The following is a 72,089-nucleotide window of genomic DNA, read 5'->3' as shown; positions in this document are numbered from 1 at the left end:
ACACAGCAGAAGAAAGTTAATATCATACCAACAAACAGACTGTAGAAACTCTTATGAAAAATAGAAGCAGTGAAATGTTTTAAATGGACAAAGGATATGCAGAGGCAGTTTTCAAAAGAGGAATACATTCTAATGCTAATGCAAACATATTCAAACTCACCGATGGCCAGAATGGAAATCAGTACATGACAACATGGTTTTTACTTATTATGGCAAAAATTTGTGTTACTCCTAAGTGTAAGTGTATACAAATATATATAATATATAATGAAATATATCTTTTGTATATTTGACTGGCTGGAATATGAACTAATGAGCATGCTCAGAAAGTAATTTACAGTACTTGCAAACGTTAAAACCATGCACTGCCTCTGACTGCCCCTTGTCAGTACAAGCCATCTCTTCTATGGAAATACTGTGCACAAAACCACATTTACAGTGATGTCCATTGCAGAGTTAGCATAAGAGTCAGAAAATCTGGACCACACCTCAACATCTACATGGAAAAGACTGGCTGAATAAGTTGGATATATCTGCACTGTGGGACAAGAAGCACTTTAAGAGGAGGGAGAGGGGCCAGAGAGATGGCTCCATAGTTAGAGCACTGCTGCTTGCGGAAGCCCAGAGTCCAGCTCACAACTGCTTATAACTCCAGTTCTAGGAGAGTTGTTACCTCTGGCCTCCATGAGCACTATTTCGCATGTGTGCATGCACATACAAATATAGACAGATGCAGCTACATAAATAAACATTTTGGAAAAAAAAAAAAGGAGACATGTATGTATATCAGCAATCAACGAGGCAATTCCATGTAGCTTATCTGGTAATTAAAAGAGGTTTATTTCAGGGTTAACTTACAACCAATAAGGAGAATCTCGGCCATACCCCAGGGGCAGGTCATAGGCAGATGTGGCAGTTATCTTCTGTCTCAATGGGGGCAGTGCTTCAAGGTCAAAGGTGGAACAACCACCCAGGACATGTATGTGTTGACATGGAAGACTCTGGTGCGATTTTAGGTAACAAAGCAACTCAGAGCATTCAGAACAAGGTGAGCCCTGGGAATAAGGAACAGTAGGAACTGAAGGGTGCTTACATTAGGACACCCCTAGAGTGAGTAGGAGACCTCCACTTTTATCTTTGCGCACTTCTGGTTTTCCACTTCGTACATCATTTGTATATCATCCTATTATTTTAGACATGGAAGGACAGACATCAAGTGACACCGAGAGGAGAGGGGAGCCCATTGTGGGCACTGGCCAAGCAGGCACTGCGGGACAGGCACACAGAGAGACAAACACTGTGGAGGGCTGAGGTGGCTCCACAGCAGTGAGTCATCCTCTTGACTTTCAGCTACCACAGACCAAGCTATCACCTGGAAGCAGGGTTCTGCTCAGAAGTGTTCCAGATGAGGACTTGAGTGAAAAGCAAAAGCTTGAGCTGTGAGCCTGGAACCAGACAATAGCAAAAACAAGGCAAAACAACAATGCACCTTGGCCAAACCTGTTCAGTTATCCTCACTGTTTCTGACTTCCTTAGGTTAAACCCCTCTTCTCAGAGGCTGCTGCTCTAATGAACACACACTTCGTATAACGTCGGGCTTCATTTGAAAAGACACGTCATTATGCATTCCAAGAAGGCAATTCCAGGTTCACTCTACCTTTGTTGTGTTAGTAAGAGGACAGATGGCAAGAGGTATAAAAGTCACACATGGATAGGCTGCCACACACTCATGACCTGTGCGTCCATCTCTGACGAGTGTTTGGTGTCTGTCCACCAATAGCACTTTCGTCACAAACCTGATAAATAGGCAGACAGAACATCTGCTATGTCTGCTCGCCACTGAAGCAATGGTGTCTCCATTGTTATTTAACATAAAGTCTTAAGTATTAAGTCAGCTGCAGTCTAAAATTCTCTTCATCATTGTATAGTCTTTATCTTATTAATAGTCCTGTTGAATGTTGCATTTGGGTGCCAGGGAGGTGCAAGTGGCCTTGTAGACTCAGGGTCTATACTTAAAGGGGAGAACTCTTCTGATTCCTCAACGTCTTGGCACAAGAATGAGCCAGAGGCAGTTGTGGGCATGTTTCCGGTTGCTTGTGCTCTGATCGCTTTTACCCAAATTTCCTCTTGTGTGGGACTTGCCTTTCCTGGAGTAGATTCTGGGATGTGACGTGTGTTTATAACACCATGGTAGTGCATTAGCTTCCTGTGGCTGTCATAGCACAGGATCATACACAGGTAGGCTAAGCAATAGAAATGTGCCATCTCTTCGTGCTAGAGGATGACAATCCCAAATCCTGGTGCCAGCAGTTGATTTCTCTCAAGGGCTCGGAAGAAAGGATCTGCTCTAGGCCTTTCTCTTTCACTAGAAATGGCCAGCTTCTCATTGTGTCCCTTCTCATTGTCTTTTCAGTATCTCTGTGCATCTCTAGGTTCATATTTCTCCTTCCATAGGATGCTAGCCATATTGGATTAGAGGCCACTCTGGTGATGTCATCCAAACAGGGTCATATTCTAAAGAACTCAGGGTTGTGACTGCAGCAAATCTTTCTGTGGAAGAGTCAGCTCAACCCACAACAGATAGCACTACAGTGAGTAGTTGAAATGGTATGGGAGTTAGAGCCTGGCTACCCAGGGCTTTTGATCAGACCCCACTGCCTACATATCTTTATATCTACATATCCCCTCCGCCATGGTCCCATTGATTCCTGTACTTGGCTGTCTTAGGTAAATGTACACATTATGAGGCATACATACTTTCTTCAAGCATTTGTTCTTGGTGCCTAGCACCATGTCCAACACAGACCATGTGAATGAATGAATGAATGATTAACATTGCTACCTCCCCATCTACCAGTCTACACTGCCTAAAGGAACCCAGGCTCAGGCATATCAGAGAAAATTATCATACGAGGCTGCTATGATGAAGGAAGTAGCTTCTAGATAGGAAAATGGCGGGATGAGGACATCCAAAACAAGGGGAAAGGCTCTGTATTCATTTCTTCCATAAATGAAGCAAGTTCAGCCAAAGGAGTCTGTGCCCTGCTTCCGCTAATAATGAACTTTGGGTTTGAAGTCTAATTGAAAAGTTCCTGGGAGAGAAAGTACAAGTGCTTCTGTGGAGATTATTCTTGGGTTAATAAATAGGATTCGTGGGTAAAGCCTACTGCCTTTTTAAAACCTAGGGAAGATAAGTCAGAAGGGCGACTTCCTCAGAGTCTTCCAGTGAAACAGGAAGACGCTGATGAGCTCTGCACTCTCTGCCGAAGACAGAACAAGAATGGTTTATGCTCCAGCATTCGAGGGTTCAGTTGACCATGAAGGAAGATTTCCCAGCAGCATACTAAATATTAGGACGGCATGGATTTTAATGCCAGCTGTGGCTTTACATCTTTCTGTCATTTAAATGAAATCTGAACCAACCTTCCCTCTCACTACTCACAAGAACTTGGAAGAGTTACGCCATTTGCTGAAGATTAGTGTCCTTGCTGATAAAATGGCTTAATGCCGCTGCCTACCTGAGGTTCCTGCGGGAGATTGAGTGTGAAGCGTGCGGTGCGGTGGTGGGAGGCATCTGGCGCAGGGTAAGTGCTGGAGAAACACCATAAGAAGGGAACGTGGTGAGGGATAGGCTGTAGAGACGGCTCAGTGGATGGAGTGCTTGTTGTGCAAGCGTAAGGACCTGAGTTCGGGTCTCTGGCGCTCATATAAAATCTGGGCATGGTGGTATGCAGCCACAACCCCAGCACTTGAGGATGGAGGGGGCAGAGACAAGAGGATCTAGCAGCTGAGTGGCCAGCCAGGCTAGCCAGTTGGTGAGCTCTGGGTGCAGGGAAAGACTACGCCAATGAACCAAAACAAAAAACCAAAACAAACAAAAAGCCAACAACAACAAAAAGCAAAAACAGCCACCACCACCACCACCACCACCACCACCACCACCACCACCACCACCACAGAAAACCATGGTGGCTAGCCCTCAGGAATGATACTCAGGGTAGTTCTGTGCACATGAACCTGCACACACATACACAGAGATGAATATGAATGGATGGCTGCCAAGCTGAAGACTTTTTTTTTAAACTATACATAAGCCCCCATTCTAAAGCTAAAGGGTATATCATCTCATTGGAGTCCCCCAGGCATCCTGTGGAGTAGGTCCTTTTATTTCCATTTTACAGATGAAAAACATTAAGGACCAGAGGGATTAAGCAACTTGCACCAAGCCACAGAGCTAGTGTGTGCAAAGCTCTAATGCAAACCCAGCAGTCTCCATGGCACGGGCTGCCCGTCCCCCACTGTCACCCTGGCAGCTTCTGGATGTCTGCTCGAGGCAGTATTAACTTAAAACAATTAGCCCTCCCTTTAAAAAGTCTGTTGTTCCTACATTTTCATCATCCATCCTTTTTTAGTTGTGATTCCTTCCGTGTTTGAATAATTTTATGCACTAAAAATGCTTCAATGATAAGTGATAAATTTATTTTTTATTGTTATTAATCAGAGACATAGGTCACCCCGCTACAAATCAATATGCAGTAACAGCGTGATCTGAATTGCTGTAACTCCTGCCGAGGGCAAAGCAGGTTAGCATTGTGCTTGGCTTGTGTAGTTTGATCATAGCACAGTTTGCATTGGTCTTTCTGAAATACCTGAAGTAATTAATTGGCCCTTTTCCTCCCGATAGTAACAGTTCAGAAGTTAATATTCTGCAATGAGTCATCTCTGGTGCTGATTGATGAATTCACCCGACTGCGACATCATTTTACGTAGCAGGTTTTTCCCCCCTGCAAACGAGACCTCTCTCTGATTTTTATGTGTTCCAAAGACAGACAGATGGACTGCATTAGCAGTTCTAAATAGTGCTGTCAGCAACTTCGGAAACATCTTTTTAGGAATCAGAATGTCTTCTCAAAATACATATTCCATTGTCAAATGTTACAAGTGGATGCTTGAATACAGGAGCCAAAATGCTAAGTCAATCGGTAGAGCCGAGGATGGATGGGTTGTCGAGGCAAAATGGACTGAGAAGCTGAACTCTGGGGTGAGAAATGGCCTCTGTATGTGCCCATTTGGGGGGGGGGAGCAATTAGGAAGAAATGGCGTGCTGGTGAGGTACCATTCAGGGAAACAGAATGCCCTGATTAGTAATGCTTGTCGATTTCCATGTTGTCAATAATCCTCCTGTAGCCAATTTTAAACTACCAACAGCTTGACAAATTATATTTTTGCATTAATTTTTTTTTTTTTTAGCCATTATCTCTCCCTCTCAAGCCAGCATCTCGTGCTCCAGCAGTACCTCTGGAACTTGTTTATCAATAGTCTCAGGATACGCTCAGGGTTTGCTGTTAATGAGAATGGGAGTCTGACAGGCCAGGCGGGGGAAAGTCAAGAAAAGATAATTTCCAAGATGAAATTGAAGCAGAAGACTTGTGGCTGGAAATGACATGGCTCCAAGGAGGTCACAGAGATGAGATGTTTCTGAATGCAGCACTGTCACTGCCAGACGGGAATGAAAGGCTTGGACCCGGGGATGGATCCTATAACTGTTGATTGATTCCACAAAGGCTGAGGAGGAAAGGAGCTGTCACAGCCAAGCCAGGTAAGCAGGGTAGAGACTAGCCTGCCCCAGAGCAGTCCTGCTTCTGCCTTGACGCCCGTCACTGCCTTTTTCTTACATTTACTTCTCCTGCAAGGCGCCCTAGGGAAATTGCACAAATCTTTGGCAACCCTGGAAGCTCCTACTTTCCAGGACATCATAGACAAGTAGGTCTAGCCTGGTGCCCATGGTGTGGGAAGGCCAATAAGGAGTAAGCAAACAATTTCAACACAAAGGGATAGCACAGCTGCAAATTCTAGAAGTAGACAATTTGGGGAGACCTAGGAGGGTAGTCAACAGGAAGATAGGTGAGCGGAAGTCCACTAGCAGACAGAAAGGCTGAGAGGTAAGGCCCCGTACTAGGACAGGAAATAGGAACTTAGGACAAGAATCATAGTTTCTAAGCTGAGCACTGACTTCCGTGGCTGCTGACTGCCCACCCTGAGTCTGCTCTGTCCCCTTGCTGAGAGCCCTGCTTCCATTTGCTAGCATAGCAAAGTTTGTCATTTGGCACATTTATAGCCAATGAAATAAACAAGAAACTTATAAGGAAACCTTTCTAGAAAGTTCTGCAGAAAAAAAAAAAACCGATAAGTAGATGCTTTGCCATATTTGTCCCTCTATGTGCTTACTCTCCAGCCTTTTCCCTGGAAGGTGGCATTGATGGCTGGGGCTTGAACAGACAGTTTGGACCATGAGGCAAATTTGAAAAGAGGGAGTAGTTAGGGATGCTGTTGTAGAAAATAAAGACATTGGTCCCTGTCACAGTCAGTGTTCTCAGGCTGTGAAGAGACACCATGGCTACTCTTGCAAAGGAAAGCATTTAATTGGGGCTTGCTTATAGTTTCAGAGGTTTAGTCCATTGTTATCATGGCATGCTGTGGGATGTCTTTCTGTACACTGTGAATATGTGTTGCTCTGATTGGTTGATAAATCAAGCTGCATTGGCCTGTGGCAGGGCAGGATGGAGCCAGGCAGGAAAACCCAAGGGAGATAGTGAAAGGAGAAAGGAGAGGCGGGAGATGCCATCCTGCAGTCCAGGGAGCTGCATGTCATGCACACAGGTAAAGCTATGGAAAATGTGGCGACATAAAGATTTAATCGAAATGGGCTGAGTTTAGTTATAAGAGCTAGCTAGCAAGAAACTTGAGCTACAGGCCATGGCCATACAGTCCATAACTAATAGAAGCCTCTGTGTGTTTATTTGGGTCTGAGCGGCTGTGGGACCGGGTGGGACACAGGAGAACTTCCTGCTACAATGGCAGAGAGCATGGTGGCGTGCAGGCAGACATGGTGCTGAAGAAGCAGTTGAGAGTCCTACATCTGCATCCACAGACACCAGGAAGAGGGAGACACAAGGACTGCCTTGGGCTTTTGATACCCCAAAGCCCACCCCTAGTGACACACTTTCTCTAAGGCCGCACCTCCTAATCCTTTCAAATAGAGCCACTCCCTGGTGACCAAGCATTCAAATCTATGATACTTTCTAATTTGCTTATCGTCTGCTGGTTGAAAAACACCTTCAGTCCTTGAGAGCATGCAGCAAATGTTATCAAGGAACAGAACATTTATTTTTAAAAAGTAAGATTAGTTTCATGCATTAATATTTGGCGTACAATAAACTGTATACATTTAAAGCCTCACAGAAGGGGGAGATGTAGTGGGTAGCTGTTCTAGCTATGACCTTGAAGCATAGCCCCTAGTGAAGTAGCAGGTAACTGTTACACCTGCCTCTGACCTTGAAGTACATGCCCTTGGGGTGTGGCTGCTCAGGGACCCCTAAGACCTGGGATGCACATACCCTGGCTCTCTTTGCTCCTTCATGGTTCTGGATCCTGGGAGTGACCAGGCAGATCTTGGAAGAAGATCAGCACGGGACATAGCTCAGCTTTCCTGGACCCCACAATAAGTACCCGCACTATAGTGGCTAATTTACCCCCAATAAATTCCCTTGCTCATTAAATAGACTCTGTGGATTTCTCGAAGTAGAGGTTGTAATGTGTGTGTGCATCTTTTCATCTTTCCCCACTGTCAGGATAGAGAGCTTGGTCGCAGTCCCCACACATCCCCTCTTCACATTCCTGAGTCTTGCCTCCCTTCCTCCCCATCCCATTGCTGGGTCGTCCCTGATCTAACCTCTCACAGACGGGGCTCCCGTGTCACATCACTGTATCTAAGCGAGCTTGTATTTGTTTTGGACTTGGCTTCTTTTACTCCTTGAAATGGTTCTCAGATCATTTCCCTGAGTTGCTTTCTACCCCGGCAGCCCATTCCTTCTTATCGCCAAGTGGTGTTCTATGGTACTGGTGTGTCACTGCCTGTTCATTCATTCATTCATCTTCTGTCAGAGGCGTGGGTTATCTTCAGTTTCTGTTTCTTACCAATTAAGTGCCTATAAACATCTGCAGAAAGACTTATGCTCTCTCTCATTTCTCTTGGGTAAGTAAATAATAATGGAACTCGTGGATTATACGGTCATGGTGTGTTTGCCTTCATAGGAATTGACCAAGCTTTTCCCAAAGTCTATGTTATCTTATGGCTATCAGCTTCCTATTGTCCGCCGCTTTACCAATACTCAATATAGTCAGTTGTTTTCATTTTAGCCCCTTGAAGAGATACAGTGCCATATCTTGTTGAGTTCTGGAGCTTTTTAAAAGATTTATTTTTATTTGTGTGTGTGTGTGTGTGTGTGTGTGTGTGTGTGAGTGAGAGAGAGAGAGAGAGAGAGAGAGAGAGAGAGAGAGAGAGAATATGCACACATGTGTGTACAGGTACACATGCATGGGTGTGCATGAAGGCCAGAGAGTGTGCTCCATCCCTCCGAGCTGGAGTTCCAGGTGTTCGTAGAATGCCAAGCTTGTAATGTGGGTGCTGGGATCTGAACTTTGGTCTTCATGATTACACAACAAGCCCTCTTACCTGCTGAGCCACCGCGCCAGCCCCTTGTTGAGGTTTTCACTTCCTTTTCCTGAGGACTGGTGCTGAACACTGTTTCCTGCATGCCTCTGCCACCTAGAATCTTTTTCTGCCTGTTTAAAGTGTGTCTGTTTTCTAGTCTGAATTGTTGACAGCTCTTTATACACACCAGATGCAGGATATAAAGACTTCATTTTTCTTTATCATAAATGTTCGTCCGTTCGCCTGTGCCTCTTGACAGGCAGAAGTTGTTAGTTTTGGTGAGGTCCATTTATTCTTCCATGGCTTGTGCTCGTCACAACTCTTTATCCTCATGCCCTCTTTCAGATATCTGACCATTTTGGAACTTACATCTTGGCCTACAGTTCATTTTCAATTCATGCTTAGTTCATGTGGGAGGTCTGAGTTGAAGTTTATTGTTTTATACATGGATATTTAATTTGCTGAAACATGTTGGCTTGTACAAATTATGAGAAATATCTGTTCTTATGAATCAGCAGAAGTCTGCTTCAAAATTTTGTATTTAAGATTAATATGCCAATAACCCAATCTAATTACGTGCCTATTTTAAAGACTATATCCTTTATTTATCATATTTTCCAAGTTTCTCATTAATTTCCTTGTTTTTATAGTAGGGGATAAGCGAACATTGTTTTGTCTCTTGAGCCATTGTGTTATTGGCTAATCAAATTTGGATTCTGTAAGATTGCTTTGCTCTATATACCTCCTGGGCCTCACCAGGTGGGAAAGGAGTAACAAGAAGCAGAGTGGGTGTGAATGAGGGATAATGTGTTTAGACACCTCATTATGCTCTGTCTCTGTATTGGTGTATTAAGGATCTTCCAAAGACGTGGTATAAAGCATCTTTTCTGTGTAGATTTTTCCCTCCATCCAGATCAGAATAGCTTTATCAGTACGTGTCTGTCTGTGTGTTTACTAGAAACAGAAAGAAAATGATGGACTGAAGATATTGTTTCAATTTATAGACAGCACTGCTATGGGAAACCTATCTTGCTTCTCTTGAAGGACCCATCACGGCTTAATAGAAAATGTCTCAAATATCTGGAGTGACTTGTAATGTCAGGCCACTGTGAGGCCAGAGACGGCAAAGGGACCAGTGTAGACACATCTTATGATTGTCTTCATGCTTGTTGACTTACTTATTTAGTGACAGGGTCTCACGATGTTTCTGGGGCTGGTCTCACACTCCTCAACAATCCTCCTGCCCTAGCCTCCTCCCCAGTACCTAGAACTTAGGCATGTGTGACCTACTGCACTGCCCGGCAGACTCTGGTTTAAATCTCAGCTTCTCTAAAATGGATATTGCCACTGTATGCATTTTCTTAGCAGGGTTATCAGTGGGAGATCAATGTTTAACCAAAGAACTTTCTAGCACTGGAATGTCAAACTGGATAAACCAGTGCTTGGAGAGGTGTGATGTTCTAGCTGCAACGTGGACAGATAGGGATATCTGAATACTTCCAAGTATCCATCCATTTACTAAAGTGGACAGATAGGGATACCTGCATATTTCCAAGTGTCCGTTTGCTGCTTTGCCATTCTCCACGGTCCTCAACATCTTTGGGAAGTTATGTAATTTAATAAAAGCTCACCTAACATTTACATTCAGGTACGGAACACTAACACATTCGCTCCCTTGTTGTTCTTGACCCCCCCCCCCCCCCCCCCCCCCCCGGGACTGAAGCTAGCAAAAGCAGTAGACACAGAGGCAAGTCCTTGACTGCATCTTTAACTTGCTAGGTCAAACTTCAGCTAACCACTCCAAGACCATCCCATAGGTGAGGCAATCGACTGACTTTTTCTTTCCTCCTTCTTACTTAACTGAAAGTTACGGTGAGGCCTTCAAGGTTGCAAAGTGTGTGTTCTGTTCTGGCATTCTCAGGTCTGTTAGGCTCTATGAGGACACCTCAGCAAGATTCAAAGAAAAGAATGAAGTGAAGGGAGTAAAGAAAGAGAGTGATAAATAGCTGATGTTTAACACGGGTGTTTTTCTGACCTTATTATCTAACCCCGTATTAATACTCTACTCTGTAGGCGGTTTAGCCCTTTCCTATTATGAGTGCTATCAACCCCCAGCTGTCACCCACGCTTTCTCTCACACTCAAAGTATGTTTCAGCTAGTTAGTTTTTATTCCAAGGTAAGTGTTTGTTCCTCACGATCCTTCTCAAGCATCAACAACAGACAAATCCCTGCTTGGTCCACTCCTCCCCCACTACATGAGAAAATCAACTGTTGAAGAGCATCGTGGTCTCAGCAACTGGCTATTAGCCACTCAGGAGCCTTCTCCGGAGGTTACTCAAACATGGGGTGGGGTGCTTGCTGAGACAGGGTGGTTTCTGGAATCTTTAGGCTTATAATGGGCAGTATGAGGGAGCTGAGGGAGCCAGGAGCCTAACAAGCATTGGCAAGAATCTGACTAGGCACTTACAGGGTAGACTGGCCCTAGAGGAAGGTCCCGTGCATTCACATAGTAAAACATTAAAAGATAATTTTTGATAAACACATCATGGGACTATAAATGCTAAGTGATTTATACAGAGTCCCCAGAGTGGTTCATACAGCTATGACAACTGGGTCTTGCCTCTGGCTTCGTGTTGGATTCAATCAAGAAGGATCCCTAGTTAGAAAGGAGAATAATGTTAGTCCGTTTGCTGTCCTGGCTCCCTTCTTATAGGGTGGCCTCAGGTTGGCTGTGTCCCCTAACTAAAGGCCACTGCTCTGCATTCTGTTGACCACAACACCTCTGGATTTTCTCCTGGGTTCTGATAACCTCTCCCCGCCCTCTGCTGTTACCAGCTCTGGTCGAAAGCTCTTCCAGTGTCTCTATGTGCTTATCACACTCTTATAAATAGACTTATTCTTTTAGGTAAGTCTTATTCATTATCTCCTCCAAATCAAGTATTGCTTCTTATGTCTGATCTAAAACAAAAATGTTGTCTATCCATAGTCATGAAGCTATTCTTCTAGGTTTCCATTTTAAAAGCACGATTTCAGCCCACATATTTAAGTCTGCCTTTGGCAAACTAATCGTCATGTACTGTATGAGCAAGAGGTAAAAAGGTCCCTTTGGTTTGGATGGCTATATATTATTCAAATGTCCTTTCTTGAAAAGACTCTTTTCCCTTTTGAATTGCTTTTTTTTCTTTTTAGTAATTGAATTTGTTCTTTGGCATAACACATGCTGAGTACTGTCACCACCCACCATCCCTTAACTTCCTCTCATTCTGTCTACCTGCTCTCTTCCCTTCAAACCGCTTTCTCACAGTCCCTGTTTTGTTTTGTGGCCCCCTGAGTTTAACCAGGGCTGTCTATGTGGCAATAGGTCTAGAGCTGTCCCCTGGAGCCTGTGGGTTCAGCAGTTGGTGTATATCTGATGACAGGAACACACCCCCAACCCAAGAATCCATCAACAGCCAACAAGGCCCAGGAGCTCCTCCCTCATCCAGAACTTGGTCAGTCTCCTGCAAGTAAGCATGGCTACTATGAATTCATGGTTGCAATGGTTGTACCGCGCCCAGGGGATGACAGTTTGTGGCATGGCTACTATGAATTCATGGTTGCAATGGTTATACCGCACCCAGGGGGTGACATTTTGCAGCATGGCTACTATGAATTCATGGTTGCAATGGTTATACCGCACCCAGGGGGTGACATTTTGCAGCATGGCTACTATGAATTCATGGTTGCAATGGTTATACCGCGCCCAGGGGATGACAGTTTGTGGCATGGCTACTATGAATTCATGGTTGCAATGGTTATACCGCACCCAGGGGATGACAGTTTGCAGCATGGCTACTATGAATTCATGGTTGCAAAGGTTATACCGCGCCCAGGGGATGACAGTTTGCAGCATGCCTACTATGAATTCATGGTTGCAATGGTTATACCGCGCCCAGGGGGTGACATTTTGCAGCATGCCTACTATGAATTCATGGTTGCAATGGTTATACCGCACCCAGGGGGTGACATTTTGCAGCATGGCTACTATGAATTCATGGTTGCAATGGTTATACCGCACCCAGGGGATGACAGTTTGTGGCATGGCTACTATGAATTCATGGTTGCAATGGTTATACCACGCCCAGGGGATGACAGTTTGCAGCATGCCTACTATGAATTCATGGTTGCAATGGTTATACCGCACCCAGGGGATGACAGTTTGTGGCATGGCTACTATGAATTCATGGTTGCAATGGTTGTACCGCGCCCAGGGGATGACAGTTTGCAGCATGCCTACTATGAATTCATGGTTGCAATGGTTATACCGCGCCCAGGGGGTGACATTTTACAGCATGCCTACTATGAATTCATGGTTGCAATGGTTATACCGCACCCAGGGGGTGACATTTTGCAGCATGGCTACTATGAATTCATGGTTGCAATGGTTATACCGCGCCCAGGGGATGACAGTTTGTGGCATGCCTACTATGAATTCATGGTTGCAATGGTTATACCGCGCCCAGGGGGTGACATTTTGCAGCATGCCTACTATGAATTCATGGTTGCAATGGTTATACCGCGCCCAGGGGATGACAGTTTGCAGCATGCCTACTATGAATTCATGGTTGCAATGGTTATACCACGCCCAGGGGGTGACATTTTGCAGCATGCCTACTATGAATTCATGGTTGCAATGGTTATACCGCACCCAGGGGGTGACATTTTGCAGCATGGCTACTATGAATTCATGGTTGCAATGGTTATACCGCGCCCAGGGGATGACAGTTTGTGGCATGGCTACTATGAATTCATGGTTGCAATGGTTATACCGCACCCAGGGGATGACAGTTTGCAGCATGGCTACTATGAATTCATGGTTGCAATGGTTATACTGCACTCAGGGGATGACATTTTACAGTCTTTCTTCCTGTATTCTGGTTCTAATCTCTTGCCCTCTTTTCTACTATGTCCCTGAGCCTTAGAGGAAATGTTCTACTGTCTTGTTTAGGGCGGGGCCCTCAGCTGTCACTTATTCTCCATGTCTTTGTTGAGATAGTTGGATGTAATCACAAGATTTCAATGCCGGTCTGTTTCTGTTTGTTCCTTTATGGATATATTTTAAAATTCCATTCGGTCTATCTTTTGATTACATATTTTTTTTCTAATCCCTCTAGGAAGTATATTATCTATCCTTTATCTTTTTTTTTTGAGCTGAGGATCGAACCCAGGGCCTTGTGCTTGCTAGGCAAACACTGTACCACTGAGCTAAATCCCCAAGAGATGGCTCAGCTGTTAAAGGCTAGGCTCACAACCAAAAATATCCTTTATCTTTTAATGGCCCACTGGGATTATTATTGACCAGGTATGTATATGCAGAAATGCTGAGATCAAATTTTACTTACCCCTCACTGTTCCTTTATACTGAGCTTGGCATGCTCACTGAAGCCCTGCCTAAGTCTAGCCTGTATTTCTAAAGGCTGAAGAAAATGTGAGTTTGAAGTTACTTGCTCTTTACCATCTTCAGTGATTTTTCCTTCTGTTTCCAGGATCACAGTTTTTATCTGGTTTTCATTCCTCTCTAGGCTGGAGAACAGTCTTTGTATCTCTTGCAGTGTATGGCTTTCTGATAGTAAATCCCATTGACTAGGTTTGTTTACTTCCAGTCTGAAAAACGCCTTTATTTCCTCTTCAAACTGGAAGGACATTTTCTCTGGATATACAGGTGCACTTTTTTTTTTTTTTTTTTTTTTTTTTGCACTTTAAATATGTCTTCCCATTGTTTTCTGGCTGACCTTGAACTCTTGATCTCCCTGCTTCTATCTCCCAAGTGCTACTGTGTCAAGTCTGTGCCACCATGCTTGGTCTATATGATGTTTGAGATGGAACCCAGAATTTATGCGTGTTAGACAGGCACACTACCCTCTGAGCTACGTCCCAGGCCTTCCAGCTCTCTCCACCACTTTTCTGGAACTCAAAATATCAGTGTCAGATGCTTTGATAATATTGTTTCGCTGCTCTCCTAATTTCTGTGCTTCATTTCTCTCCTCTTGATTTCAGAAGCCTGTTCTTTAGAATGAACAATATCTTTTGGTCTGTCTTCAAATTCTTTTGTTTTCTCTCTCACTTTCAAAATGCTTTACCCAGTGATTTTTTTAATTTCTTTTCAGCTCTAGAAAATCCATTATGTCCTTCTATGCTCTCCTTCTACCAATTGCCTATCTTTTCATTTATTTTGAACATACTTTTTCTCCATTCCATTGAGCAGAGTCTAATAGCAGCTGCTTTAAATGCACATCTGCTAATTCTGATATCTGAACCATTTTTAAGATTGGTCTATATAGTGCTGTTTCTTTTCATGATTGGTAACCATGTCCTAGCTTTTATGTGTTGGGTATTTTGAGTTGTATTATAGATACCAGTTTATGTCAAGACCAAGTGTAATTTCCCCTGCAGAGTGTTGATTCCTCCCCGCTCCCCCTCACTGGCCCCATTTGGGTTTGGCCAGTTAATTAATTTACTTAGACTCAAACTTCAAACTGTTTTCACTTAAATTCAGATTTGGGTCTAGTTCTCCAGCTTCCTTTGCATATTAGGGCGCATGAGCACACTTACAGGTGTGAGGACTCTAGTCTTCCACAGGCTTTGTGGGATCGGCCTCTTGTAGTGTGGCATCTGGACTTGGATTTCCCAGGCTGTGTCTTCTAGAACTTTGGGAGAGGAACAACCATGGGCTTTCTGGTGTCAGTGCAGTAGCTGTTGGGCATGGTACCTACCACCTTCATTGCAGGCTAACACCACTTAAAGGTGAGAGGCTCCCGCAATGCCATCTTGCCTTCTCAGATCCGTTTCTTTTCTTCTCTGTGTGCGCCTTTGCATTGTTGAGTTATTATATTTCCCCTAGAGTTGATGGCTTTTATCTGTGGTCTGACAGGAGCTTATTCATCCATCCCTAGGAGCAGAACTGATGGACCTACAAATTTTAGAGTGTGTTCTTTCATAGGCCCTGGATTCCTGCTACAATAACACTATGAAATTCACTTACCTAAAAACATTTGTATTTCCTCTGTCCATAATTTGAAAAACTTTCTCTCAGCCTGCCAGAGATTTCTGCCATCATTTAGTAGGGCTGTTTTGTTGTCTGTGGTGGATTTCCCAGGTTGAGCCTTTATGGGCATCCTTTTTGGCTTTAGGATGAAGTTATTCAATAACGTTTATCTTTGAATTATCTCAAGGAATGTCACTCCAATTTGTTTCCCGAGATCTTGAACCTCTTTTACATGGCTTGGTCCGTCTTTGAGTATTATTTCCTCATACTTATAATCTGTTAGACTCAGTGTCTCTTTTCATATTGGGTAAATTAAGTGTGATTTCCAATATCTTCGAATTGTTCTAGCTTGACCTCAAAGATTACATTTCTCCCAACAAAACGTCTCTCTTCCTCCAGCTTAATCATCCTGTTTCATCTTTCCCTGGCTTCCCTGCTGCTCCTATTCTGCAAGTCAAAACACATCTTCATATCACTTTTTATTTTCATAAAAGAAATAGGTGTGTATCAAATAATAATTGTCCTACAAAGTTTTAATGAATAGCCATTATTCTCTGCCCACCCGTTTCTCCTCCATTCCAAACCCCTGGCTTGGAGGGGTCTCTCTGTCTGATTGCTTCTTCTGGCATTGTCTTCCATGTTGCTGAAAGGCTGTAACAAAAACTGATACAGGTTACTGCCCATTAATTATTTTTTCCAAGGAACATAGCTTCTCTGCGAGGTGACCCTTAGGTGTGCAGGTAGGACAATGGGGACATGGGACAGGAGAGGAGGGATGCTGGATAAAGGGTGTGGTTTCAAGCATTGCCACTGTGGACAGTTGGGACTTGATCTTACAGCTGACCTCTGGGAGACAGTGCAGAAGCCACCTTGCGACGATCCCTGAGGGGCCAGGGGTAGTTACCCTTCAACTCCCGTCACTCGCTGGTTGAAGGGTGCTCTCAGAAGTCCCTACCTCTCAGCTGCTTGTGTGTGAGTTGCATAGATTTTTACCAGCTTGAGCAACCTATGCAGCAGAGTTTCAGGAGCTTTCACTTAGGGATCATTTAGAAAGCATATGCTAAGGTGATGTTATAAGCCCCCCCACCCACCCCCCACACTACACACACACACACACACAGCATGCAGTGCCTCTGGTTGCATTTGGTTGATAGGGAGATGTTATGGAAGAAGAGACAGGAGCAGTAGAGAAAAATGGCAGAGGGGTCTTTATCGACTTAGCTTTCTTCCTATGGGATTATGTCAAGCTGCCTGTACCCCCTACCAAAGGTCCCTGTGCTGCATTCTGAAGATCCAGGTTTGCTCCAGGAGACTTCACCCCATGATTTGCTCTTGCCATTTCTGGTATTCTCTTATCATCCTGGGTTGTCATCAGCTCTGTCCTGGTGCAGTCCTTTGGGGTTTCCTATACTGTGAACCCATCTTTGTAAACTGTCCCTTTGTAAATATAGCCTCTTTATATTGTCCCACTTTAATTATGTCTGCCTCTTATCGAAACCTGAAGGGAGAACATGGCTAGAATTAGCAGCCAAGTGGTTATGAGCGAGCCAGGCACCTGGCTATCATACAACTGTGGGATTCTCTTCTGTGGGAGACAAAGTCCTAGGAGACGGAGAAGCAGAACTCTCTCCATCCCAGGACTCACTACATCAGCAACAGAGAAGAGCTGAGTGAAAACAGTTCAGTTCCTTTTTCCAAATTAACCGTCTGAATATGCCGCCCCCTTCCTGGGGAAGGACTACAGGGTAGACACAGACAGATGTCCTCTTCCTATTGCTTTCAATGAGGTGGGTTTTCCTACTCTGTGGGCCATGGAAGGGATGCTGGGAGGAGGAGGGAATGCTCGCCACCACTCCATGGATCTGAGCTTACCAAAACTGCTCATTTGATGCAGTCACACGCACAGAGCTCTGGGTTTGTGTCAGATGTCATGACCTGAGGACAAACTGAAGTGGGCCTTGAAAGTGGCAGTCTGTGAGCAGCAGAAATCAATCAAGAAATTGTGTTTCTCATAGTGTGTGGCTAGTAGAAAAATAATAAGGGTGTTCCCACCACACAAAACAAACACTTGCAATCTGTATTCTTATGCCAACTGGCATCTTTTCTGTCTTTCATTTGGGTGTCTTCAGGAATCACCAGCCTGTGAATATGAGAAGGGTTACATTGATAGTAATATCTAACAAGGTTTATGCTCCTTACCTACATCACTCACAGATTGTACTGGAGTATCTGAGACCAGGGGTCTGTAGGTGGTATCTCATGGAGTCTCGGTTCCAACCCTGCCTCTGTAAGGGAGCCTATTGTCTAGTTGCTTAGAGGGTGTGGCAGTCTGAATGTATTTGGCCCCCATAATCTCACAGGGAGTGGCACTATTAGGAGGTGTGGCTTTGTTGGAGTGGGTATGGCCTTGTTGGAGGAAGTGTGTCACTGTGGGGGTGGACTTTGAGGTTTCCTATGCTCAGGATACTGCCCAGTGTCTCAGTCAACTTCCTGTTGCCTGCAAGATGTAGGACTCTCAGCTATTCTTCCAGCACCATGTCAGCCTGCATGCCACCATGCTCCCCACCATGATGATAATGGACTGAACCTCTGAAACTGTAAGCTGCCCCCCAATTAAATGTTTTCCTTATAAGAGCTGTTGTGGTCATAGTGTCTGTTCACAGCAACAGAAACCCCGACTAAGGCAGAGAGTGTGCTTTCTTAAAGCCTCTGCTTCTCCCACTCCCACTAATGCCATCTGATGCTACCAGAGGGCTCAGCCACCGAAGTCAATGAGAGTTTTGTACGGAGGTAAGTTGGATCATTTCCCCAACTTTAGGATGACCTTTGTCCCCTGAATCTCAGTCCTCAATAGACTGACTTGACTGAGTACCAAGTTCCTCAAAAGTGTCAGGCTTCTAAAGCTAATCTCTGATTTTTCTCTTTACATGAATTTTCTGACCCCCACATCTGCCTTACTAGACAAGCTGTGACAATATTTTTTTCTTTTCTTTTTCTTCCTTCCTTCCTTCCTTCCTCCCTTCCTTCCTTCCTTCCTTCCTTCCTTTCTTTTTCTTTCTTGCTTTCTTTTTTAAATGTGGGAAGCTTTATTAAAAATCATAGAATTAACTGTTAAGATTGATAAATCAGTGTTCTCTCTCCCACAACATTCCCTCCCTATTTCTCTCTTTTTTCCCCTTTCTATTTTAATAAAAAGAAAAAAGGAAAAAAGTTATAACTAATATAAGAAAAACTATATACAAAAGTACAATAACTATATATACCATATATACAAGTAATAAATACCTAAACAATGACTAGTCCTTTTGCATTTGACAAATTCGGATAAAATAATTCCATTATCTATCCTATTTTGGTAAGTCCAAAATGTACCTGATTCACTTTCTATCCTAACTTACATTACTAACAGTACTATCTTATAATGTCTTTCAAATTTATACACTTACTCTTTAGTGAGTTTCTTTTCTAAAATTCTTAACAAGGAAAACTATAACTATCTAAATTTTAACTGTAACTATCTAATCTTCAACTCCCTCAGAGACTCAAGAAGGAAATATCACCTAACAAAAATAAAAACAGGAAGTGCACACAAGCATCTTCAAAAAAAAAAAAAAGGTGAGTTGATAGAAATAATCAGCTGCCTGGACAGTCACCTGAGGTTTCTCTGCAGTGTTGGGGCATCATCTTCAGCCTGTAGGCTTAGCGTACCTGACAGACTCATTTGTGGACTAGGATGTACACAAGGTCAACAGATCGACCTCACATTTGGTGAGAGCAGTCCAAGCTATGACAATATTTATGGACCTGGAAAAATTGAAAAGTTCACAGCCTACATCTTCATGAGCAGTGCTTGTTAGAGCTGCTCAGCAAAACCATGCCTAGCAACCATTCGAGAATTAAGGTCATCACTGTTGACTTGCTGGCCATTTCCTTGTGGCCCTAGCCATCTCTGCTTTTACTAGGTACTACATTAAATAAAACCAGAAACCCACAACTCTTACTCAAAGAGTAGACTAGGCATTGGAAGCAGAAATATTTCCTGAAATTTTGTTAGAATGTGAATTCTAGGGTGCCCTGAGACCCTAGAGTCAGCTTGAGGGTCTGAGGTTTAGTAAACCCTGTGTGTGGTTCTTTATACAGGTTCAAGTTTTAGAAACCTAAGCCTATCATGCATACAACCTCTTAAATTAGACCACCAGGAGCTGAATGTAGGTAAGTCGTAACAAAAGCAAATCACTGTGGATGGCCAAGACCTTCCCCTAGGGGACACTCCTCGTTTGGCCCGCCTGCAGCAGCAGTATCACCTGTAAAATGGGTTGATGTGGGTGGAGAACTCACGGGGCTAGTTTGCAAATGGAGTGAGAATCTGAGGCAATGCTTCTTTGCTCTCAAATGTTAATAATAATAATTATTAGCACTTCTAAGTGCTAGAGTTCCATTCATTAACATTTCACTTCAGGAAACTAAAGCAACACTCAAAATGCTTTCATCCATGCATTTTTGTTTATGCATAACTGAAAATGTCCTTTATTCGGTAACTTCTGCACATTGCCCTGGAATGGTGCAAATCTCTTTTCCTTTATTTTTTCCTTCCTTCTTTCTATCCTTCCTCCCTTCTTTTTGCATAGATTTAAGAAATATCTTTTATCTTAGTGACTATTCATTGTCAAGTAGAATAAAAGATCTTTTGACTCTCCAGTGGTTTCTATTTTAACATGCTTGGACAATTTCAGCACATTTTAGAGAAATAAATGGGTCTTTTAAAGAGTGCTATTATTTTTTTAAATTGCTATTTTTTCCTACAGATTCATTAACAATTCAAAACTTAAATTAGAAGTAACCTAAAAATGTCTTACTTTATACCAATGAAGTCTATTAAATACAAATGCAATTCATTTTTACAACACTCAATGAGAAACACATCCCACCTCATGTAAATCTCGCCTCAGATTTCCTAGAAAATCAGCTGAATGAAGACAAAGTAAAATGTAATTTTACTATTATACCGGCATGACGGAATAGAGAAAATGTTAGTGTGCAACTCCTTTAGAGCTCCAAGAGTGCTCTGGAGGTTTCATCCTAATGACACAGTGAAGGCGCTGTCTGAAGAGAGTTCAAACAAACACTAATTATCAAACTGAACTTAAAGGTAAGCACTGGAAAAGCTCACCGTGGATTCAGGAACATCACCACAGTCCTGTTAAGGCCTCCATTTCCTTATCGTCCACCTTCGTTTTATAATTAGGTTCTGTTCATAATGAAGTAAGAGTGTGTGAAAGCATGCGGCACAGGAGTCAGCAGATATACATCTAACAAATGCTAATTCCCTCTTTGTCTCTACCCTGTACTAAAACTCAAGGGGGCTTATTAACTCTCTGGTCACATTTTTCCTATGACCAGTTTATAGGAAGTTTAAGAATAGGAAGTAAATATTCTTGGAAAATGGAATTGGAACTCCGGAGGAAATTTGAGCTATAGGAAGATAAAAATCTTTTACCTGCTGTTAGGTTCTTGAAATATTACATAAGCACATGCAATAATCGTAAGCCTTTTGACTGAGCGTGGTCGTGTGTCTGTTGTCCATGCTTACATTTGGAACTTATTTTCAGGCGTGGCAAAAGCAGGCAGAGGGAAGCGAGAAGCCTCAGATGACAGATGAGCAAGTCAAATGGAATTTGTATTTAAATAAAAGCAAACACTCTTCTTCAACTATTTTTAGGTCATTGACAGAAATTCAAAACCCAGAGTGCATTTCCAAGTGACTAATTCCAGAGTCCCAGAGTTCTGAATATGATATGCTTTTTACAATTAAAATGATAGATCCAAGCACCAAATGATGTAATGATACTATTGTGTATACTTAAAAGTTAAAAATTGAAATTGTCCATATGCACAGCAGCTGTTACATGCTAGTGACATTGGATTCTGTGCGTTATGAACATGCTCGTAACACAAAGGGATCATGCAATGTTCATCTTTTCTAAGGTCAGAAAAGGCAGGGCCAACTTTTACTTCCTTTGGACTTGAAATTAGGGGTCTCAAAGATTTCAGACTTGAAAATAGGAAATGAAATTCCCTGACATGCCCACTGAATAGGTACCAGATGGAGAACAGGGTCACCTGGTATTTGGGGCAAGGCAATTCAGATTATATCCTAGTAAATGACAACATGAAAGTCACCGGACCATTTTAAGAACATGCTGTGGGGTGTTATTCAGCCAAACGCACCAATCCTCTCTAGCCTTCTCCTTTTAATCATTTAGGCTGGAGTCTTCAAGGAGACCATACAAGACTTTAGATCAATCCAGTTTGATGTCTTTATTGTCTGAGGAACTGAGAGACTGGCTCAAACCATCAAGGAAGTAGTGGAACAGAGTCTCCACTCTGGAGCAACTCTGTTCCGGAAGTCTTTTTCTGACTGCTTTCCCAGTCTGTCCTAAGACCCGCTGCCCTGTAAGTCCTGCATCGCGAAAGCTGTGTTTAGGGCCAGAGTCAACCTTTGCTCTGACTTGGAAGGTATTCCAGCCCTGTCCAGACGAGCCTTGAGATTTGTTGTATCACTTGTAACACGAATCTTAACAGGTCTTATTAATAAAACAAACCCGGAGGCAGCTATTGGGGTGAACGCTGAATGATCAGAGAAACAGAACAAGCCACATCCAACCTGACCTTGCAAAGTTCTCAGCTGATCTCATTTTCTCAAACTGGAAGTCTCTGTGTCCTCATCTGAATCGATCTCAGCTGAACTGCTGCTAAAAGCCTAAAAGCTTAACCAGGCCTAGTTCCTGGTCCTCACGCCTTATGCACCTTTCTGCGTCCTGCCATCACTTCCTGGGATTAAAGGTGTGTGTCACCATGCCTGACTGTTTCCAGTGTGGCTTTGAACTCACAGAGATCCCTGCCTTTGCAATGCTAGGATTAAAGGTGTGTGTGCCACCATTTTCTGGCCTCTATATCTAGTGGCTGTCCTGTCCTCTGACTCCACAATATCACCACAGTCACTAGTGGGGAAGTCTAGGGAGCCATTAGAATGGAGGAATATTCATCTCCAGAGGTCAACATGGGGCGTGGGAAGAAGTACCTAAACGGGCGAACTGGAAGCACATCTGCGACTCCTCTACCACCAGGCTGCTGATGGAATTTATGGCCAAGGGTTGCCCTCAGCACTTGGCATCACACACACATTAAGATAGCATCTTTTTTGTATGTACCAGTGAGTGACTTCATCTGGGGACTGGCTGTGGGCCACATTCTTATCAGACATCCACATCAATCTGTGTTAGATCTTTAGTGAGGATTTGACCCAAGGCTGAAGCTTATTGGCAGCTGAGAGAGTAGAATCAATCACAAAGATGAAAAAGAGATTGTAGCTGGTTAGAACATTTTAATGTGTATGCCGAAAGACTTTAAATACCCTTATTAGTGTGTATAATTAGGCTTTTTATTTCTATTTTTGTCACATAGATGTGGCTTTCTGCTTATAAATGGAAGCTGCTAGCATGTCCTCCAACAGTGTACTATTGTTGGAAAGAGGACTGGAGAATTGTGATGTTTTTTTCTCACATTTATCTCTTTTATTGGGGTATATTCATTATACACAGCAACAGGCTTTATAAAGGCATCATCATGGATGTCAAGGACCGTGCCTCCATCTTCCTTTCATGTCCTCCTCTTTTCTCTCCTCTCCTCTTGACGCTCTCCTTCTTCCCAGCAGTCTTGGTTCTGTTTTCATGGACTATGTGTGTGTTTATATGTATATGATTTTATGTATCTGTATAAAGCCTAAGCCTAGGACACACAAATGAGAGGAAAATGTGATATTTGCCTTTCTAAGTCTGGCTTACTTGGTGTAATATCCATTTTCCTGCAAAAGGCATGATTTCCTCTTTTCTAGTTTGTTGTTGTTGACACAGAGCCTCATGTAGCCCAGAGTGCCTCAAACTCACCGTGTAGCTGAAACCGTGCACTCCTTATCTTCCTGCCCTATACCTCCCAAGTGTCAGGATCACAGGTATGTGCTACCCTGTCTAGCTAAAATTATCCATGTATGTGTGTGTACACACATATGCATGTGTGATACTGGTTGTAGGATTTAACTCAGAGCTTCATGTGTCCTAGGCAAGGGCTCTGAGCCATGCACTGAACCTGCAGGACATAACTGCATTCTCCTTGTAACTGAACAACGCTCAATTGTGTATGTGTACTAGCTTCTTTATCTGTTCACCTGTTGATGGCATAATTAGCTTTTCAATGGGGGATTACTCTTAAGTGAATTGTAGCTAGGGTTTTCCTGCCTGGCCCACAGTCGGGACAAATTTCTCTCACCCGCCAGGCCTATAGACGCTCAGAACCAACCAAGTAAACACAGAAACTTATATTGCTTACAAACTGTATGGCCGTGGCAGGCTTCTTGCTATCTAGTTCTTATATCTTAAATTAACCCATTTCTGTTAGTCTATAAGTTGCCACGTGGCTCGTGGCTTACCAGTACCTTACATCTTGCTTGTCATGGCGGTGGCTGGCAGCTCTCTCTGCCTCTGCCTTCCACCTCCCAGAATTCTCTTTTCTGCTTGTTCCACCTATACTTTCTGCCTGGCTACTGGGCAATCCGTGTTTTATTTTAACCAATCAGAGCAACACATTTGACATACTTGAATATCCCACAGCAGTGAATCTCATATATTGAAAGTTAAAAGTTAAATGAAGAAAGCCATAAATGCATGTGCGTACACACACACACACACACACACACACACACACACACACTTGAGGCAATGTAGGCCCTCTGTTAAGCAGGCACCACAACACAACTGAAGTCTAGAGATTATGGAGAATGAGGTAGAAGAAAATAAAGCTATAGATGTGTAGATGGGAGGGATGGTCATGTGACAATATGGGTATGTACCTGTGAGTGGAGGGGGGAAGGGAGGAAAGGGGAAAGAGAGGAGATTGAATGAGAAGTATCTCTGAGAATGTCTTGCTGGGGCTCACAGGCAAGATTATCAATTGAAGGGTCCTTTACTGTGCAATAAAACCATGCAATTCCATGTATTTATTTATTTATTTATTTGGTTGGTTTTTATGTGCATCGGTGTTTGGCCTGCATGTCTGTGTGAGGGAGTCAGATCCCCTGGAACTGGAGTTACAGACAATTGTGAGCTGCCATGTGAGTGATGGGAATTGAACCCCAGGTCCTCTGGATGAGCAGCCAGTGCTCTTAACTGTTGAGCCTTCTCTTTAGCTCTGTGATTCCATCGGCGATTACTGTTAGGGAGAAGAAGTACCCAAAGAGCTTCCAGGCCCAATAATGTTCTGACCTTTAGTCTGGATGCTGGCTACACAGTAGGTGGGTTTACTTTATGGAAATTCACTGGGCTGTGCACATGGATGGTGTGTATTTTTATGTTTTATACAATAGTAACAACAAAAGACATAAAGAGACCATTCACCAAGCGCAAAAGAACAGTAACACAGGAGATAGTTACACAGTAGAAAATACCACTAAGTTTGCTGAAAATTTAAATAATTTACTTTAGCTATAAGAAAACCAAAACAGCTGGTCTTAGCTTCCTGTAAGGGTTTGGAATTGGACTAAAATGAGAAAATGTGGAGCAAGAGAGGCCACAGGGGCCTGGATGGCAGACTCTGTGGGGGAGGGGAGTGAGGACAAAGGCCAGGTGAGGTATGACATCCCCTAGACGGAATGGCAGCAGCAGCCAGAGAGGCAGGAAGGGCAGGAGACAGAAGGACCATCCAGCGCTCATCCAGGCACTCAAGCATTAGCACGTATGGAGAGGAGAACAAAGGCAGTCTCCAGACTAGGAGGGCCAGCTGGATTGTTCAGACAATAGAGCTAGATTTCAGGGTCAAGTGGGTGGCTTTGGGTCCAAGGCTGGGTCCCAGGCGGATGGAAGAACCCACTGATCCATCGCTTCTATTGGCCTTCCATTCATCACCAATAATGCTGCATCTCTGGTTAAAGGGACAGATGTAGCTATTGTTTATGTCGATCAGGAAAAAATGACTTCTGTGTATAAGAAACTGTGCCCGAGCAAAGTTAAAGAGGTGTGAAAATATTCATAGGTTATATGTGACTGAGCGAGAAATACGATTCAGGGAAAAAGAAGACTAAAAAATAATTCTGTGTTCTTTACTTTAGGGGTTTGAGAATATCTCATGTCACCTTCCTTGGAAGGTTTGAGTCTACAGTGTATATTTTTAGATATAGGGGCAGAGCCTTCTTCATCTTTGGACCCTCAGTGTCTGGCACATAATAAATTTTCTACAAAACCTCACCGGAGGAATCTGTAAATTATAAGAAATGGGGTGCATGCAAGAAAGTTCCTGTGTTGTCAGTCTGGCCTTGGTGGGCAAAGTGTACATGAGCATCACAGCTTGTCTGGAAAAAAACCTGAGCACCTTGGTGAAAAGAAATGGGACTTGTGGGAGACTAGAGCCCTCCTCCCTCAGAAACACGGGTAAGAAACGGGGGCCTCTACATAGAGAGAAGTGGGGTTAGAGGGAAAGCGGATACAAGGAGAGACTAGGAGTTAGGGGGAGAGAGAGAAAGAGGAACAGAGACAGAAACAGACAGAAAGATAGAGGATATGAATCTGAGTTGAGTCAACAGGCTAGACACAGCGGGATGAGCCAGTGCATGTAGCATAATATACTGCTGTCTATTGTAGATTATATTTGTTGCTGTTTTGCTTTGTTTCAAGACAGGGTCTCATACAGCCCTAAACTCCCCATACTAAACATCCAAGAATGAACTTGAACTCTTGATCCCCTGTAGGTGGAGTTTTCTGGTCCTGACTGCCCATTCCCCATCCTGATAGCTGCTTCCAAATTACCACACAGAGACTTAATATTATTTGAAAATGCTTGGCCCATAGCTCAGGCTTATTACTAACTAGCTCTTACATTTAAATTAACCTATTTTTATTAATCTATGTTTTGCCACATGGCTCATGGCTTTACCTGTCCTCTAGAATGCCTTGCTTCCTGGGTGGGTGGCTGGTCTCTCTCTCTCTCTCTCTCTCTCTCTCTCTCTCTCTCTCTTTCTCCCTTTCTCCATCTCCCACCCCCAGCATTTTTAGTTTGGCTTTCTCGCTTAGCTTTATTCTGCCTTGCTATAGGCTAATCAGCCTTTTTATTAACCAGTGAGAGTAATACATATTAACAGTGTACAGAAGGATTATTCCACAGCAATCCTATGCCTCACCTCCAAGGGTTACAGACACTGTCATCACACTCAGCTTGTGCACTCTGAGAGCAATCTGCTTTACTCAAATCCTACTGATGTAAAATTGCCCTTAGACAATCATCTTGAGTTAATGTTTGACCACATGTCTGGACGCTATGGCTCAGCAGAGTAGACATACGAAACTAGCCATCTGAGGATCCAGGAGCCCTGGACTTGCTCAAGCTTGTGACGTTAATCATTCACAGAATGAGTTCTTCCAGGCTTCTAACATTTAGGCCCCCAGAAGGGCTTGCTGAGACACTAGAAGGATGGTCTTCACAGAGTCTGATTTGGGAAGGAAGAATGAAAAGGGACTATTCTCCGGTAACTAGAAATGTTAGCTTTCAACTTGGTAAATACTGCAAGCAAGAATCAGACCCCAGATAATTAGGAGCCATGAAAAGCCTCCCTGCTCCTCCAATAATGTTATGTATAATTATGTAAAATCACAAAACCATAAACAAACTCAAGACAAGAAGAAAGAAACTAAACCATCTGCCTAAATGTAAAAAGATGCCCATAGAGACACTTGAGTTTCAGGCTGGAGTGAGTTATTTTACCACATCTAATAGAAATGTAGAATACATGGGCAGCACAGAGGGTAGGGGGTGGAGAGGAGCTAGGCTTGACCAGGAGGCTGGGCAAGCTGATCTCTGCTGGAGGGCAGGCTCTAGCTTTCTGCCTTCCAAGACGTCAGGCATGATCAAATAGCACTATTCCCTCCTTTCCACGTATCATTCCCCATCCCTCCAAATCTTGGCAGGGGTTTGTGTCTCCCACAGCTCAGCCGAAGCAACTCGCCATCATGATGAGTGTGTGATCCATGGCAGACATTCACATTCAAAACCCATAAATCTAGGAATGGATGGTTCTGGAGGCCTTCCTGCTCTAACGATGGGCAGCAAATTTACAGCCTCTGCACAGCCTCCCCTATTTACCCATGATAATGAAGAGCACACTTTGTATGAATAGTTGAGGACCTCAGATAATCCCCAAACCTCATTTTTAAGTTAAATAGTTTCAACTGCCTGCTTCACTAAACAGCAATTTTTTTTTTAGCCCTTGCTTTGCACATTTCTGTCGGGAGCAAATGGCCTGTGTAAACATGAGCCCTGTTTTCTACATACGAAGAGTCTCCAGGAGAACTTGCATGCAGGTTGCTACATTTTTAAGTAGCATCCTATGTGAGAGAGGACTTTTTGTTGCTGAAAGTGGGGGTCAAACAGAATTGGTGGAAAGATGGATGGCAAATGCTATTATTATTAAGCACCTACTAAGTGCCAGGGCTCTGGGAGACATAACTTGAGCCCTCAGTGAGAGCCAGGCACATTGATCATTGGACTTCTCAGTGAGCATTTTGCAAGCCAACATTGACGCTAAGGATGGGCGCTGGTTTCTAATGACAGCAGACTGTTACTGAGCACGCTTAAAGAACAGCAAACGTGCAACTTGCTTAAACCAGAACAATGAATCATGTTTCATTTCCCCGCCTGAACCAGAGAAGCGCCTCTTTGTCCTGCCCTTTGTTCATGCTCAGCAGATGCTGGCTCCCCCAAAGATAAAGCTTTCTTTGTGTGCTGTGCCCTAGGCTTCCCTGGATAGAGGGTGGCAGCTTCTACATGAAGATGCCGAGAAGTCTTTCTGAATGTGTTTACATAGGACCTGTCTCTGGAGTACATGTTTATTTTTAGTGGTAAGTTATCAGAGCGTGTGAGGCTGAACCTCACCTACTTTCTGCATATATTTAAAGTAGCCAGATTTCTGAGCCAGGAACCCTAACAACCATGACGATAGTCTCCAGACCTCTCATTCAAATGGTGCCAGGTAATTGAAATTGATTAATGAGTTACTCCTTTAGCCGTGGTTGGGTTGGGGGAAAATATACTTGTTTTCAGATTATTTGTAGCTGGAAGAGGATGGGCTAATGTATCGCCCAGAGTGTTGGAGGGAGAAACTTTCGATCAGTGATCTCAATTCATGGCTCAGCATCTGCAGTCAGAGAGAAAAAAGGGTCAGGTCCCCAGATCTGATGGCAAACTGCTTAAATTGCTAATAGGGAGGTGATGTTGGCCTAGGGTACTTAGGATTCCACAGATGCCACTGTGAGTGAAGTTGTGGATTCTTAGCTCGGGTGGCCGAGAGGGCTCCAAATCCTCCCGGAAGAGACCTGAGAAACACGGAACTGGCAGCCAGGAGTGCTGTTAATATGGGGCATGGTAAATGAAGAGCAGGGCGCCTGCTCCAGGCCCTCTGCTTTGCCTCTCTTGCCCTCAGAGATTTAACGATGCAGCCCCACTAACCAAGGCCGAGCAAGATTTAAAGCTAACAAGATTTATTTTTTCCTTCCTTATTTTTTTTTCCAAGTCAAGACTCTTGATTCCAAGTAACAAGATCTCAACCTAACTTGTAGTTCTTCCAACCAAACTTCTTCTATTGCTTCTCAAACTTTCAGTTCCACCAAAACAAGCAAAGAAACCTGACATGTCTGTCTTAGGGTTTCAATTGCTGTGAAGAGACACCATGATTGTGGCAACTCTTATAAAGGAAAACGTTTAATTGGGGCTAGCTTACAGTTTCAGAGGTTTAGTCCATTATCTTCCCTACACTGTGCAGGCAGATGCGGTGCTGGATGGAGAAGGAGCTGAGAGTTCTATATCTTGATCTGTAGGCAATAGGAAATGAACTGTCTACCACACTGGGCATAGCTTGAACATGTATGAAACCTCAAAGCCCACCCCCACAGTGACTCACTTCCTCTAACAAGGCCACACTTCCTAATAATGCCACTCCTTATAGGCCAAACATTCAAACACATGAGTCCATGGGGGCCATGCCTATTCAAACCACCACAATGTGTTTATTTTATGTAACTGAAAGTCTCAGAAATATATCCAAGAGTCCAAATGTTCTGAGAACCTGTTCTGTACTATACTACTTTAATCCACTGTATTTTCTTTCTGCATGGTAGGTAAGCTTCAAGAAGTACTTGATAAGAACAAAGATTGTCTTCATTGATGCCATACATCAGTGTGAGAAGTGGACACTGATTGGCTCTGCTTGAAGAGCATCTTTACCTCTGGACCAATCACTATACCTTAGAGGACATGATTAGATAACTTGACTTCTATGTCCCTCCTATACCCAAAGGGACGAGGCTAACTGATTCACAGATTTATCAGTATCTTACTATTTGTAGATGGGTTGGATCTCCAAGAAAGAATGATGGTGACAGGAAGAATGCTCACTGTAACATCAGTGGTCCAAGGGATGCTGATGGTCCTGATGTAGGAGATTATCAACTGCTCTTTCTGTCCACTTCCACTTTATCTCTATCGTTTAAGATGTCCTTGATGATCTGGGGACTATATGGGCTTGGGATGGTCTCACAGTTGATAAACCCAAGGTTATGGTTCTGGGGATGTAGCTCAGTTAGTAGAGTGTTTACTAATCATGGGCAAAGCCCTAGGGTTTAATTCCCCAGAACCGTATAAACCAGGCATGGTATTGTATACCTGTAATTCCAGCACTCAGAATGAAAGACAGGAGGACCAGAAGTTTAAGGTCATTCTTGGATACATAATGAGTTCAAAACTAGTCTGGGCTACATGAGACTTTGTCCTCAGCATGTGTGCATACACACACACACACACACACACACACACACACACACACAACTAAAACAAAAGAACACTCTCTTCAGCTTCTCACTATCCTTATGAAACCCACTTCTTCTATTGGGATAGCATGCTAGCCAATGATTTGGGGAGACAAAGATATGCAGAGATATGCACTCTGGAGGGAGTAGAATTTGGTTTCACTTAAGTTTGCTTCTGCTATAACTTTAAATACAGTGTCTAGAGCCCTTGAAGGGCCCAAATCACTGTTGAATTGAGTCAAATAGACCAATGATCTCCTAGGGTGTGGTAAATCCAATGAGAATTTACAACCACTGAGAACACATAGTATATAATCTTCCAGATCAGGCATTTTGTTGTTTTCTAAAAGATTTCTCTCAATTAAAGACTCTAGAAAAATCAAAACAGGTAACAAAACCACCACAGCTTAATAGTTGTGGTTTTAGAACAAGGCCTGATGGAAATATTTCCAGTCAATTTTGGGTTGCTTCAGGGTGATGGTTGATTTTGTATCCACTTGACAGGCATGGGGTCTCATAGTAAACACTACTTCTGGGTGCGTCAATGAGGATGTTTCTGGATAAGATGAGCATTTGAATTAGAGAGCTCAGCAAAGTAGGTTGCCCTCCCCAGTGAGAATGTTAAGAGCCTGAATACAAGAAAAGATACCAGAAGGAAGGCAGAGTGTTGCTTTTGCTGTCCACCTTCCTGCCTGAGCTAAGGCCTAGGTCTCCAGCTCTTAGACTGGGGTTCACTTAATGACTCCCCTGGTTCTCAGCCTTTGGTCTTGTGTGTTCTCTGTCTGTCTCTCCCTCTCCCCCTCTCTCTTGGTCTTACACCTCTAGATGTTCCTGACTAACATAATCAGGCAAGTATCTAAGATCTTAAGGCCCCGTTTTCCCGGGTTGCATGTGACCCTGGTGAAAGAGTTTCCAATGCTGACCTTATAGACTGATTCAGAAGCCACTGAAGTAATATTCAGGAAACTTGGCACCTGAGGAATTGTGAGTGCTGTGGAAAATAGTGAAGTATGCAAGCAGTGGAGTGGGAAAGGTCAGGGACCAGAGGACAAAATTCACCTCAGATGTGTCCACAGTGCTTCATTCACACCACTGGGATTAGAAATATGAAAATTATTGCTGGGAAAGTTACGGCCCCTCACCAATTATGATTGTCTTCCAAGTTAGCGGTTCCTACCTCTGGAAGGATAGTGGCTTCTTGACATAATTGGAGAGATGACTACTGAAGTGAAACCCACTCACCTAAAATAGACAGGAAAAAATATCCCAGGGGTGAGAACAGCTTTGAGGGGCCACACCATCAAACGGCGTCTCTGTCAAGCTCAGACTCCTTCTTAAACCTCACTGAAAAATGAAAAATTCAAAGTGGCAATAAGCTTCAACCTTGCCTTCACACATACTAGTGTGTAGACAGTCTCTCCAGAGACGACTATTCCCCTCCTCCCCACAGAGTATGCGGAATTAAGTCCTACTCGATTTGGGGAAGTTTTACATTTCCCCCAGTGCAAATCTATTTTAAGGTCAGCTAAGCTCAACTCAAAATAGAAGCCCAAGGCAAGCCTGCTGTTAATGCTTTATACATCCCATTTATAAAAGAATCAGTTGGCTTACTCCTGCAGATTGATATTCAGGAGGCCTGTTGTTATACATTGATTATTTCTGTGTGGGACAACTGGGGATTATGGACTGTGTGGCTGTCAGTGTATAAACCTTTGTTTATACCGTGAGCTATACCATATCACAAACTTACAAGATTTAGACTTGTTAGAGTTTAAAAATATTTTACACTGTGATTTTTTTCCTTGTGTATGTAAATATGTATGTATGTCGTGGAGGTGTATACCTGTGTTCACATGTATGTGAACACATATATGTATGTGTAGGTGCATATAGAGGCCCAAGGCTGACACTGAGTGTCTTCCTCAGTCATTCATCACCTTAGGTATTGAGGCTGGGTCTCTACTTGAACCAAGAACTCACCATGTTGGCGAGTCTGGCTAGGTAGTTTCCTTGTCTTTCCTCCTGTGTTAGGAGCATAGGCGGTCACTACACCCGTTCAGCTTTTATGTGGTTTCCATTGATGTGGGTTCTGGGAATCTGAACTCCTGTCTGCACTCTTGGGCAGTAAGTACCTTCCCCCTGAGCCATCTCCTCAGCTCTACACCCTGATTTTTACAAAGATTTCAATCTAAAATAATGGGGAGAAATACTCCTCGTTAGGCCTCCACGGGTTTACATGTGATTCTAGGATTGGGCCATGGCTGCTTCTAGCTCAGACTTTCTCTCTCTCTTTTTTTTTTTTCCTTCTCACAGACCTGGGGGATCAGGAAAGGTATAACTGAGATGATAGCAGATGAGAGGTTGTGAAGATGGTCTAGGAATATTCAAACATATTCCTTTGGTAATTGTCCCTGCTTGATAACCACTGATGATTCTCTAGACCTCTCAAGGCCAAGGTGCATAAAACATGAGTTAATCATTTCTTGGCCAAACCTATTAAATTGCCCTTGATTATGACCCTGTGCAGGTGGCATCATTCCTATCTTGTTAACCTGATTAGAAACCAGAGGTACATTCAGCTCCTTGCCTTTCCCAGGTGGCCATAATGGATCATCATGTCCTTCTCCTGGCATATTTTTAAAATTTCTTAGTTCAGCCTTCAGTCTCCAGTGTCATTATTGTGGTCTCACATATTTTTCACCTGGGCTTCAGCAAGGATGCCGAAGGCTTCTCTTTTTCTTTCTGCACTCTTTTTCTATATTCTTTACCTGCTCAATATATATTTGTAGTCTGATGTTTCTCTCCCGCCCACCTGTTCCCAAATACCCAGCAGCTGCTTCCCATATAATTGACTGGGAGGCTTAATATAAATTATAAATTCTCAGCCAATAGCTCAGGCTTATTACTGACTAGCTCTTACACTTAAATTAACCCATAATTATTATCTTTGTTTAGCCATGTGGCTTGATACCTTTTCTCTGTACAACATTGTCATCTTGCTTCCTCTGCGTCTGGCTGGCGACTCCTGACTCCACCCTTCCTCTTCCCAGAATTCTTAGTTTGGTCACCCTGCCTATACTTCCTGCCTGGCTACTGGCCAATCAACATTTTATTAAACCAATTCTAGTGACAAATCTTTACAGTGTACAAGAGGATTATTCCATAGCATGAATTGGCAAGATACAGATGTGGTCATTTCTTCTCTTGGTTTAAAAACACAAAACAAACCCCAAACCATCTAAGATCTTATTAATAGGGCTGGAGAGATGGCTCAGTGGTTAAGAGCACTGACTACTCTTCCAGAGGTCCTAAGTTCAATTCCCAGAAACCACAAGGTATCTTACAACCACCTGTAATGAGATCTAGTGCCCCCCTCTGGTCTGCAAGGACACATGTAGACAGAATACTATATATATATAATAAATTAAATATTGTTAAAAGATCTTATTAATAACCATGGTTCATGAAAACTCTTATCAATATTTAAAGACTCTATCATGCAAAAAAATCATTGCATTGATATTGCATCAAAGTTTATGGAAAGATGAAATTTAATTAAGCAAGGTCCATGAAGTTTATTAGAGTTTGATGGAAGAAATCCTCCTTTAATCTATTGAGAAAGATATCTCAGGACCTTGTGAGATCAGGACTTCTAGAGATTTGTCCACCCTGATATGTACCTCAGAAGTGAAACTCAAAATGCTAGTTGGTTAAAAACTCAAGGACAGTTATTAAAAGATTACTGAAGCATTTTTACTCGAAATCAAGTATTAAGACAAGAATACAATAAAAAGAGACAAGGCAATGTACTTACTACTACCAATCATTCCTAATTCTCACAAACCATAGATATTCCCAACAATAACAGAAAGCATGTAGCCTGATTGCAAGCATTTGAAAGTCTAAGAAAAAGTTTAACTATTGTAATGCTTTTTTTTTTCTTGGTAATTTTCTAGTTATGGTAATATGAGACATAATGCAATATAAAGAATTAGTATGTGAAATTTTGCCTTCTAAATCTTTAAAAACTAATTAGCTATAACCAAAAGACCATACAAATGTATGTAAACCACCAGGTAATGAAATAAACAACAGTGAATCTACTACCCAATCCAAGAGTTGGAAAATCATCCATAATTTCTATAAGCCTGGTTGTTGTTCTCTGGTATAGGCTTGTCTTCACCCGATCCCATACTGGGAGTGGATTTGGCAAATGGAGATAAGACAAACTATGAGAGCTGAATCACACTTCCCTATTAGTAATGAAGTTTCCATCACCATCTTCAGAGGTATCCCTACCGGCATGGGTGGTAATGGCTAATCCTCACCACAGGGAAATTCCAGTGGTGACTTGATGGAATGTAGTAGTATAATTGGCTAACACAGCAGGCAGTTGAGAAGGACATGGGAACTCTGTGGGCCATGGTTAGCATGGCTGCTGCTAAGAACTTCTGATGCTCTCGGAGATGATAAATAGCTGGGAGGGATTTCTAAGCATTTGAAAAGCCAGGTGTGAAAACCAGAGCCAGGACTTAATCAGGTGACCAAACACCAGCCAACCAAGTCTTGACTGTTATGCCAAGGTCAGGTCCTAGTTGAGGAAAAAAAAAAAATGGGGCCTTGCTTTTGAAATGCAGACATCCAGCTGGATCAGTCCTAAAATTCTGCATGGCCAGACTTTTCCTGAACTGCCTGCGTGTTTGCAGGAGCGTTCTATGACTCCCTATTATAAATGAGGGCGCTCTCCTTACTCAGGGCAGATGGAGGCCTGCTCCACATGCATCAAGAAGTATCTCTTCAGGAACCGCCCTGTCTTCCCTCCAGGCCACTTGACCTATATTCAGGGTGAAGTCATAACATTAGCCAGCTGAGGATCTTAGGGAGCTCACAGGGGGAGCAGAGCTGTATGTGTTAAAGGAGCTTAGCCAGCAGGTCCTAGTATGAGCAAGAAATTTGTTTACATGGGATGAAATTCTGAGAGAGCTTGATCCTAGCAACAGGAATATAATTAAGTAAGGGAGAATTCACACATTTTAGATAACTCAAGACACAGGATTGAACACAATGGCAGAAGTCTTAGGAGATAGTATGAACTTGCCATCAGAATGGAACCTAGAAAAGTGGAAAATGCCGTTGTCTGTATGAAATTGAAATGCTCAAGGCAGGCATGAAGGAATAGTCAAAGGCTTAGTTAAAAAGGCACAAAGGCGCTGTTCCGTGGCCCTGCCCAGAGGGTCTGCTACTAGCAAGGCCCTAGTAGCTGCTGGTGAGAGAGGGTCACAGAGTTCCTAACCTGTTTACTGTGGTCCCCTCTTGCCCAACGCTGGTGGGGGAGACACTAATGCAGACCCAAGCTTGCTGCTGATGATAGGAACCATAGGACCTGAGACAATAAAGGTCAGGAGGCTAGGATTGTTTTAAGGAGTGCCAGCCAAGACACTTACAGAGACAGTTAATAGAATGTGGCATTCCTAGATGCAAAACTGATGGGTACCTGTGAAGGGTTACCTGTCGGCACATACGGCCAGGAAAAAAAATCAGAGGTGATAGCCAGGGGACTAAGAGCAGTTGCCTTAAAAATTTGTCTTCTTAGCCAGGCGTTGGTGGCACACGTCTGTAATCCCAGCACTCGGGAGGCAGAGGCAGGTGGATCTCTGTGAGTTTGAGGCCAGCCTGGTCTACAAAGCGAGTTCCAGGACAGCCTCCAAAGCTACAGAGAAACCCTGTCTCAAAAAAAAAAAAAAAAAATAAGAACAACCAACAACAACAACAAAATTATCTTCTAGCCAGGAGTGGTGGCACATGCCTTTAATCCCAGCACTTGGGAGGCAGAGGCAGGCGGATCTCTGTGGGTTTGAGGCCAGCCTGGTCTACAGAGTGAGTTCCAAGACAGCCAGGGCTACACAGAGAAACCTGTCTCAAAAAACCAAAGGGAAAAAATGTCTTCCTTTTTGTGTCAATGTTCAGGGAGAGAATGATGGAACTTACAAGCCTGTGCTGGCTTCCTGTTCTTCCAAGGTTTTTTTTCTGGGCTCTCAGCCTGTTGGATGGGGCTGCCATCGTTCACAGTAGGCCTTTCTCCTGAAGAAGTCACTGCCTCAAATGCCAATCCTCTCTGACAGACACAACTAGAAATGTCTCACCATCTCTTAAGCATTTGTTCATATTGACAATGAAGACTAACTAACGTATGTGAGAAAGGCAATGCCCAAATGTGCTGAGGGCCACTGAACGTGTGTGTCTTTGCAGCCTGTGAGATACAGCAGCCTGGGTCAGGAAACAAGCCAAGTCCTGACCAAGTGAACTCAGAGGTCATAGTTCAACACTATAGTACTTGCCTAGAAGGTTTCCAACACTAGAGAACACAAATAAAAACCCAATGTCAGCTGGGTGGCAGTGGCACACGCCTTTAATCCCAGCACTGAGGAGGCAGAGGCAGGTGGATCTCTGTGAGTTTGAGGCCAGCCTGGTCTACAGAGTTAGTTCCAGGACAGGCTCCAAAGCTACAGAGAAACCCTGTCTCAAAAAACCAAAACCAAAACCAAAACAAAAACAAAAACAAAAAAGCCAAAAACCAAACAACAACAACAACAAAAAAAACCCAACGTCAATTTATATTTATGCTCTTGGCACATGGACTTCTTGGTTGTCTATGGTCATTTGGTTCCAGAAAGCACACTTAAAATTCCATAGTGACTGTGATCTGATCTTAGTAAGGTGATTGAGGCAGCTCCTGCTGGTGAGGACAGGCGTGAACAGCACAGGCTCATGGCACGGTTTCTGGTGTCTTGGGAGATGGGCAAATTGTAGCTATGATGAGCTAAAGCAAATGTGCTCCTGACAGCCAGGCTTTGTGTACTGTGTGGTCCCTGTTAAAACTACTCTTTGCAACTCCACCACAACACAACATCCCAGCACAAAACAATAGTGCAACATCACAGAGCAAAACACAGCAGCCCACAACGCGACCCAGCACAACAGACAACACAATGTAGCATAATGCACAATACCCAACAAAATAACACAGCAAAAGAAAACACACCACACCACAATAAAATAACACAACACACAGCAAACAGCACAGAAACACAACACAAGATACAATACACAACACCAGAACAACACATCACACAAAACAAAAATGCACAACAAAACACAACACACAAGATGACACAATACACCACAATATCACACAACAAAACACATGACATGGGGTTGGGGATTTAGCTCAGTGGTAGAGCGCTTGCCTAGCAAGCACAAGGCCCTGGGTTCGATCCTCAGCTCTGGCAAAAAAAACCAAAAAAACAAAAAACCCCATGACAACACAATACAATATTGTACAAAAATACAACACAACAAAACAAGCAACAATATACAACAATACAACAACAAACAAGACACAACACAACAGCATACAGTACAACACACAATCCAATACAATGACACACAACACACTGTAACACAACACAACACAAAACACAATAACAAAACACAAGAACATATAACAACATAACACATCACAACACACAACACAGCAACATGATATGACATAACACACTAGCAACACACAACACAACAAAACAATACATAATCCAAGTGTGTAGTGTCTTCAGCAACAAGGGCTTGTTCTGACACACAACCAACAGCAGTAGCAATAGCAATAAGGTTTGTGGGTCCTTGAGGGCTTCCCTGGCCAACAACACAAATAGAGGGAGCACTTGGGTTTTCATTCAATACCTTATGGCCTCTGGGAGTATCTTTTTCCACCCGTGTAGAGTATGATTTGGATTTCAACTTTTCAAGCTGCTGTTTTAGTAACCTATTTTTCCTTTCAGGTAACTCAGCTCCAGTTGGGTTGTAAGTCAGGTGGAAGTACAGTTTCACCGGGTTGTCTTTAGCCCAGTTCTATACTTCAATGTTCATGAAATGGCTACCTCTGTCACTATTAATTCCTTGTGGATACCCATTCATAACTTTTTGTTGGGTAAGACCCTTTATAGTGGCTTCCACTCTGGCTCGCCTGTGCAGAAATCCTTGTAAGAGGCCTGTGGCAGCATAGATACACAGGTCCATATTGGTGAGGGCATATCTCAGAATATTTCACAGGAATGCCAGCAGCCTTAGCTATTTTTCAACCTATGTTGACTCTCCCATGACCAGGGTTTGTATGGACCCAATGGGCAGCTTCCAAAGGTACTGGAGGGGAAATAGCCTGTACCTTGGCAAGGGCATATGCCTCCTAATTTCCAGTGAGATTTAGTGGTCTGTGGACCGCCACATAAAAAACTACCAGAGATTCAGATTACTGTCAAACTCTGTTACATATTTCTTTCCACAGTTGTTGCCTCCACAGTGACTGACCCAAACCAGCTGGTCCTCCTTTCCCCACTGGGCCATCCATAAAGTGAGGCCTCTATGTACAGCCCAACTGTCAGAATAGATTGTCATGAGCCAAGTCTCATGAGTTACTATACCCTTGCTACTCTTAGCATAGCCCATTGGCTATTTTTTCTTATCCCTTTTCCGGCCACGTGGTATCTGTAGTCATTTGTATGGCGACACTACTCATCCTTGTTTGGTGTATCTACTAGTACTGTCTGTGTGCCAGGCTTCTATGGGGATGGGTGGTATCTTGTAGAGAGCTGCGTGCAGCCGTACCTTAAAGATGGTGCCGGCTTCCGCCCTCCACCTTCCCGATGGTGAGTGCTCTCTGTGATAAACAATTCCTTAATTGGCTAAGGCTGAGAATCTGGCTTGCTTAGGCGCACCTGGACCTATTGGTAGTGCCCACCGTGGCGTATCAGGGTTGGCTTCCCAGTGATCACTTAAGGCTGTGAGCGGGTTTCCCCGGGGTCAGAAGTCAGAAGATTGTTCAAGGTTCCTGAGTAAACTGCTGAAAGAAGAGCTTGGTGTTGCGTCTTCCTTGCTGGTTGAGGCGGTCGCAGCAGTATCTCTTTAATATTTTATCTGGTTTAGTTGTCGTTTTGATTATTGGGGGATTTTCAGTGGCTTTAAAGGACATTTGTCCTAGGACAGTTTGCATGGCATTGGTGATGGTTCTGTGCCACACCAGAAAAGGATTTGGGCAGAAGGTCTTCAAGTCAACTCTTTGTTTAGTAAGCTGTTTTTACAGTCACTAGGGTAGAACTTACAGATTCTGCCTGTGTGAAGCCTTATAAACTGCTAATGGTTACTGTTCTAAGGCTGTGCACTGATCTTCTGCTAATGGTTACTGTTCTAAGGCTGTGCACTGATCTTCTGCTAATGGTTGCTGTTCTAAGGCTGTGCACTGATCTTCTGCTAATGGTTGCTGTTCTAAGGCTGTGCACTGATCTTCTGCTAATGGTTACTATTCTAAGGCTGTGCACTGATCTTCTGCTAATGGTTACTGTTCTAAGGCTGTGCACTGATCTTCTGCTAATGGTTGCTGTTCTAAGGCTGCACACTAATCTGCTTCTTTCCATGGTTGAGACCAAAACCTCATTGTGACTATTTGCTCATGTTGCTTTTGCCATTGGCCCTAGTTATAGTCTTCTGGACTCCTGGTGATTCTAATAGGAAGGGACACAGGGGTAGTGGGGCACATCACTATTTAGCTTGTCCTACAAGGGTCTTAACCTGCTCAAAAGCCTCTTGAACCTTTCTGTCCCAATCCCATACAATACCTTTTTAAATCAAGTTATACAGAGGACAGGTAATTTGGGAAGAATGGGGCATGAAAATCTACAGTACTCCAAGAGTCCCCCAAATGCCTGTTTCTTTCTTATTGCATATAATTTTACTGTGTTCGAGTTAAAACCTTCCCTTTTTATTTAGACAAAAAGGGGGAAATGTTGTGGGATATTTGTATACTATGAAGATGTGTTGCTGTGATTGGTGTAATTAAAAGCTGGGTGGCCAATAGCTAGGCAGGAAAGATAGGTGGGACTTCCGGTCAGACAGTGGGAACACTGCTTGAAGAAGAAAGACAGAGTTGCCAGCCAGATGTTGAGGAAGCAGGATGAGCAGTACAGAGTAAAGGTAACTGAGCCATGTAAAATAATGTAGATTACAAGATATTGGTTAATTTCAGTTATAAGAACTAGTTTGAAAAAAGCCTAAGCTGAGGCCGAGCTATCATAGCTAATAAGTCTCTGTGTTGTTATTTGTGGCTGGTGGTCCTGATGAGAAACTACTACTATAGGATTTTTATCAATAACATTGTCAGGTATCATAGGCATCTTATCAGACCACAGCACCACCAAGAATGTTACAGCTTTGCCCTTGCACATTTTGAGGATTGAGCTCCCACACTCTGCTGTGGATATCACTCTGTGTAAATAAAGTGCTGATTGGCTAGTAGCCAGGCAGGGAGGAAAGGGTAGGCGGGACAAGGAAGAGGAGAAGGCTGGGAACAGGAAGGCTGGGAGGAGACATTGCCAGCCGCTGCCATGAGAAGCAACATGTAAAGATACCGATAAGCCACAAGCCATGTGGCAAAGTATAGACTAACAGAAATGGGCTAAATATAAGAGTAAGAGCTAGACAATGGTAGACCTGAGCTAATGGCCAAGCAGTTTAAATAATATAAGTGTCTGTATGATTATTTTATACGTGGGTTGTGGGTCCATGGGGCTTGGTGGAACCTGGAGAGAAGCTCTCCAACTACAACCCTCCTTCCTTTTTCAGTGGTTCTCAATCTTCCCAATGTGTCAACCCTTTAATTTGTTGTGGTGACCCTCAACCATAAAATTATTTATGTTTCTACTTCATTAGTATAATTTTGCTACTGTTATTAATTGTTAAATAAATAACTGTGTTTTTCCATGGTTTTAGGCAACCGCTGTGAAAAGGTTGGTCAACCCCCCAATGGGGTTATGACCTGCAGGTTGAGAACTGCCATTTTAGATGAATCTGTATGTCATTTAGATGCATTTCTAGAGCTGAAAAAAAAAATCAGAGCATTATGTTATCTGTATAATGAAACCTTTTGGGCCGGGCGGTGGTGACGTATGCCTTTAATCCCAGCACTTGGGAGGCAGAGCCAGGTAGATCTCTGTGAGTTCAAGGCCAGCCTGGGCTACAGAGTGAGTTCCAGGAAAGGTGCAAAGCTACACAGAGAAACCCTGTGTCAAAAAACCAACAAAACAACAAAAAACGAAAACAAAACAAAACAACAACAACAACAAAACCTTTTTACAGGGGGTAATGTGGTGGTTTGAATAGGTATGGCTTCCCTAGACTCATGAGTGTGAATACTTGGTCCATAGGGAGTGGCACTATTAGGAGGTGTGGCCTTGTTGAAGTAGGTGTAGCTTTGTTTGAGGAAGTGTGTCACTGTCTCTTCCTGCTGTCTTTGGATCCAGATGTAAAACTTTCAGCTCCTTCTGCAGCAACATGTCTGCCTGAACGACATCATACTTTCCGCTATGACAATAATGGACTAAACCTCTGAGTGTAAGCCAGCCCTAATTAAATAATAATTTTGTTTTCCTTTATAAGGGTTGTGGTGGTCATGGTGTCTCTTCACAGCAATAAAACCCTAACTAAGACAGGTGGACAGAATAGCAAAACAAGGCTCTAGGTCACCATCCCATGACAAATAGTGTGACTGAATGTAACCTTGCGAAAGTACTCTCAATGTCCACTGTTGACTATTCCATGTGAATACTAATTGGTCTTGGAACCCAGAAGCTGAAAAGATACTAAAAAATGCATTAGCAAGGTAAAATGTAGCATGAAAAGGCCCCATTGCTCATATTAGCTGTTCATTTAAAAGAGCAATATTTGATTCAGTAGCATGGATGGGCAAACTTCCTTAGCTCTCTGTAATCCACAGTCATTCTCCAGGAACCATCTGGCTTTTTTTCATAGGACATATTGGGCTGATGAAAGGCTCTGAGCTGGACAAATAATCTCTACCTTCTCTAATTCTCTAATTTCATCACGGCCCCCAGGGCAGTCTGCATTGTTTGACCTCCAACACCCCAGTTTGAGTGGGTAGTTTTGCAGGTTCCCATCTTGCCTGACTATTTATACTTGTTGAGGTATATTTGTACACTGTGTGAAAGTGTGTTGCTGTGATTGGCGAAATAAAAAGCCGAAGAGCCAATATCTAGGCAGGAGGGAGAGGTGGGATTTCCAGGGGGAGAGAGGAAGAGGAGGAGGAATCTTGGCTCATGGGAGCCACCAAGGAGACACAGGAGAAGCAGAATGGGTGGTATGTGACAGAACATAGATTAATAGAAATGGGTTGATTTAAGTTGTAAGAACTAGTTAAAAACAAGCCTACACTAAGGCCAAGCTTTCATAACTAAAAATAAGTCTCCATGTCATTATTTGTGAGCTGGCTGGCAGGACAGAGAAAGACTTGTTATGTGTACTCTCAGGCAAAACTCGCCAATAGTGGCATACAGGGTGTGGCCCAGCAATATACCCACCCCTAGAGTGTTTTTGGTTTTTTTTTTTTTTTTTTTTTTTTGCAGTGGAGAAATATATACTCTGTCCTGCTGGGGGGAATAACTACCCATCCCAAGAACCAGCTCAGTCCTTCTTACCTGTTCTGTCTTCCTACCATATCTGTCTACTGTGTGCCTACTGTCTCTGATGCTTTTGGGGGTTGCCATTAATTAAAGTACACTAGCTTCAGTATCCACCAAAGCCCACGTATTGTTTACAATAGCAGAGACTAATAAATCCATAACTCAACATGGGGCCTCTGGTCACCATGTATGGTCCTTACCTGTAGGTAACCTTTGTCCCCAGCTTGGGATACTTTCTTCTTCCATAAGAGGTGCTATGAGGACCACCTCTACCTCCATGTCTTTTGTTTCTTTTAACCCTTTGGTGAACTGTTGGTCAGGCTCGACAGAATTCTAGCTACATTTGTCTTCAGGTCTTCAGTGGGTCTGATAGGACCCACTGTCTATTTATGCTTCTCGCCTCCCATGTGCTTGAGCCCCTTCAGACTCAATTCATATGACAGTGTAGATCATGCAGATCTTCCAAAGCCTTTCCTACTCCATAAAGATCCTGTCCCACCAGGAGCTCAGCAAAGCCACTAAAGCCCCATACCAATCTTGGCTTCTCCTATTCCTCAGTCCCTCAACAATGCCTGTCCCTCCTCTATTGGTTTTCATTCCCAGGCATTTATGGGGACTTCAGAATGCAGTCCGTCAGGGGCTGGTTTCCTTCATATTGTCTCAGATTCTGCAGCCTTTGCCTTGCATCCACGGCAGTCAGGCTAGCCCCATCGGCTTCCATGTCCCACAGACTCAGAATTTAAAAATCTTCCCCAGTTCCTGCAGTTTGGTGCATCCCTGATCATCACAGTTTCTTACATGGACGATTGTTGATGCCACATCTGCACGCTGCTTTTATAGGTTTCACCTTGTTGTTTTCATTAAAGATCAGACCTGTGGGATATGTTCTCTTGCCTTTACCATGTTCTTCTCTTCTTTGCTCTTTGAATTTTCCTATGGCTTCCAAGTTCTTACATCCAGGAAGGGTTTTTAAGCATGGGTCTAACTTGTCCTCTCTTTTCCTTCTGGCCCCCAAGCCTTAAGAATCGGCAAGCCAGTCCCTCCATCTCATCATTTGGTTTATCTAACTTACTTGCCAAATCAGAGTCTAACACGGAGGATGCTGCTGCATCTCCCTCTCTTCCTGCAATTTCTCCTTTACACAAGCAATTTCCTGCCTGGCCACCATCTCAGAGTCAGATACATTTCTAAGTACACACAACAGAGGCCAGGCAAACCCTGCTGCTGCTGCTGCTGCTGCTGCTGCTGCTGCTGCTGCTTCTGCTGCTGCCAATCTTGACCCTTATACACTAATCTTAAAGGCTGTTTTCAAGGCATCTCTGTATTCATGAGGAAGATCCCACACAGCTTGAAGGCAGCTCAACAGGATGGAAAGTCCTTTGCAGGTGCCTCAGTTGGTCTAAACCTCTTCCAGTCAGCTCGGCTGAGGCCTGCTTTTTCCAAGCAGCTGGTCTGAGTCTTTTTGCAGCTTGGCTCTCTCTTCTGAGAGGGACTTTCAGCAGACTTTATTGCTTATTCTAGTAGGAGTAGCCTAGTGAATCTGACCAGTTTCAGGAACTTCCTGAACCTCTTTTAAGTTGTCCTTTCCTGTATGGTATGTGTTAGTGTGCTATGACACGGATTGCATGGTTCTTGCTAGGGGTAGTGAGACATGTAACTAAGACTGAGCCATCAGGATTAGGAGTGTTTGTGGGAGGAATCCAGGATGTCAGTCCTCATCTATGTGGTATGGGATGATATATCTTCAGCTCCTGCTCAAGGAACTTCCCTGAAGGATGGAATGTTTCAATCTCAGAGGAAACTGTTGCACAACAACACAACACAATACAACAACAACAAAATACCACAATACAACACAACAAAACACAATACAACAGAACAAAGCACAATTCAACAGAACACAACAAAACAAATCACAACAAAATAAAAGAAAAACACAACAGAAAGGCAGCCATAGGCAATAGGTAAATAAATGGGCATATCTGGACTCCAGCAAAATTTTATTTTCAAAAATAGGTCAGCCCATAGTTTGCCATCACTGGGCTGGAGACCAGAGGGCAGGGGAGGTATTTTATTCCCCAGTCTGTCATCTGCAGAACGAGACAGTGGATGATGACACCAGCTCAGCCTGTAGCTGTGTATGCAGCCCCTGGGCTGCTCATCCATTTTCCTGCCACAGATACAGCACAGGAAGCTGCTTATTTGTAAGTGTGGTTTTTCCATTTTGATAAAAAGCCCAGAAGCAGCTTGCCTTCCTATGGGAGGGGCAGTGATGTTTGACGTACATTTACAGTTTACTCCTGGAATATTTGCTTTCCTGCCCTGTAACATAATATCTGTGTGCTCTGGATATCCCAACAACATCGCACTGACTCACTGCATCAATAATATGATGCTAATTGGAATGAATGATACAGGAGCTATGAGCAAGATGGCTGAAGGCTTGAGCTAAGACTCACCTCATGTGTTCTAGGACTTGGGAGATAAACATATGAAGAGCCAGGGACCAGCCACACAAGTCAGCTTTTTTAGACTTCTGTGGTCACATTGGATGTGTCTTTCAAAACTATTGCTGTGTTGTAGATATTTTCTAATGTGCTATTTACCTTCTCTTCAGGGGATTAAGTCTAATGCTGTATATTTTTACTATTTTTTTTGAAACAGAGTGTATATGAGGATGACCTTGAACTTTGATCCACTTGTTTCTACCCCCCAAATGCTAAGATTGAGGTGTGTACTACCATCACGGATATCCGTGCTGTTGGTGCTCAAACACAGGGCTTGTGTGGTTCTTTCTGCCACCTTTTGGCTTGTGTTCCTGGCATTTTGCTAATTTTTGATTGTGATCCATTGTTTGAATTTACTTTGTCAGAGCCCAAGGAGTTGTGGGCAGTTTTCCCAGATACGATCTGCAATTTTAATGACCTAGGAATACTTTTTCTGAGACCACTTCAGTGTCCCTAAGGGTCTTAGCACATGGAACCCGAGGGTGTGTTGACTCTTGTTGTAGTAGGCTGTACAACCATTGAGCCCCAGATCACCAGCTTCCTGCAGCTGCCCCCCAACACCTCGGACATAATCTGAACATAATCTCCTCCTGTGAAACCAGCCCATCTTCATTGAGGCATATTGCTTCAGCCTCAACGATCTTTATTTTCCTATGAACAAACTGGTATTTTTCAATATACTATCAATGTCTAGGAATTTACAGCCCTTATTTTGAGTAGTCCCTAGTATTTGTCTTTATGCTAAAGCTAAGAGCATCCATTCAACCACGATGGTAAAGATGGTGACTTTTATTTAGGCAAAACCACAACAGATAAGGATGTATTAGGCCGTGTGCACCTGTAGCCATCTTCCATTCATGTCCACACACATGGACATGATTCCAATCAGAGTAGCTGATATTTATTGATTGTTGTGTGATATTCTGATTGTGTTCTGACAAATAAGGCTTGCTTGGAGTCAAAGGGTGGAGCTAGCCACTAGCCAACCAAAATTAACCATAGAAGTTTTGGAAGACAGGACAGATAGGACAGGAAGAAGTAAGGTGGGGGGACAGGAAGAAGTAAGGTGGGGGGACAGGAAGTAGTAAGGTGGGGGGACAGGAAGTAGTAAGGTGGGGCAGACAAGGATCTCAGCCCCTTTGGAGGAAGGAACGGAGCAGGTAGGGAGGACTGGTAGCTTCTCTGATCTTTCAGGTTCCTACCCTGATATGACTCCCGAATTTTTATTGATAAAGAATAGTTAGAATAATGCTTCAATTGATGGCCAATTATAAACTTTATATAGATATTTAAAAGAGCAGCATTTTGTCTTCTAAGGGTGGAAAATGTCAAGAATATTCAAAGGGAGCTAATGGTCTTCTAGCTTCATAACACCCAGCTCCAGCAACTTCCAGTTCCTGTCACTGTTTTTCCTTCTGCACTCTGTACTTGGATTTTCAAGCAAATTCAAGACATCATACAATTTAATTAATAAGTATTTAAACATTTAAACATATGTCAAAAGAATGAAAATATTTTTTTCAAAATCACAAGCACAAGAGAAAAATCACACTTAAGAAGTTGACAAGGATTCCTTCTCATCAACAGATGCACTAAGACTCCTCACTATGGATGACGTCAGTTGTTAATGCCTTTTTTTAAGTTTGTAATTTGTTCTGAGGCTTTGCCTAGGATATTTTTTCCATCCAAAAATTTGAAAAATAATATATCATTAAATGCATCAATCTGGTTCCCTTCTTGATTCTAGATAGCTGAGTTATAGTTGGGGGGCATTTTCCCCCCAATTATATACTTGATCATGTTGTTTTCTTCCTATTAAAAATGACCTTATTTCTTTATGCTGAAGTCTTAAGCCCACTGGAACTCATCTGGGCGCATGGGATGAAGAATGGACCCGGTATCTATTACCCTTTGGAATTCTCCAATTACCCTTTACCATTCACTGAAATGTGCCCCCTCCTTCTCGAGCTACGATGCCCAGATCTGTCAAAGGGCATATTCATATATGTAGCTGGATCTGCATCTGTGTCTTCTGCTCCTCTGCCGATCTTTGTTTCCTTGGCTGGCGCCACACTTATAGTCACACGTGCTTAATAACGTCCTTTGATAGGTGTGTGCACTCATCTCCCAGGCACAACTTACCCCTTTAAAAACCTTTCTCTTTCTCTCTGCTGTCCTTGACCCAATATTTTGGATATAAAGTCTTAAAATATATATTTATTTTAAGCTGGACAGTGGTGACATACGCCTTTAATCCCAGCACTTGAGAAGCGGAAGCAGGTGGATCTCTGATTTCGAGGCCAGCCTGGTCTACAGAGCGAGTTTCAGGACGGCCAGGGCTGATACACAGAGAAACCTTGTCTTAAACAACAACAACAGCAACAAAACCCAAATATATATAGTGTATGAGTGTTTGCCTTTATGTATGTGTGTGCACCACATGCGTGTATGCATTCCTGGTGCTTGGCTGGGGTGGGGAGGGACAGAAGAAAGACCAGATCCCCTGGAATCAATGGCCATGAGTTTCAGTGTGGAACCAAACCTGAGTCCTCCACCAGAGCAGTAAGTGCTCTTAACTGCTGAGTCATCTCTCCAGCCCAGACACAAGGACTTTTTAAAACTTACTTTTTTTCCTTCTTGCTTTTCCTGCTTGATTTTCTTTAAAAATAAAATTTAAAACTAGTCTTAGACCCTTGTTTGTTTGTTTGTTTGTTTTGTCTGAGACAGGGTTTCTCTGTGCAATTTTGGTGCCTGTCCTGGATCTCACTCTGTAGACCAGGCTGGCCTCTAACTCACAGAGCTCTGCCTGCCTTTGCTTCCCAAGTGTTGGGATTAAAGGCGTGTGCCACTGCCTCCCGGCTAGACCCTCATTCTTAATAGATACAATTTTTACTAAAATAGAGCTATCTTATTAGTTGTGTATTCACTATCTTTATTTCCGCATACATAAACTGGGTTTCTCAGTGGACTACCAGTTTATCAGAACTGCACTGCGGAATATTGCAGCACTTATTTTGAACAGTCTCCAGCACTTCTCATTAAGCTAAAGTTAAGAAGACACAGAACACAGCAGAGTGCAGCCCACTAACAGCCTCTCTCCGTACAAGGCAGTGCCTCCACATATCAGAAACTCTGTTTGCTAACACTCTTTGGTTTTACTTATTTTAAGTACTTACTTATTTGTCACTGCATACAGGTAAGGAGCACAACATGTCGTTCTGATCCACGTGTAATCAGTGAAATTATTGCTATAGTCAAGTGTGCTTATGGAGCTATCGCCTTCCGGAGTCTCCGAGTGTCACCAGAAATCTCTCAGTGCACTTTTAGTACAGGTGTAGTGTCATTAGCTAACGTCCTTCAGCCGTAATTCAGTCTCTAGAGTTTTTCACCCTACTGAAAAGCAGACTCCTCCTCATTTCGTGCCCTCCCTGGCCCCAGTCACTGTCTCTGTCTGCTTGCCTGTCAAAGAGGAAGAGTCCATGGTCTATAAATGAGATTGAGAAGCAGTTTTCTTTTTGCTCCTAGTTTATCTCACTTAACACAGTGACCTCGGGTCCACTTAGGTTGTTGAGAATGTTTTCCTTGCTGGGCTCATGTCCCTTTGTAGAGATGGGACAACCCTGGGGTAGAGTGGATGCTAAGAAGTAATAACTGGCTTTTGCATGACAAGTAGAGATTCCCTCCACGTTGTTTATGTTTTCAGAAGCTTACCAATGGTAAACACTGTGTTAAATGACATGTAAGATTTAAAGATGAACCACAAAAACACCAATGACCAAGGAGACTATACTATAGTCAGGAGGCATCTGCCTGAGTAATTATACCACAGGTGTGTAACCCAGAAGAGGTGTACAGATACCTCCTAAAGGAAGGAAGGGGTGGAGGGGAAGAGAGACAGAGACACAGAGATGAGACAGACAGAGACAGAAAGAGACAGACAGAGAGACATACACAGAAAGAGACAGAGACACACAGAGACAGAGACAGACATAGAGACATACACAGGGAGAGACAGAGAGAAGAGACACACAGAGGAGGAAGGAGAAGGAGACTAGTTTTAGCTGAGGAGTAGGTAACAAATTAGTATGCCATACTCTCATTTGCTACCAGAATAATCAACCGGGAACACTTACCCACTGAAGAATCGGGGCAGACTTATCAGTGCGTCAACTAGTTTCCTGCAAAGAAATTATTATACATTTCTATGTAAAGTAGTTGACATGTTTACTTACTGTCACACAGAGCTGCCCTGGAGAAGGGGATATTTTGGGGGTGGGGAACAGGCAATGAATTCCTTATAAGTCATTCTTTCCAATAAGGTATCTATACTCCAGCACGGAATGACCAAGGACTCCTCTTCAGAATGCAGGGCACAGACATGCACCCTGAGGTCTGAGAGGGAGGGCGTGGCTTGGGGAAATTTTTGACCTAAATGTGTTCCTGGTAGCGAATGAATGTTGAGAGAAAAGGCAGAGTGGAGAGAATCATCTCCCTGGGAATGACTCCAGGGTTCAGCAGTCAGCCAAGAGGTCCCTTTGTTTCCTCTTTGAACAACCTCACAGTGTCCTTAGCTATCCCCAAGAGGCTGTCCTGTTAGGGTAAAAAGTTTGGGGAGTTCTGGGGAGCTCCCAGTGGTTACTCCATGCAGCATCCCACAGAACCCCCAGAAGCGCCTCCCAGGCCTCCCTGTTCCCATTTTCCCCATATTTGCGTTCAAGAGTAGCCTGCAGGGGAAGGCAGCAAGCAGGAGAACTCACTGAGGAACATCCTTCAACACCAGGCAAGGCCTTGTCCCAGAAGGTGAATTCCTGACTGGCTCTCAGGCCAATGAGCCATGCTAGCAACTCACGCTATGTTCTATAGAATAAAAACAGGCATTATTTATGATTTCATAAACACAGCTCCGATGCTTATCTTTATGTGTCTACTTGAATGGGCCATGGGGTGCTCAGATCCATGATAAATGTAACAGTCTCGTGATAATATTGCTCATTTTGTTGGAATGTTCAATGTAGCACAAGTGATTCAGACGATTATCTGATTTATCCTCATACTAAATTCTTGGGAGAGTTATCAATGATGATTTAGCTAAATAAGAAAAGCAGTGGCTATATGTGGAAATAAATAGTAGACTCATAACTTACTTATTAATTTCTAGTAGACTGTTCTGTGTGCTGTATCCCGAGACATGCTTGCTTGCACGGGGAAACAAACCAACAAACAACAACAAACCCCCAAACAAAAAGCAAACAGACAATCTTGGGTCTTTCCCATCACCATGGGGGTCTGAAACATTCTCTAGCTGTTGCAAGAGCTTTGGGGTCCCCTTAGGTACGTCTCATGACTAGATGCAAGGTAGATTTGTCTTGTTAGTGAGATGTTGACATTTGAACACCGTGGAAGCCATAGAGACAGTGACCACAAACCCAAATAAAGAACACAGCACCCTAAGGCCCAGGATTGCCTAGGGCAGCGGTTACCAGCCCTTCTGATGCTGCGACCCATTAATACAGCTCCTCATGTTGTGGTGACCCGCCCACGATAAAATTATTTTCATTGCTGCTTCATAACTGTAATTTTGCTACTGTCATGAATCATAATGTAAATATCTGTGTTTTCCCATGGTCTTAAGAGACTCCTGTGGAAGGGTCGCTAGGCCCCCACAAAGGGGTTGCATCCACAGCTTGAGAACCGCTAGCTAAGGGGATCATCCAAAACAAGCTAAGAGCCGTTCATATCCTCGACTGTGTGTCTCCAGAACGCTCCCTATCTTCCTGCGCTTGGGTGGCTTTCCTTTACAATGCAGTTCAGAGACCATACAAATCTTTTGTTCTGCGGAGCCCACTCGGCCTCTCCCGAACACCCAAGGTCAAGTGCAGCTGTTTCTTGACTCTCATGCCTCATGTTGTTCTCACCTGAATTTTCTGCAGAATCACCATCCACAGTCTTGACCTTCGACTCTCTCCTTTTCCTCTTCCTTCTTAGCTGGTCTTGTTGGCTTTTTCCTTTTCTCTTTCCATTTACTTTATTCTTCCTTACAAAACCTGGGACCTGGACCAGCAAATAAAGAAGCCTGTCTGTTTATAGAATAAGGGCAAGAAAGGAGTCAGAGGACAAAAATGTAAATATTCTTCAAGATAAAGATCTTTCAGTAAACCTTTTTTTTGTAATTACATTTAAGTGTGTGTGCACACATGCTCACACATTTGTGGGGGTCAGAGGACAGCTTGCACAATTTGGTTTTCTCCTTCCACTGTGTGGAGCCCAGAATCAATCTCTAGTCGGCAGGCTTGGCAGCAAACACCTTGAGTCCTGAGCCATAGCGCTGGTCCCAGATAAAGATCTTAAAATATTGATCTTTGTTTTTCTCTTCGTGTTCCCAGAAGTAGCACCGCAGATGAGCACAGCCTAGGAGACATGCCACGTGACTTTGGGGTACGTTCCTTCCCCCCACAGCTGCCTGCACAGTGGTCTTGGCTTGTCCCCTGGAAGACCACTGGCGTGGCTTGTGGCTTGTGGCTTGTGGCTTGTGGCTTGTTCAACTCCCTCAGAACTCCTCTAGTTGGAAGCCAAAGCAAGATAGTCATCCTCAGCCTGGATCTGGACAAGCAGGGCAGAGAGGAGGGAAGCAGGGGCATCTGTGCTGGGGCAGGGATCCTGTTTAGATACCAGTGGTCCACTTTTGTCCTGCAGACCCAGCCCAGGGATACACAGATCAAATGTGAATGTCACGGTTCTCTTTTCAGAGCCCATCAGAACGGCATTTCTGTTAAATTCTGACTGCTTCAGAATGACGGGAGAATTGTTCCGACTAATTGTAATTATATTAGACCACATTAAGCGTCTCGGGTATTTTTTCCCTTTTTATGTTAAAGGGGAGTCCAGTTTAGACTCTGAAATGAACATGGTATTTTTCCACTAGAAATCATGTGCTGTATCTTTTACTCAGAAAAACACTGAATTTATAAGCATACTTACACTGTAATCATTTCCTGTGATTACTTTTCATTTTTATGCTAATATAACTAGAATTTATGGATTGCATTATTTTTCCATAGTGCATCTATTTTGATAAATAGAGAAAAAGGGGGAAAACATCTAGAAAAATCTCCTGAGAAGGGTTATAAATAACGCTTTATCATCTTTAATAGAAAAACCCTTTATTCTCTCTTCTCCATCTTTGGCCTCATTAGAAATATCTAGTATTTATAATTGTTACATAGATTTGTAAGTAGATTTACTTATAGGAAAAAGAAGGTACCAACTCCAGTTTACTCAAACCAAGTGACTTGTCAGATCCCACATCTCCTAAATCTGTAGCCTCTGCAGGGATACACCTGACCTTGCCGTGCGAGAGAGTTTGAAGAACTTGTACGTGATTATAGACCCACCTTTCAGTGAACTGATTACTCCAAATTGCATAAAATACAGTCAGACAACTAACAGGTACCTCAGGAGGCATTCTAATACATGATCTTGAGATAAATCTGAGGTAAAGGAGAAAGGTGTCTGGCCATGATAGCCAGATGTCTAGAATATAGGAAGTGAAGAGTCAGGGTTTCATATTCGGTGGTGTTAGTTAGGGGAGTGTGTGTGTGTGTGTGTGTGTGTGTGTGTGTGTGTGTGTGTGTGTGTCTTAATTAGGGTTTCTATTGCTGCGATGAAACACTATGACCAAAAAATAAGTTGGGGAGGAAAGGGTTTATTCTGCTTACATTTGCACATCACTGTTCATCACAGGAAGTCAAGGCAGGAACTCAGACAGGGCAGGAACCTGGAGGCAGGAGCTGATGCAGAGGTCATGAAGGGGTTCTGCTTATTGGCTTGCTCCTCATGACTTGCTCAGCCTGCTTTCTTAGAACCCAGGACCACCAGCCCAGGGATGGCTCCACCCACCATGGGCTGGGCCCTCACCCATCAACTATTAATTAAGAAAATGCCCTGTAGGCTTGTCTACAGCCTGATCTCCTGAGGCATTTTATTAAGTGAGGTTCCCCGCCTCTGATATGATGTTAGTTTGTGTCAAATTGGCACAAACTGTGCAGCACAGGGAGAATGCCCAGTGGTCCACTGACGGGTACAGAATCAAATATTTTATGATTATTGTCTCGTGTGTGTGTGTGTGTGTGTGTGTGTGTGTGTGCGCGCGCGTGCAAGTATTTTCCTTGATTGCTCTATACCTTACTTTTTGAATCTGAAGCTGCTTGTCTTGCTTAGTCTGCTATCCAGCAAGCCCCTGGGATTTGCCCACCTCCACTCCCCCTCCACCTAGCACTAGGGTTACAGGCACAGGCCACAGGCCACAGGATCCAGTCTTCGGTCCTTACATGCAGTAAGCACTGTACCCACATTTCCTCAGCCTCAAGTTTTATTTTAATAGTCATGTTTGAAGTTTTTGTGGCCAAAAAGGACAAATGGAAATTTGGAGGCATCTACTTTTTATGTATGTGTGTATGTATGCATACATGCATGCTTGTTTGTTTTGAGAGGGATCTAAGAACCTTCCTGCTGTAGGTCCATACATGAACAATGGCTGCCTCAGAAAGCTTAAATTTTCACTTTTTAAGATCGATAGGTAGATGATAGATAGATGATAGGTAGATAGATGATAGATAGATAGATACATAGGTGATAGATAGATACATAGGTGATAGATACATACATACATACATAGGTGATAGGTAGTAGATAGATAGATAGGTAGGTAAGTAGATAGATAGATACATAGGTGATAGATAGGTAAGTAGATAGATAGGTAGGTAGATAGGTGATAGGTAGGTAGGTAGATAGATAGATACATACATAGGTGATAGGTAGGTATATAGATAGGTATGTAGATAGATAGATACATAGGTGATAGGTAGATAGATAGGTGATAGGTAGGTAGGTAGGTAGATCGTTAGATAGATAGATAGATAGATAGATAGCCTGGCATGGTGTCTTAGTTTCATTCCTGTCGTTGTGAGGAAAGCACCTTGAGAGAGAAAGCGCTCATTGGCTCCCAACTCCAGGTTACAGTCTCTCATTGAGGGGAAGTGAAGGAGCAGAAATGTGCAGCACCTGACATACTACACCCATAGTCAAGAGCAGAGCAAGAATTAACGCATGAGCACACACTTGTGTTCTGTTAACTTTCCACATTTTTATACACTACGGAATTCTAGTCAGGGAATGGCCCCACCCACAGAAGATAGGTCTTCTCATCTCAATTATGCAATCAAAGTAATCCCTACAGGCATTCCAAGAGGACTGTCTCCCAGGTGAGTCTACATTTTGTCAGGTTGATAGTCAACAGTGCCCATCATCCCTGGTGGCTCACATCTGTACCCAGCACTCAGAGGTTGATGCAGGAGGATCCTGGAGAGTCTGAGGGCACCTGAGTTACACAGTGAATTTCAGGCCTGTCAGGGCTGTGCGGTGAGACCCTGCCTTATAGAAACGGACAAACAAGGAAGTTGAGGTAGATGTTGAGGAAACCCTACGACTGACAACAGGTAAGGGACTGGTAGGGCTACCACCTACCCGCTTTCCAGATGTGGATGTCAGCCCCCTCCAGATGCCCCAGACCTCATAAGCCTGTGCCCAGCGGAACAAGGCTCTGCAGGACAGAGGTCCATATTATCCGCCTGGGGTAAAGGCCTATGCTTTCCTTAGCTTTTTTCTTTAGAGGGATCTTTGGTTTCCCTTCCTTGGGGTCCTGTCTTCATCCCCACAAGTTCCCCTGTCCTCGGCCAGATCGGGAACGAGAGCGAAAGCTCAGCAGGTACTCACTCGCTCGCTCGCTCGCTCACTAACCCACAAAGCATCTGGAGTGGGGGTCAGACTTGGGGAGCATTTGGCAACCTGCACCTACTGTTCCTCACCTCCAACACTGTGTCCTGTGCTGGCCATTGCAGCTCCAGAGAAGAGAGTGCGATGCCCTCTGAAGAGAATGGATATGATGCGCCAAGGTCCCGCTAAGCCCTCACCGTGACATTGTGATAATTAAACAAAAGCTCTTGTTCTCAGTAGCCCCAGCCCAGTGCTGATGCCTACGGAGGGGTGAGCAGAGGGCAGGCTGCATCTCAAATCCTAGCTACTTTCTCAGTCGGGTACTCTTGTTCTGGCCACTGTCTGTACATGTGGCATCTAATTTATCAGGGGACAACTTTGGCTGAACTGAGAGAAGGTAGTGGAAAACTCATCCCTCTGGTCCTCAGTGGACAGTGTGAAGGAGAAAGAGACGGAGGTAAAAGAAGTGTGGAGAGCGACTCCTAACTGCTGGTCTTCAGAAGACATCTCAGAGGGTGATACGTTTAGGGAAAGCTAGAAGACAAGGGCTTGTACTCTGTTCCTATTTGGGACTCCAGGAGGCTGCCCCTTGCAGCATGCGCCATCTCGAGTGATGATATTTTAAGGCTAAGCAGAGGGGAAGCCTGTGCCAATGTGCTCCTGGTTTTGTGTGGCATTGTAGAGACCTGGATGCCCTTGGTGGCCTATGGAGGTGATTATGGGGGTTAAGAGGGTGCTTGGGAATCACACCAGAGGGAGTCACAACAGCAGAGAGATGGTGTCCTGTGTCAAACAGTTCAGTGTCCCATTCCGGGTGGCATCAGATGGAAATCACTGACAAGTTTCAGAGGTCCTCGGGCCAAGGAGAGCCTTGGGATATCCAGTGGAAAGGTGAGGTCCACTCTGAGTGAGCCAAGGATCTGATTGCTCTTTCATAAACTCTAGATTCAGCAGCTGGTGCCAGCACAGTGGCCAGGATCCAGGACAAAGAGCAGGGGACAGGGAAATGAACTGAGGCCGTGCATGGCTGGTTCTATGAGCCTCCCTTTCCCTGACATCAGAGGTAATAACCCCCACCCACCCACCCACCCCAGTTCTTCAGGATGGTGATACCATCCCCCAGTTTCTGCAGGATGGTAATACCCTCCCCAGTTCTGCAGGATGGTAATACCCTCCCCAGTTCTGCAGGATGGTAATACCCTCCCCAGTTCTGCAGGATGGTAATACCCTCCCCAAGTTCTGCAGGATGGTAACACCCTCCCCAGTTCTGCAGGATGGTAATACCCCTAGTTCTGCAGGATGGTAACACCCTCCCCCAGTTCTGCAGGATGGTCATACCCACCCCCAGTTCTGCAGGATGGTAATACCCTCCCCAAGTTCTGCAGGATGGCAATACCCTCCCCTAGTTCTTCAGGATGGTAATTACCCCCCCCCAGTTCTGCAGGATGGTAATTACCCCCCCAGTTCTGCAGAATGATAATACTCCCCCCCAGTTCTGTAGGATGGCAATATCCCATCAGTTCTGCAGGATGGTAATACCCCCCCCCCAGTTCTGTAGGATGGTAATACCCCCCCAGTTCTGTAGGATGGTAATCCCCCCCCCCCAGTTCTGCAGGATGGTAATACCCACCCCCAGTTCTGTAGGATGGTAATACCCACCCCCAGTTCTGTAGGATGGTAATACCCCCCCCCCAGTTCTGTAGGATGGTAATACCTACCTCTAGTTCTGCAGGATGACAATACTCTCCCCCAGCCATTTGTCCTAAGGAACTATTTGTGACTGGGTGTGACTGTTGACTAGGCTAGAACTGCATGCCATCCTCTGCATGTGCTTGACCAGAGTTTGGAGGAAAGAATGGGAGGGAGGAAAGCAAAGGACCCTGTTTTCTCTTTTTTATGTTTGTAGAATTGCCCACAGCAGACTCCTAGTCCCACATCTCTTTGGTCGCCCACTTTTACATGGTAAAGTTAAATGACTCAGTCAGTGTCAAAATCTGAATGGTGGTGAACTGGCCTGGAACCTGGGCTCTTTACCAAATCTACACCCTTGACTGTCCCTCAAAGCTATGAACAGGCTGTCAGCTGTCTGGGAAGACATTTCCATCTATATTTTTTGCAATTCTGCTCCCCAGAAACTGACCTGAGACAAAGACTTATCTGTAAATGAATTGTCAAGAAACAGCTCCAAGGAAGAACCAGGGAATGACTTCAGGAGAAATCCCCACCTCACATGAACAAATGTCAGTTACCTGTTAGAGGCTTCACTCTCCTGAGAAAGGCTTTCTGCTCAAAGAAGTCAGTCACTGATATAGACCACACAGGGATTGGGGAGGTAGGGGCGTTATACTTCCAGACACCTCTGTTATTATGCATGAGCCCAAGTAGCCCTGGACCATCCTGAAGGATGCTACTATGGAAACTACCAGAACTGGAACCCAGAACAGAAGATGGAGGGTGGATGTTAGTAGCTTTTAGCCATGCTTCCCTCCACCCCCCTTCCTTCCATCTATCTATGGCCTATCTAATCTGTTGTTACCAACTCTCCTTTCTTGGGAAGAATAGTCTTTTTTTTTTTAAGATTTATTTATTTTTATTAAGTGTACAGTGTTCTGTCTGTATGTCTCCTTGCATGCCAGAAGAGGGCGCCAGATCTCATTAGAGATGGTTGTGAGCCACCATATGGTTGCTGGGAATTGAACTCAGGACCTCTGGAAGAGCAGTCAGTGCTCTTAACCTCTGAGCCATCTCTCCAGCCCCGGGAAGAATAGTCTTTTACTCCACTTTTGGTATTAAGGTGTTCTTTATATGACAACATTGTGACAAAGAATAGTAAGACTTTATATTGTTTTGTATTTAGCAAAACTAATGTTGGCAACTGTCTCTCAGCTCTCCATTACACACACACACACACACACACACACACACACACACACACACACACACACACACACACACACTGGTCCACCAAGTGAGAACCTGGTATTAATTCATACCTCTTCTTCTTTGAACTGGTTTCTAGAGTACTTTGTAGCATTCTCTCTGAGACTTAAGACAGACAAGCAAAACAATGAAGAGTTTGGAAGGCAGCTCAGTCTTAATTGTGTAAACACTGCTTTTCCTCCCCAGGGCCTCTACACTCAGCAATGTGCATTTTCCCATGTAACTCAAACGGGTTGGGGGAAAGCTGACCCAGAAGGAATGTCCCTGGGGCCACTCTTGCCTCACTTTTTCATAATCCTGGGCTAGGGATTGGCTGTAGTCCTGGGTAGAGAGAATCCTTTCTCTGTCTTCTACCTTTTCCTAGTTCTGTTCAGAAATTCCAAGAAACCACAATGTAATTGTGTGTGTGTGTGTGTGTGTGTGTGTGTGTGTGTGTGTGTGTGTGAATGTAAAGTGTGTAAGTGTGGTGTGTGTGTAAGTGTGTGTGTATGGTCTGTATGTATGAGTGTGTAAGCGGGTGAGTTGGAGGAGAGGTGGGTGAGTTCTTCAGGGAATTGGAGAATGATGGAGTTTAATATGATGAGAGTTGAGCAAAATGGGGAGAATTAGAAGTTATTCAATACTCTGTACCCTGTTCCTACTCAAAGAAATAAGAGGCATCGGGTTAATATTCTCCCCAGTGACAAATTCCGAGAGCCGACAATTTCCCTCCTCTGCTTTACCAAGAATGACTGGGTTTTCCATTTGGATAAAGCCTCATGCGTTTCTCAGCTGCCAGCTGAAAATTGCAAACAGGAAAATTCTGCTCACTGGAGCAAAGGAGTAGTTTCAGCTGATCAAAATAGTTTATGGAGCCTGATGGTTTCTGCTTTGAACTTTAAGAGTCAAAGATATATTTGTGTAAAGGAAGATGGCTGATCATTCCGCTTGGTTTTGTACTGTTGCCTCTTGATAGGCGGTGGGCAAGCAGAAAGGATTCTTTAGCAGCGTTACTTTAATGAATGATGGTGCTTGCATCCCGACTCCACCGGATCCTAATGAAAGTTGTGTTTAGAGACTGTGGCTTGTCATGGAGTTGTGTGTCTCAGGTTGATTTGACCAGTTGTGTCTACATTCAGCTGACATTGACTCAGGACAGAGTGGATCCATTTCTCGGTCTTGGGGACATGCCGTGAGGAAAGCTCTAACAGGTGCAGTCATGTAATTGACAAACAGTTGGGCTATTGTTTTCTGTGAAACTGCCTTTGAAATTAGGTATTTTCACAGGGGAAATTTAATGTGATATGATGCAGAATTGGAAATTTACTAACTAATCTTGAGTTGCTATTATTTTTTTGTTCCTTGGAGTAAAAAGGAAGTCCCCCCAAAGGCAGACTAGATCCTGTTTTAATACAGATGTGTGACTGATTAAATCTTTCTCTCAAAACAATGCATTTACATAGAAAATAACTTTTGAAGTTCACAAGTTCAGAAATGCAGCCAGCTCAGAGGAGGAGTGGATATGGAGGAGAAGGTAGGTGTGTGTGTGTGTGTGTGTGTGTGTGTGTGTGTGTGTGTGAGAGAGAGAGAGAGAGAGAGAGAGAGAGAGAGAGAGAGAGAGAGAGAGAGAGAGAGACTGGGAGGGGAGGAGGGGAGGGAAGTTATGGTCAGGATATAATATATGAGACAAGAATTAAAAAAAAAAAAAGAATTCACAAGACCCTGGGTTTGATCCATTGCACCGAAAACCCACACAACAAACAGTACAAAGAGATGTTCCTAAACCTGTAAGATTTTAATGACAAAGAGCCAGACTGTGAACCCTCATTTCGTCAATCAGGCAGCATCGAGAAAGCTGTGTAGACAGGAAAGGATTTCCTTCCCCGGATAGAAAGTGGTCTAGACAATTACTTGGATTCTCTCACTTTTAAAGGTTCCCTGGAAGATAAGCTGGGCCAACACCTTGTTGAGATGTTTAGAGTTTTTGGATTCCTTGACGAATTACCCGCACCTGTAACAAAGCCTGAAACCAAAGAGAGAGTCTGGTGAGGTCTTCAGTGACACAACCCAGTGAAGTCCAGAGAGCTTTCTTGACAGAGATCCTGGGTCCACAAGTGACTAATGGCAGCAGGGGTGGATTGCATGCTGGAGCTGCCCTCTACAACGTGGTGCCATCCACTGCATCACACTGACAGGTGGTCTTCTCTTTGAACACGTTACTGTGCTGTGGCATTTTGTCACGTGATGCTCGTGTATGATTAGGAGGGGGTGGGACTCCATAGAGTCCCTTCTAAATAAATCTGGAGTCCGGTGAAAATTAATGGTACTTCTGTAGCACAAAGGAATTTGCTTAAGTCTCATTTGAAATTAGCTTGGAGCAGATACAATGGCTCAGTGGGCTAGGGAACTTGCCTTACACCAGAGCTTGATTCCCAGGACCTGCAGCATGAAGGGAGAGAGATGGATCATAATAAATTGTGCCCTGACCTCCAGGCTCAAGCATGGGTGTGCCCCCCTCCCACACAAAATAAATAAATAAATGTAATGAGAAATTAAAAGCACAGCCTCCAGTAGTTATTTGTGATGTTTTTGTCGAGATCCTAAAGTGTTATTTAATGACATTTATTGTACATTTTCTATGGTCGATATTTTCTTAAGTACTTTCTCATTTTGTCCTCATAAACTTCAGCAATGTTCATTCTCCCACTCTTCAGATGAGTGCCAGGAGGGCTGAGAGGGCTGCAGAAGACTGCCCAATGTCAAGTCGGTAGACAAGAACTTGAAGATCAGTAACCAGGTCTATTAGAGGGCCATGCCCAGCTTCACTTGGACCTTTCTACCTGACATCTTGGTGAAGTAACTGGAAATGCAGTCAAGTTCCAGGGCCACTAGCCAGTTCTTTGAGGAAATACAGAGATTCTCTTCCTAGAGCCATTTCCCAGGTTCCTCTCCAGGCAAGCTTCGTCCCTCAAAGGTAGTTTTGTTCATAGGATGGTTTCTCAGCCAAGCAAGCCCTTCCCCACAACCTGCTGGGCCCATCCCTAGGATCATCTTCCTACAAATCTTTATTTATAATATTAACAGCCCTGTTCAGCAAAATTCTTTCAGGAAAAAAATGTATAAAGTGGGCTCAAAAAATCATTTTTTTTCTACACGGTTTTGTTCATGAAAAATGTTGGCAAGGGACCATAAGAACATCATAAGCCTTGTTGGGAATGTAAGAAAAATAGAAACACAACTGAATTTTAAGAGGGTATATTCATTTCAGAGGAAGATTCTTAACAATCCTTCCTTCAAGGTCAAGATGGTCATGTTTCCCAAAGGACAGTGTCCTGTCTCAAATGCTGTTCTTGGGTAAGAGCTGCCAAGCTCCTCTGTAATTTGAAAATAACCTTGTGAACAAAGAAAGACTCACAGTCACTACTTTAAAGTCTTGTGTGCCGGGGCATTTGGATGTTTTCTTCAGAAGACAGAAATCGCAAGTAAATTTAGAATTTCTGTTGCAAGTAGTTTTTATAATTTAAATATTTCAGAGAGTGGCAGAGATATGGGTCAGCTGGTAAAAGTACTCGCCATACAAGCTGACTTTTATCCCTAGGATCTATGGTGAAGGACAGAACTAATTCTCAAGAAGCTGTCCCCTAACATACATCATCATCATCATTATTATCACCACCACCACCACCATCACCACCACCACCACCACCACCACCACCACCACCACCATCATCACCACCACAACCATCATCACCACCACCACCATCATCATCACCACCACCACCACCACCACCACCACCATCATCACCACCACCACCATCATCACCACCACCACCATCATCACCACCACCACCATCATCACCACCACCACCATCACCACCACCACCACCACCACTACCACCACCATCACCACCACAACCATCATCACCACCACAACCATCATCACCACCACCACCACCACCACCACCACCCACCACCACCACCTCCAGCAGCAGCAGCAGCAATAATAATAAATAAATAAATTTTTTGAGATAGGGTCACACTATGTAGTCCTGGCTAGTCTGGAACTTGAAACCTAGACCAGGCTGGCTTGGAACTCAGAGATCTGCCTATCTCTGCCTCCTGAGTGCATAGATTGACTGCATAAGTGATGACCTATCAGTCACCAATAATGCATCAGTATCACATTAAGGAAAGAAATAAAAACAGTTGTCCTTAGAGTCATTTAACCGAGAACAAGTTCAGATTTGAATTCTCTACTTCATATGCCCTGGGTCTTCTGTCCTGTGTGTGTTGTATGAGTCTGAATGCCTGCATGAAGGCTGTCTTGTGAATCGGTCCCTTTGTCTGTATCTGTGTATCTGTATCTGTCTGTCTGTGTGTCTGTCCATAACAAAGGACCCTGCTCTGTCTTTAATTGAACTCCATAGAAATCATCACACAGGGAAGGAATGAGCCATACTTTACAGAAATCTTTAACAGAATTCTACAAAGGATTAAGTCATTGGCTCCAACTGACCCCAACTGACCTGTGTATTACAATATAGTCCAAACATTGCTGTTTATCAGCTAACATCCAACTGTTGTATTCAACATTTATGCTAGCTATTCATTTTAGAAGATTGCTTTAAATCTCTGCATTTGCTACTTTTAGCAGTTAATAAACATGAATTGTTTTGGGTCGGGGCACGAAAGAGTACATAACCCAAGATTACAGCTACACATTAGCTTAGGTTGTAAAAATTGATCACATGGAAAATCTAAGGCAGCTAAAGTTGATTGTTACATGGTTCTCTTAAAAGCAGGTTAAACAATCAGGTTGGGCACACAGTCGTAAGTGACCTCAGGGTGTATTATTAACTCTGGCTGGCTGTGAGGTTCAGCAAAAGTTCCAGTCTCTTGGAACAGAAGAGAAATTTTTATCACAATGCATTGTTAGACTTAGTTCTGGGTGTGTACCACCAGACCTGGCAAAAAGAAATACTTTTAAGACAAAGTGGAGTTCACTCTTAAAGCCATACATAAGGAGAAACACAAATGATTTCTGAATTTTCAATGGGCTCAGGAATCTTAATGTTTTAATAAGTAATCTTCAAGTTTAAAACATGCAGACTTAGAGAACAGGCCACTATTCTCTTATAATTTGGCCTATATATGCACATAGTTATCTCAAACTTTTTTTTTCTAGTGAAGATACTCGTATTTAAAATTCAATTTGGAAAACATAATTAAAATTAAAAATCCCTGAGTTAATGGCTAGTCACCACGAGTGTGGACCCAAACTGCTACCAAATATCTGTGACCTTAGATATATCATATAAGGATACCACCACCACCACCCCAACCTCATAGATGTCCTTTAGAAAGTGGTGAGCCAGATCCTCATATGGGACACAATTTCATAGTCGGTTGATATTATCTACCAAAGGTAACAGGGAAGATGAAGTGCAATGGTAGAAATTATGACTATAGCACCCGTGTCAGGAAAATTGATTTCGTGTAACCTTCCTGGCAGGTACCTAAATGGCATGGCATGTGTATACTTTGAGGATGCTGGGGTAGAGGTTAAAGGTGCCATCCAGCATGGAGGCTCTTTATGCCCTTTATTTGATATTCAACAGTGGCTCTAAGCCGATTAGTCACCACAATCAGCAGTCCCCTTCCATGCATTTATGGCAGAGTGACCAGGTGCTATGACTCCTAACTCTTCTTCAATAGATGAGACCTGCCACAGTGGCTTGGCAGTGGAGTACAAGAAGAGACGGCACACATCCCTTCCACACGAAGTGGCTAAGGAATGAGTGTGTCCCCTCTCCCTTCTTCCCCGTTGGCTCTGAGAACCGAGTGTACAAACCTTAGGACCTCTGGGTGGAAGGTTATGGAGCCTAGCTATGAGACCAACCCGGGCCTTCAGGTAATGCTTGGAGAGCAGGCTCTGCATGTAGGAACAGCTGTTTCAGCTCCTTGAGAACAAGAGACAAAACCTCCTGTCTTGGAGCCTTGACCATGGTGAAGGGTCTGTTTGTCATGTGACCAATTCAGACCCCAGCATCTGGAAGCCCGAGAGGCAGGGCGGTGCCTGCCCAGCACCCAGGTTGTAGGGCATTGGTTTAGGCTTTCTGTAGGCTTGTGCTGCATGCTGAGGAAGTACTAGATGATGTGTGAGCAGTTCTGCCTTTTGATGACTAGTTCCTTGGCCTGGACTTTGAGAACGATAAATGGAAAATCCCTCTGCTGTTGTGGCAGCCTCTTAAAAGCAATTAGGAAAATAATTTGGAAAACTACCCAGAGGACCTCATAGTAGGCTTGGTTTTGAAATAGCTTCCTCTACTCTTTGGTAAAGTAAAGTAACGTTTCGTGTCTCTCTGATCCTTTATGGTTTACGAAGTACCTTTACATGCAACATGCATTACCTGATCCTCTCATTAACCTTAGTGACACGAATTCCAGGGCTGTGTGAAGTTATTTCAGGCTTGTGCAGGAGCGGCAGAAGCAGCAGGAGCTGAGTTCCTAAAGCTTTTAAGTCCCAATGTGAACTGGGGGTAGTGGTGCACCCCTGCAATGCCAGCGCTTGGTAAGTGAAGGCTGGAGAATTAATGGTTCAAGACCACTCTCAGCCCGGGCTTCATGAGACCCAGTGTCAAAAACAAAAACAAAAACAAAAAACCAAAAAACAAATCCCTGACCACTCAGTAGTATGGTTAAGGTTTTTATTGTAGATGAGAGAGAGACCGGCCCGAGGCATCTGGAACAGTAAAGACAGGGAGAAGCAGAGCAAGGGAAGCAGGACAGCCAGAGGGAATCATGGGAGAAAGGAAGAGCAGGTTATAAGCAGGGTCAGTGTCTTCAGGAAGGGAAGGGCCAGGAGACTCGGTAGGGGCTTTGACGTATTACAAATGTTGTGGAAAGGGATTGAAGAAGCCTGGGGGCTGGCATGGGCCTTGCTATGCAGACACAGGTACATGTCCATGGAGAGCTGTATGTCCCTTCTGCCAGGGGTAAAGGAAATGACTCCTTTTGGCAGGTGAGAAACAGTTTCACAGGTTCCTGAGGAATGCTGGCTTTTATCTAGCCTCCAGTAACCCTCCTGTAGACCAGATTGAACTGGACCTGGACTCCATTTTGGACCGAGTCAGTGGGCCTGCTATCTTTGGCTTTTCTGGATTGGGTAACTAACCCCTGACCCTGCTTGTTGCTACTTTCTCCATATCACAATAGGGATGTGAGGAAGGTAATCCTTGCAGCTGTCTCTGCTCAAAAAAAAATAAAAGAAGGAGGAGAAGAAGGAGCTGAAGGAAGAAGAAGAGGAGGAAGAAGAAGGAGAGGAAGAAGAAGAGGAAAGAAAAACCAGCCAAGACAGTTACAGAACAGTAACTGTTATGTTCACTGGGACTGGAGTTGAGAAAGGTGGTGTTAAAACATGAAGAATGGGGACTCACATTTTACTGACTAGAAAAAGTGGGGTTTGTTTTTTCATTTAGTGAGATTTAAGCATTCTGTAACATTTTCTAGGGAATTCAAAACTCCCTTAGAATTGTAAGAACTACGACATTTGTTTTAAGCAGCATAATGAAAATATATACATCACTGCTAAGCATTAAATGAAATAAAAATATCCAGGGCCATTTTCCATGTTAAATATAGGGTAGTATGTGGAAAAAAGAAGAAGAAAAAAGAAAATATGCCCAGATTTTTCTGGGAAACACAAAGTCCTTATCAATGAAACGTCAACTCATAAATACCTGAACAGGCTGTTTTTGACTTTTTCTCTTTGTAGCCTTGGTTACACTTGTAGAAGAGGATGGGGAAGGGAGAAAAAAAGTTTTTATTTTTTCCAGTCGAAAGTGCTTTTCCAGAAGTCACACAAAAAAGATTAAATACTGGGCCCTCCTTGAGCATTTCAGAAATGGTGTTTTTGTAGCTTTGTATAAATAAAACCGTCTCCAAAGCAAAGGCCTCTGTAGGAAATTTTGGAGCAGTGTTTCCATTATTAAATAAATCTCTAAGCTAAAAAGTTTCCTAGACTCCAACCTGCCTGTCTAGTTATTTTTGGACACAACATCGTCTGGAGCATGGAGGGACAGAGACACCATCTGCAGTGTCCCTCACAGGACAGCTGAGAGCAGAATCTTGAGTGAGCACAGCTGGTTCTTAGGGCACATTTTCGAAGCACAGGGGCCATAGGTGTCACGGGAGGCATTCCTAGGAGTGTGGGGTAGCGTTCATCTGTCAGAGCTAGTATTGAAGGTGACCTAGTCAATAGCTATAAGGAAGGTCTGGAAAGAGGGTGGCAGTGAGCCCAGAGCTTCGAGTGATCTCAAACACTTCCCAAAGACAATGCCTTTCCCTGTGGTTATCCTGCACATTTGGTGATCAGCCCAACACGTGGGCAAACTGAACGTTCTGCTCCTGGTTTAGATTTGCTCAGCTGATGAAGTATTTTTTTAAACCACTATTTATGGTGAGTGCACATTAAACGGCTCTTCCAGATATCAAGGGAGGAGAGAAGCATCCATTCTTTGATTTATTGGCTTCAATAACCACACAGTCTTCACTCTGTAGACTGCGGGTCCATAAGAACTGGCCATCTTCTAAGAGACGCTGGAATTAATTCGAAAGAAATCACTACTTCAAAGGACACGTGTTAAAACGATCTCAGATGACGAAGAGGTGGGAAACACAACAATTCTGAGACCATCTCACCTGTGTTGATGAAAGAGGCAAACAGTCAGGAACAGACATAATGCGGCTTCTAGCACAGGGCACTGTTTAATGACCTGGCTAGAGAGCTGAATACATTAGAAAGGTTTGCATCAGACACAGTGTTTACCAGGGCACAGCGCAAGTTCACTGCGATGATTAGAGGAAAGTGGTTTTCTAGACAGAGTCGCTGCAGGGTGAACAAAAGCCAGCATTAGCTTTTCCCCTCTGTACGAGGCTTCACATTCCATTTCTTATAGATATGAACAGGAAAAGGAGGTCTACGGGCAAATTCTTTGGGGGAGTGGAAAGCATAGGTGACCTTCACAAGGATTTTGAATATGTAACACACTGAGTGGTTAGTTATTCATTTGTTAAAAACAATTGTGGAATGTCACCCAGAGCAATGGCACTCCATGTGAGGGGCAATGGGGATTTATAAATAAATTTCAAAAGTCTTATCCTTAACGAGTTCGCAGGATAGACTGCGGAGCAATAGAGACCCCCAGTTGCTATGAAAACAGGCATGATATGAGAACAGGCAATTGGTGTCACAGGAATGGAAAAGGGGAAGAATAACTCTAAGCTTTAGGGAGGCCTTAGGAATGAGGGAGCCGCTAAGCTCAGCGGGAAGGAGGGGGACTTCTGGAGGCGAGTATCAGCAGTCCAGAAAGGCTTCACTGCAGAGAGAAAAGGCAGGAAGGCTGCTAGAGAAATGGAGGGCATGTTTCTGGAGTAGTGGGTAGCATGGAATGCTGGAAATCCCCTGAGCTCAGGGAAGTGCAGTGGGAAACAGGCCTGGTAAGGAATATGGACAACGGTAAGGTCCCTCTGAATGCATCTTCCAGAGCCGGGATATCCCCACTTCCTTTGGGGAAATTGCATTCTTCACCTTGCGCACCAGCTGAATTGAGGGCATAATTGGTTGTTTTAAGTCCAATTATATTTAACTCAGTTGAAGGTGAGGATTATGGATTTTGATATTACTTATGACAACGTATGCATAATAAGGCCTTTGATAGAGGTTAAAACAATGGCACACAGCACAGTGATCTGCCCCTCGGCTAGGAAACAAGAAAGAGATGACAAAAAATGAGAAATGAGCCAATTAAATTATGCAAAAGCATCATGCTTGTGAAGAAAGTGGGGGAATAGTCAGGCTTTGGGGTAGTACTTCAAAGTCTAATTCTCTTTCTCTTTTTACAAGTACTTTTACTTCTTCCAAACTATTTGGTGATTGTATTAAACTCAGGAGAGGGAAGGGGGTTGTTGGGGGGGAGATAAATGCACCCACCGACTAGCTTCAGGAAGCAATGGCATATTCTATCCCAAATTCTGTTATCATTTCTGCAATCTCGTCTTCTCCCTTAGGGGGAGTGGTCTTCTCATACCCTTCCCTCTTACCCATGCTCCAGCCCTGAAGACTACCCTATGGATATGTCACAGAACAGAACCGTTCCTAGATGTGTCCCACATGAAAGGAGGTCCACCATCCCTGGCATTCAAGAGATGTAAGCATGTGTCCTAAGATTCCTACAAAAAGAAACTGGCCTTTTAATACGCTGCTTCAAACCATTGTATTAGACTCAGTGTTATAAAATTACCTGAGTAGGCTTTTATATACGGGCTGCACAGCCATGGATTTGCTGCCTTCCTAGCATTACCCCACTGGAATTATACCCAGACAGAAAGGAAAGCATTACTGTGGGGGCCATAGCTTCCTTATTCATGAATATTTTTCTTTCAATTAGCATATTGCTTGGGGAATTAACATCATCAGGAAGACTATCATCACTTAACTAAGATTCGTCAAATAATTAACTTATTATGTGCTTTTGTATGTGTTACTTAATGAGTATTACATTTAAAGTGCTTTTTATTTATTTATTTATTTTTTTGGACAGGATCTCATGTAGTTCGTGTGTAGCCAGGATGACCATGATTTCCTGATCCTCCTGCCTCCACTTCCTAAGTCCTGGGGTCAGAGGTGTGTATCACCACACCCAGTCTTACGTTTGTTGACTATATGCATTTCTTTTAAAGCAATGGCACATAATTTTGACACCTTTTTCCAACTAGCTCATTAAAGCTATTTGCTTGTTTCTTGTGACCTAAAAACTGGAGATGCTGGAGAAATAGTAGAAAAGAAGGAATTGAGGGCTGGAGAGATGACTCCCAGTGTAAGAGCGTTTCCTGTGCAAGCGTGAGGACCTGAGCTGGATCCCAGCACCCACATAAGTGCTTTGAAAAGCCACCTGTGCACTCATCAGCCCAGAGCTGTGTGTGTATGTTCGGAGGCAGACACCAGGATCCCTGAGGCTTGCTGGCTACTCACCTCGCTCCAGAATCAGTGAGAGATGCTGTCCTAAAGGAATGAGGTGGAGGAATGAGGACTTAATATCCTTCTCTGGACCCTGCATGCATAGGTGTATGTCCCTGCACACAAATGTACACACCAAAAACACAAATACATGCCACTCCGATGCATACATTTACACATGAAGAAAGAATTAGCAAGAAGGAAGAAAATAACGACAATGGAAGCCAACTGTTTTTACTGTGTTCTCATCATCCACATCATTAGCTGTGCTCTTTAATAGATAGCCTTCTTCTCTCTTTTCCTCATTCTGTGAATGTGCATACCCCGTGCATGCCTTCGGGGAAGTTTTATTCCATTCTGGATGCGTTTCATTCCTCCCTCGGGCATGAGCATTTTTCCTCAGGAACACAGCTCTACCCGAGCAACAGAGACTGTAGCCCCTCAGCAGTGACTGTAGTTGCACTGATCATTCATTTAAAGCTGCTGCCTAGAGGGAACTGATTTTTCTTTGAACCAAATCTCAGATCAATATATTAAATTTCTTTCTTAAGAACCACATGGATTGAAAATTAAAGGGCAAATTAATAGCTAGCCAATTCCTTGCTGGCATGCATTGATTCTCAAATATTGGAGATTATAGCAGAACCAATCAGGTTTATTGTGATGGAAAATTAATATGCCCAACTAGCCTTAAAAGAATGAGCATTTAAAAATTTCCAAGTGTTTTTTTTTTAAAAAAAACATATTTAAAAATTCTCATTAATAGGCAAGCAGTGCCAGAAAATGGATGTTTAGTGATGGCTACCTGATCATGCCTCTGTCATTCCTTAGAGTCCAAAGAGGCTGTGACCATGGTTTTTAAACTCCAGAATAGATGAAAATTTTTGCATGGCATTGAGACATGCTGGGCATCTTGTAAAGATGGTCTGAGTGGGAATCAGTATGCTAAATGCTTTCTTTCCATTTGCAAAATTCAGACAAAAGTGGTATCTATATCAGAGAATTTGTGTCTTGTAGCTTGTAAAATGCCTGAGGAGAAGGGCAGTGTAGAACAGAAAAACCATGCCAAGCACTGGAAGGAAGGTCGCAGGACAATGAGGAGCTCTGTTTCAGAAATTAGGAGCCAGGGTCGGGGCAGGCGAGGCTTTGGGGAGTGCCTGACAAGGCTGGGTCTCAGGGCTTCCTGGTGGCGTTTCTTCCTCTTGCCCCTTTACCTCCCCTCTACCTTCCCAGACAGAAACTCATGATGGGAGCATTTTCCTTCAGCCACTGTGTTACCCATATTTTGGATTCTAGACACCAAGTATTAGCCCTTCCCTTTTTGCTTAGAATAAGAAAAACCAGTGGATGCATTGTGCCCAAGGATGCTGAGGTCTGATGTGGGAAAATTCTCACATATTGTCTGTCCTCTTCCCACAACATCTTATAAAAATGGTTAAGGTGAGACTTCTTCTCTGGCTGTGGCTTTATCAGTAATTGGACTCCATGCTCACTGTGACATTATTGGGAATTGTGTACCTTGGTCCCTCCCCTCTGCCTGCTATCATTCTGGACACATCAATAAACTTGTTCACCACTAGCTACAAGTGAGTTTGTTGACTTCTTCTCCCCACACCCACTGGAAAATAGGAAGAGAGCTTGGGATTACGTTCTGTTTTATGTAGACTTCGGGAAAGATCCAAAGGTGTCCCTCAAGAGATCTGCCTAAATGATTTTAGTAACGGTTCTCTTCAAAGAAGCGATGGCAGGCTATGAGAGCCAGCAGGAGATGAGGAGGCTGCTGGCAATGCTGGAAGAAGTAGGCCAATCCCAACTTTGAAAGGGGAAAGTGAAAGATTACCAGAGTCTCATGAAAACTTTAAAGAGGAAGCTGCTGAAGGCAAAGGAAGCCAGAGGATTCTAGAGGAATGTAACGCAGGCTAGAGACCCTTGCCCAGGTAGAGGACAGGAAGTAGGTGTCCCAGCATGCACCGCCCCAATGTGGAGCTGCTACTAGCTTCTGATGGAGCCCAAACCAAGGCAGAGAGGCTGAGAGAGCTGGTGAGACTCAGGGGAAGCACACAGCGTTAGCTCCGGGCTGACAAATACTGATACCTGGAAGTTTTTCCTTATTCCTTCTCCTTCCCCACCGAACTTTTCTATTAAGACTTTCCATAACTCCCCTTTCTGTGTTCTACTCTTTATGATAGACTTCCCTGTGCTGTTTCTATTTATCTTGAAGAAATAGTTCTCTCATGATGTCCGCTTGTGTGTGGCCATTTTCTCTCTCCCACTGCCTGGCCAATGATGTGGCGTTTTTACACCACGGTGTTTCAAAACCCTCTGCCTGCTTTCCTTTCTCCATCACTGGAAAATCCATAAAGTGAACCCTGACACTTTTCTCCAGCCTCGTTCTTGGTTTTAAAATGTCTCATTTAGTTTGTGTGTTCGTTGGCTGCAGGGTTTTACTATGTAGCCCCACCTAGCCTGGAGTTGGCTTGGTAGACCAGCTGTCCTGGAACTTAACAGATGTTTTCCTACCCCAGTCTCCTAGATGTTGGGATTACAGGCATGTGCATTCACACCTGGCCACTCTAGCCGCCATCGTACATCAATGCACATTGATATTCTTGGGGATTAATACAAAGTCCAGCTGACTGGAGGTAAGAACATTGAATCTCAAACCACGATATCATGTGCTTGCGATCTCAGCATTGTGAGACAGAGGCAGGAGAATTTGGTGTTAGGAGGTTAGCCTGCGCTACACAGTGAACTTGAAGTAATCCTTGGCTACATAGCAAGACTCAATCTTGAAAATAAAGCAACATCAAATACTCAACCCCAAACACTGAATTTCTCAGGCATGCTGTAGTTTCATCCCTGGCTCCAACAGCTTCACCAGACTCCAGCTAGAATACAGCAGAGCCGGAAGGGGGACAGAGAGGAGCCACTTACC

The sequence above is a fragment of the Onychomys torridus genome, chromosome 23 (genome assembly GCF_903995425.1).
Source record: "Onychomys torridus chromosome 23, mOncTor1.1, whole genome shotgun sequence".
In the NCBI taxonomy this organism is placed as follows: domain Eukaryota; kingdom Metazoa; phylum Chordata; class Mammalia; order Rodentia; family Cricetidae; genus Onychomys; species Onychomys torridus.
This window is presented reverse-complemented; position numbering follows the sequence as displayed.